This window comes from Pinus tabuliformis, chromosome 6 (genome assembly GCF_031772625.1).
Source record: "Pinus tabuliformis cultivar Carrire ecotype Pingquan chromosome 6, CPIR1, whole genome shotgun sequence".
Lineage (NCBI taxonomy): Eukaryota > Viridiplantae > Streptophyta > Pinopsida > Pinales > Pinaceae > Pinus > Pinus tabuliformis.
In genome coordinates this window covers 959,819,678-959,891,766 of record NC_142292.1, presented here as the reverse complement: position 1 = coordinate 959,891,766, position 72,089 = coordinate 959,819,678, and the positions used below count along the sequence as shown (strand labels likewise).

At 39.0% G+C, this 72,089-nt stretch overlaps 1 protein-coding gene across 3 annotated transcripts; it reads right to left on the bottom strand.

The window, feature by feature from the left end:
• Positions 1-21,270: 21,270 nt before the first annotated feature.
• On the bottom strand, positions 21,271-55,634 carry LOC149262133 (uncharacterized). Of its 3 annotated transcripts, XM_089423470.1 has the most exons (7): positions 55,363-55,415; positions 43,168-43,319; positions 42,880-43,005; positions 37,436-37,600; positions 22,019-22,105; positions 21,833-21,925; positions 21,271-21,659 (listed from the first exon to the last, which is right to left on the bottom strand). In XM_089423470.1, the coding sequence occupies exons 4-7, from the start codon at positions 37,460-37,462 to the stop codon at positions 21,462-21,464; spliced, it is 405 nt and encodes a 134-aa protein (XP_089279596.1). In that variant the 5' UTR covers positions 37,463-37,600; positions 42,880-43,005; positions 43,168-43,319; positions 55,363-55,415; the 3' UTR covers positions 21,271-21,461. The 3 variants fall into 3 exon arrangements, with proteins under 3 accessions (XP_089279596.1, XP_089279599.1, XP_089279604.1); XM_089423473.1 differs by lacking the exons at positions 42,880-43,005; positions 43,168-43,319 and adding an exon at positions 55,513-55,576 and having other exon boundaries at positions 55,363-55,420; XM_089423478.1 differs by lacking the exons at positions 21,271-21,659; positions 21,833-21,925; positions 22,019-22,105; positions 42,880-43,005; positions 43,168-43,319 and adding exons at positions 23,357-24,952; positions 36,779-36,866; positions 55,513-55,634 and having other exon boundaries at positions 55,363-55,420.
• Positions 55,635-72,089: the final 16,455 nt, after the last annotated feature.

The following is a 72,089-nucleotide window of genomic DNA, read 5'->3' as shown; positions in this document are numbered from 1 at the left end:
TTGTGTATGTTCATGATATGTTACGATTAGATGTCTCATTGATATAATCTAGGGCTCTTTGATTCCTGCATTCCTCGTGTGACTCCACCTCGATACTAGACTTCCATCCCCCATCTAACTAATGTCACGACACGCCTCAGGTGAGATTCCTTATCCACCCTGGATAAGGTGTAAATGTCGGCGTTTTGCTAGACTACATCGGAGCTCAGTTGGCCCCTGGGTCTCAACCCTGTTAATATTTTTGCGCCAAAAAATGGTTTCATTTTCGAGACCCTAAAATTTCAAAAGGGGGTTTGGAATATGGTATCGATGATGGCACGAACTGATGACAAATGGCAACAAGAAATGCCAGTTTAATTTGTCCTTGAATTAAACTGTGAATTAAAATCGAATTATATTCTCATAGCAACTTGTAAATAGTTAATTAAGCTTAATTAACTTAATTATCTTAGGAATTTCGAGTTGGAAGTCATGTATATGTTCTCCCTAAATTTTAGGGGACCATTATGAGTTGAGATTGAGTTGTAATTAGATAACTTGGTTTACTGAGTTATAGTCAGTTAAATTAGTTCTAATTGTTTATTGAACTAGTAGAGGATTAGCAGTTAGTTAGTGAACTGGTGCATCCACAAGTGCTACTCCAAATAACTAAAGATTCAATCATCGGAAACTCATGCATGTCAGTTCTGAGAAAGACCCAGTTGAGACTAGAGTGCAGGGACAGTGTACTATAAGTTGTATGATTTACTGAGTTGTAAATATCATGCATGCAATCAGGAAGAGGACCTAATTATGATAGTGCAGTTTTTGAAGCATGAATTCCCTTTAAATACGGCTTATTCATCCTAGGAATTGCACAAGGAAATAGGGTCTTGGCAAGCAGTGGAAATTGGTTAAGTGTTGGCTATGAGTTGGCTTATGGGGCAGTGAGTTGAGCATACTTGTGCGGAATTGTTCTAGCGAGAACAAGCTTTGTATATTCACTCATATTTCTGATTAATGCAATACATATAGGTGGAGTTTTGAGCAGTGGCTTTCCCCATAAAAGCTTATTGTGTTATGTGCCATTGATTTGTCTTCTTCTTGTTCAAATTGTTTTCATCGATCTATTGGCTTCCACTGGTTAAAACTAGAAGTAGATTCTTGTCCTATGCTTTAGTAAATTGCATGAGCTTGTGAATCTACAGGAAAATATACATGGTATTGGAGCCTAAGACAATATACTAGAGGATATTTCAAAGTTTTGGGTTTTGGGTTACAAGTGAAATTTGACTTTGCAATACATACTTCAGGATTGGAACATGGCATTCTACAGTTTGCGGCTCGAATATACCTTGGAAGGCAACTCGAACTATATAGCCTGGAAGGACAGAATGGAGGTTGTGTTGGAGGATAATGGATCAAGACATTCCTAAGCCATTAGCATCAGATGCACAGAATCTGGTCGAATGGAAGAAGTGTGTGGCGAACACGAGGCAGATAATCCTTGAGGGAGTACGAGACCACATTGTATCAAGTCTCCATGGAAAGGAAATTTTGTATTCTATGTGGAAAGAATTGACGGACTTGTATCAAAACAACAGTGACCAAAGGAAATTGGCACTAAAGGACAAACTGCGAAAAATCAAAATGGAGAAAGGCGAGACTATTCCAAAATACTTGACCAAGTTCACTCAATGTCATGATGAACTTGGAAGTGTTGGAATCACGGTTTTCGAGGATGATATGGTGAGTCTTTCTCTTCTGGGACTCCCAAAGAGTTGGCATAGTTATCAGGACTCTGTCAATGGTCGGGAGAAGCTGCTAGATTGGGAACGACTATGGTCGGATTTGATGCAGGAGGAGATCAAGAGGAACACCAGGGATGGCTCTTCATCAAAAACTAATGATGAAGAGAATTGTGCCTTAACGATTAAGGCAAAGAACAGGAAAGGGAAAGCTTCCCACTCCAAATTTGATTCTTGCCATAGAGGTAAGAAAAAATACATGACAAAAGTTAAGTGATTTCATTGTCACGAGCTGGACCACTTTGTGACAAATTGTCCACTCAAGAAGTCTAAGAAGAATTCCTTAGGAGGAGGAGTCGGTGAGGCTTTGGCCTCTCAATTCGAATTGGAATTTTCCCTCATTGCATGCATGGTGTCAACAATGATGGGAAGTGTATGGTACTTAGATAATGGAACTTCATTCCACATTACTGGCAACAAGGAGTTATTCAGTGACCTGGAGGAGAAAGATCTCTAGATGCATATAGAGATGGTGACGACGGGAGGTATAGTGCTACTGGATTGGGAACGGCTACTTTTTAGAGGGAGCATGGGGCTCCACTCACCTTGAAGAATGTTATGTATGTGCCCAGGTTGAAGAAGAACTTGGTATTCATTGTCATGCTTGAGGATAGAGGTTATGATGTGATCTTCTCAAAAGGAAAGGTGTTCATTCGACACTTAGCCATGCGTCAAGTAAAGAAGATATGGATTCGAGTAAAGAATCTCTATAAGCTGGTGGTAGAGGATTATGCTACTTTGAGCATGAAAGCAGAGATGGTGCAGAGCCGAGACGTTGGCGAGTTGTGGCACAAGCAATTGGGTCACTTGCATCATGGGGCTTTGAAGATCATGTAGCAGATCTCCACCGGTTTGCCCAAAGGTACAATAGAGCAAATTGATACATACAAGGGGTGTACTTTGGGTAAATACGCCAAGTCTTCATTTCAAGTCAAAGACAGTCAAGCAGAGGTTATTCTAGAGCGATTCCATTCAGATGTGTGTGGACCATTCTCGATAGCATCCATGGCCAAACACATGTATTATGTTATATTTGTTGATGACTTTTCTCGAAAATCCTGGATATTTTTTATGTAGAAAAAGGATCAAACCTTTACAAAGTTTTGTGAGTTTAAAGAATTGGTGGAGAAAGAGTTGGGCAAGAAGGCTAAAGCTCTACAGAGTGATAATGGTGGTGAGTATGTCTCAAACGAGTTTAAGAACTTCTATGCATCGGAAGGGATTAAACAGGAGTTGACGACACCCCATAACCCTCAATAGAATGGGGTGGCTGAGAGAAAGAAAAAAAGCATAATAGGGGAAGCAAGATAGATGTTTCATGATCAGGTTCTCCCACTACACTTGTGGGTTGAGTCATGCAACACAACATTTTATGTTCATAACCATAGCCCACATTGGATTCTTGGGATGAAGACACCAGTGTAGGCTTATTCCGGTAAGAGGTCAGATGTTGGTAACTTCAAGATTTTTTGGTCATCGGTATATTGCCATGTGACCTGTTAGCTCTGCTACAAACTTCAGCAGTTGGGGGACAGAATACTAGCTCGACTGTGTATTTATGCCGAAAGGGAGCTCGCAGCAGTCATTTACCTTCTTCTCCTTCCGCTTCCTCATTCTCTCTTAGCCCTCCGTATCTCTGTTTTACTCCAAAATCCTTTGTAAACCTATATTCCCCTTCGCCCCCGCTTATACTTTCAAACCGTTACCTCCATTTTACCTTTGAAACTTTGCGTAAACCCGTGTTTCCTCTGACCCCCAAGCACTAAACTTTAGCCACCATATGACTCGATGCTTTCATAACTCATTGCCTTAATCCCCGTCGTTGATCATCCCGATCCAACAGTCTCAGCCCTTTTTTCCGACGTGCTAAACCCTGTTCATTTCCCCACTGTCGATCGCATCCACCGTGAGATCTAATGGTGATCGCACCTCCCACTCTCGTAAGTTGCACGCATGATAACGCACGGGGAAAGTGGTTTTGGCCCCGTCCCATCCGCCATGTGTCGCGCGTTCAATGGTATCGCATGGCTCTGTATGTTTACAACCCGATCCCATAGGCGGTGCGGGGAATACCATTTATTGCCCATCCCCGCTCGTTAACCTCCGCATACTTCCGACTCCCGATAGCCGTTGGATCGGCTTGCATGAGATCCGATGGCCCTCGTCTATCCCGATCCCATGTCTCCCGATTCCTCTTGCAAAACGATCCCAACCGTCGATCCATGCGATCTAACGGCTGAGTTTTGTCCCCATCATATTCACGCCTCCGCCATACGGTCTGTACCACCCTCGACTATTCTCTGCTGCCGAAGGATGAAGGTGATTACCTACCAGCACTCTGCGTAGCTAACCCTCAACAACCGCATTTAAAAGAAAGCATGGCCGAGAAGGAAAGGACCCGCCTCGAGCAGATCAACGCATTTATCAGTTATGGAGTTCCATCCATACATGAATCCACCTACCCGAGAAGGACAACAGAGTATCAGAAAAGATAAGGTTTATTCATTAAAGCAGCAGATCGTAGCAGAGACTCCATCAGAGAGTTAAGGTGGTTGGTGGTCCATTATGGCCCCTCCACGCATAGCATAGCAGCATATCTTTGTAATCAAACTCTATATATACCCAGAACACAGATGTAATCAAGGTTGATGGTTGTAGTTTTGATGTAAGGTTCAACTTCTGGAGACTGTAGCTACTGTGATACCTGCAGCGTCTGGTCTTCATTTTTAGCTAATACAAGCTTCTTTTGCTGTTAATTTCTCACTTTCCACTTCTATTCTGTTCCAAGTTGTGCCTGTTATGCATTTATTCATGTGCTCTTGATGTTTAGCATTAGAGGGGTTGTCATCCCACCTCTGTGTTAGAATCTAGTATGTATCATTGAATGTGTATGCAGGTTTATGTTATCTTAGTGCCAGAGAGCTGTCAGCCTATCTGTGCATTAGGAAATAGATTTACAGACCTTTTAACTGGTTGCAGCTGGCCATCACAGGGTCCTGTGCATCTGCTAGTGTGGTCAATATTCTCCAAGTTCACTTAATCCTCAATGTGTGAGTAATTGGTGGTCTAAAGCCTTGTAGTCTAAGGGTGTTCACCCATGTCTAGGGTTAAGCATAGTAGAAGTGGTTATCTAGTTTGAATATGCATCATGCCTTCCATTCATCCATTTCCAACATTTTGTTGAGTTTGTAATGTTGCCGAGCATCTCTGAGATACAACCTAGGAGAGTTTCTTGGGGTGATAACATGACCAAATATGCATGGAAGAAGCTTGAGCCGACAGCAGAGTTGGGGATATTTATGGGGTACACTAATACACCTCACAACTATCGGGTATGCTTTTCGACCAACAGGATGACAGTCGTTCGCAGGGATGTCAAATTCGAAGAGGAGAAGGCCATGTGAGTTTCCCTTGAGAGGGAGCTTGAGCTACATGTGGTTGAGGAGATTTTAGCTCCTAAGATTGAGGAGCCTCAGATTGATGTGGAACAACCACATGTAGAGGATCCAGGAGTGGAGACATCCACTCAGGTAGAGTCTTCCAGAGATGGGAGAAAGCGCACTAGAGAGGCGGATAGATTGTTGTCAGATGCTAGAGAGAATGTGGGAGCACCCACATCACAACGAAGACAAAGGAGGTCACCTTACAGGTACATTGGATACATGGATCTTATGAGCGGATGTGTTGTGACGAAGCTATCTTCCTTTGAGGAAGCAGTGCAGCAGTCGATTTGGGTTGATGCCATGGTGGAGTATGACTCCATAGTTCGTAAAAGTGTTTGAGATGTGGTCCTAAGACCGGAGGATAAGTTTGTGGTGAGCTCTCGGTGGCTTTACAAGGTAAAGCAAGTTGCAGATGGTAGTGTGGAGAAGCATAAGGCTAGATTTGTGACCTGTGGCTTTTCATAGGTAGAGGGGATTGACTGTGATGAGACCTTTTCTCCTGTTGCAATATACGTGTTGATCATATCTATATTGGCACTATCTGCGCAGATGGGGTGGAAGATACATTAGATGGATGTAAAGGCAATCTTCCTTAATGGCACGATTAAGGAAGAGGTGTACATAGAGCAACCTGAAGGTTTTGAAACCTTTGACCATGACTCCCATGTTTGCCAACTCAAGAGAGCGTTGCATGGGCTGAAGCAAGAACCTCGTGCCTGGTACACCAAGATAGACATCTACTTCATCGGGTTGAGCTTCACGAAGAGTGAAGCAGATGCAAACTTGTACCACACAGTGGCGGAAGATAAATTGTTGATCATTGTACTTTATGTTGATGATATCATACTGACAAGTGATGATCAGTTGATCAAATCTTACAAGGAGGACCTTGAAAGAGAGTTTGAGATGAAGGACTTGGGGCTCATGCATTACTTTTTGGGCATGGAAGTATGCCAGGGTGATGGGGAGTCGTTTGTGTCTCAAGGTAAGTATGCCAACTAGATACTCAAGAGGTTCCACATGGAGAGTTGCAACCCTATGGAGACTCCTATAGCTGGTAACTGGAGGAAGGAGGATGCTACTTCGAGAGAGGTAGTGGAAGCTATTGTTTACAGGCGGCTTGTGGGTTCAATCATGTACTTGGTGAACACATGACCAAATTTATGCTATGCAATTAACCAACTGAGTCAAGCGATGGTTAGGCCTACCAAGCTATATTGGAAGGCGACAAATCACGTATTGAGATACCTCATGGGCACTACTTAGTATGGATTATGGTACAAATGGATAGAGGATGTGAAGCTTCAAGGCTTCATGGATGTAGATTAGGCGGGGAGTCCATCCAACCAGAAAAGCACATCAGGAGGGATTTTCAGTATTGGGTCAACGGCGGGTTCCTTGGTACAACAGGAAACAGAGATCGGTTGCACTCAGTTCGGTAGAGGCAGAGTATATGGCTGCAAGTCAAGCAACATGTGAGGCCATCTGGATGAGGAAGATCTTGGTTGGTCTATTTGGTCAGTAGATGGATCTAACAATGATTTACTGCTATTACCATAGGTGTATCAAACTCTCTGAAAATCCAATTTTTCATGATCAGTCCAAGCACATTGATATCCAATATCATCATCTCAGAGATTGTGTATTGAGGCGGAGCATGTTGCTAGTGTACATTCCCATGGAGGAGCAAGATGCTGACATTTTGATAAAGGCATTGTCAAGATGTAAATTTGAGTTTCACAGAGACGGGATCGGGGTAGCAGCTAATCCCTTTTTTGTTGAGAGGGAGTGTTGAGAAATGGCAACAAGAAATTCCAATTTAATTTGTCCTTGAATTAAACTGTGAATTAAAATCAAATTATATTCTCACTATGACTGCTCCAGGTTCCTCCTCTCAAGGAATGATAATGGCTCTTTCTCTCTTCAGGTATATCGTAAGAAAACTCATACGGAACAATATCTTCATGCTAATTCTCATCATTTCCTAGCTCAAAAGCTTGGTGTTCTCAAAACCTTAGCAACTAGAGCTTTAAGAGTTTCTGATGAGGACCATCTCGAGGAAGAGAAAGCACATCTCCTACCTATTTCACCTACCACTCTCAATCTTTACAAGATATGATATAATATATAATAATATTATATATTAATATTAATATTATATTTCTTCCAATACTTTACAAGATATGGTCAGATTCATTTCTTGATGCTCGATGTGATATTTCACTTCTTGAACATTTTTCTTCTTGATATGTCCTATCTTGATAATTTGAGGAGTGGTAATTTCAGCGAATGCATTACAAGATATGGTTGGATTCATTTCTTCTTTCTCGATGTGATCTTTCACTTCTTGAGCCCTTTTCTTCTTGATATGTCCTTCTATCTTGAGAGTTTTAGGAGTGGTAATTCTTGCCAATGCTTTACAAGATATGGTCGGATTCATTTATTCTTTCTCTAGGGTTGGTTCCTGGTGTATATCCTCTTCTTTTGATGTTTCTCGATCCTTTTCTTCCTCCTCTTCATAATCTATGTAAAATAATTTCTTCTCAGCACACTAATGACTTTTAGTGCATTTGCTATCACAATTGTAACAAAACCCTTTTTCTTTTTTTCTTCCAATTATTGTGGTGTCACCCTTGTAGGTTGTGGACGGCTAGGAAAAACAACACTTCCGTGTTTATAGTTGTGAGGGGTAGAATTCCTTGTTTCCGTAATTTTGCTTTCCACTTTTCTTGCCAACCCGAATGCCTTTTCCAATGAATCAGATTCCCAAAGATGAACCTCATGTTGAATGTTATCCTTTGAAGTCCCTATGGAGACATCAATCCTCTGCTTATCTGGAATATTATTTTCCCTTATATTCAATTTTTGAAATTCCTCAATGTGCTTTACCATTAAACACTTTTTTTTTAGATTTATCAATTGGCTAAAGAAGGTGTTTTTCTTTGTATCCTCATAATGTGCTATCATTTTCTCTGTGAAAATTGACCACGTGACAAGTCGTTTACGAGAACAAAGCCCTTCATACCATAAAAATTGATTCAGTTCTAAATAATTAGATGCAATACATACCTTTTGTAAAAGTGGTACACCATGTAGATCAAAATATTTCTCCATATGTAGTATCCAATTTACCGGATCCTTGCCATCAAACTTCCGCATCTCGCTTTTTCTTGATTTTATGAGCTTGATCTTGAAACAACTGTAACTCTAAAATTTCGGATCTTCTAGTTCCATAATCACAACCTGTAGTAGTCCTCTGCGTCCTCTTTCCAATGCCACCATTCTGATCAAAATTAGATTCTCCAAGAAAGATTTATGCACAATCTCCCAAGATGACCTGATTATACACCTTTCCATAATAGCGAACTTGTATGACGTGCCTCATGTCAATGTTTTGAATTTCGGATCTGAAAAATACACAAAAAACTACAGTCCATCCTCTTTCTATAACTTCTTACAAAATTTCAATTTGATCCTCGGAGAGAAAGTTATGATGATTTTCCCAAGGTCACCTGTTTAAGATGTAATTCAGGAGACTGCAAAAAGCCTAACTTCCTCAGATCATATATCCAAAAATATAGCGAGACAAGATTTGAAATTTGGACCCGAGGTTCAGAACGATTTCAGCTCAAATGGGTTTTTTTTTTAGCTTCTGAAACTTCGTAGTGAAAACGTTATAGCGAAAATGCCACGATGACCTGTTTGGAGCAGCGAAAACCCTAGAATCCAAAGCTTTGATACCAAAAGTTTGGAAACCAACTCACAAAAAGATAAAAAGATAGGTAAACGCCTTAGAAATCAGCTTCTTTGAGGGGACAACCTCCTTTACATTACACAAATGAACAATTCTTAGATGATACAAATGACAAGACCTCCTTTCTATATATAGGAGTCTAAGGGGTCATAATATAATCAGAGCTAACATAACAACAATAGTGGGCTTTTATGGGGCACAATAGTAACAATATGGGGACTACATGGGTACAAAAATATAATAAGGGGATTGTACTAATAACAATAAGGGGTTACACTAGTGGTATAGGGGCCTAACACCCTGTCCAACTACCGGAAATGGGTAGGATCTAGAGGTATCTCTAATCATTCCCCTATCTACTTGGAATTAGTAGGCCCATTTCATAAACCCAGGGCACCATTAAAATTCAACTCAACTTAGCTGATGGATCATGATTATCATAAATTGGTCACTGATTATTGGAGTGCTTACCCACCCACTCTAGGACGAACTATGGCTAAAGGATTTTGTCATAACCTCATTGAACTCAAAAGACTTTCCATACAATGGGAAAAATCCAAGCGTGCTGAGGATGATCAGACACTCTGCACTATTGAGGATAAGTTGGTTGATCTTCTAGATGAACAGGGTCAGGGATTCATATCAAAAGAAGATAAAAATACCCTCACTGACCTAGAGGCACAAAGGTCCAAAATACTTAAGGAACGAGAGGAGACATGGAGACTTAGAAGCAGAGCAATATGGCTGAAGGCTGGGGATGACAATACTAAATTTTGCACAATTTCGCTAAAGGGAGAAGGGCTTTTGAATACTATTTGGAAGATGCCTACTGAACATGGTCAGTTTTCTCATACTTTTCACTAGCTGGCTCACCTAGGAAACTCTCACTCTCATCAGCTTTTCAGGGCACCACCTAGGGCCTCATTAGCAGATATTATTCGCATTTCCAATCTCTTCACTCGATTTGTGGACCATGATGCATCTGAAGACCTCACTAAGCCAGTGACTATGGGGGAATTATAAATTACTCTTAAATGGTTCAAAAAGGATAAAAGTCCTGGACCTGATGGATGGACGGTTGAATTCTATCTAGCCTTTTTTGAGATTATTGGTCTGGACCTCCTTAAGGTTGTGGGGGAATGTAGACTTACAAGGCATATGTATGAGGCTATCAATACCACCTTCATTGCCCTCATTCCCAAGGTAGATTCTTCGCAATCTTTCAATGATTTCCGACACATCTCACTCTGCAATTGTCTATAAAATATTATTTCCAAAATCATTGCCAATCGTATCAAACCTATCCTCTCCGCCAATATCTCATTTGAGAAGTTTGCCTTCCTGCACAATCGTCAAATTCATGAAGCCATTGGTACTACTCAGGAAGCTCTTTATTTCATTAAATTGAATCATTTAAAAGGAGCCATTCTCAAAATTGATCTCTCCAGGGCTTTTGATAGGGTCAGTTGGCTTTACCTAAGAATGTTCCTCACTCATTTAGGCTTCCCACACACTTTCATCCAATGGATTATGTGCTGCATTTCCTCTGTCTCTTTCAGTGTCCTTACCAATGGTTCTGCCTCCAATTTCTTCCATGCTGAGAGCGGTCTCAGACAAGGGTGCCCACTTTCTCCTCTTTTATTTATGCTCGTTGTGGAAGGACTAAGCAGATTGATTTTTCATGAAAGAAGAGAAGGGTGCTTACAGGGCCTCAAGATCACATAACAGTGTACAATATATCATCTCCTATTCGTAGATGATGTGCTTATCTTCCTAAATGGTGGCATCAGAGACTTCTCCACTTTCTATGACATCATGTTACTTTTCAGTACTTCCACTGGGATGGAAAAAAATAGGCTAAATTCATCCATTACATTCTCTGCATGCTCTCCACAGGAATCCTAATATGCATATCAGAAGTTTCCTTTTCAAAGTCACCTATTGGAAGATGGACTTAAATACCTAGGGTTTCGTATCAAATCCCATGGGTACAAAATAGCAGACTGGATCTGGCTAGTGGCTAAGGTGGAAAAAAGACTTCTAAACTAGAATCACATATTCTTATCCAGAGCAGGGAGATTGGTACTTATTAAATATATATTGGAAGCTACATCGATTTACTGGACGTCCTTGGCATGGATTCCACAAGGTATACTTTCTAGAATATAAAATATCTGTTGTGAATTCCTATGGAATGGGCATAAGGAGGGGAAGCTGTTCGCCTGGGTAAAATGGAGTCATATTGCATTTCCCAAGAAATGGGGAGGATGGGGCCTAAAAGATCTTCCAGCTTTTGCACATGCTCTAGTTGCCAAAATGGGATGGCTCATTCTTAAATCCCATAGTCTGTGGTCAGAGGTGATTATATATAAATACATATGGCCGCTTCACATTATGGAATGGATATGAATCCCTACTTGGCATAAAAAAGGAATTTTGGTCATCTGGCGAGCTGTATTACACACTCTTCCTACCATCAGGAACGACCTCACTTGGCGCATTAATGCAGGCACGTCAGTTTGTATTGGCTTAGACCCATGGACTGGTTGTGGTAATATGTATCGCCTTCCACTTGATCTCATAGAATTACTTAAAGATAGGGGCATATCCATGATTGCACACATTATGGATTTGGATAAATCCACTCTATTTATGCAGGCTTGGAAATCAGCAATCGATCTTGGCATCCCTGACCAGTGGCTACAAGATTGGGAGGGTTACATAACTGCATTGATTGACTCACATGTCGCATATCCAATGAAGAAGATGAGCTCATTTGGGCACCTGCTGCTCATGGAGTTTACTCCCCCAAGGAAGGATACCCCATCATTTATGCTGTGCACAAGCCACCTGCTCTGGAAGGGTGGTGGAGACCACTTTGGAAACTTAAGGCGCCCCCTCGAACCTGACTTTTTATGTGGAATGTTATTATGAATAAAACCCCCATTGGTATAAACTTGATGAAGCGATCCCACTATGGTCTGACCTTGTGTGTCATTTGCAAACAGGCCGTGAAATTGAATGAGCACCTCTTCCGTCTTTGCCCATCTTTTACTCACATTTGGGATCAAGTCATCTCCTCTCTGGCAATCACTCAACATTGGGCTGGGCATAATATCTTAGAGGCATGGAATCAATGATGGGTTGGGTCCACTAATATGAAAAATCGAAATCTCCCTCTGATTTTATGTTTGTCTATTTGGTTAAGTAGGAACTGTATCATCTTCAGCAACAAGGAAATTCGGTGGCCATTAGTTATTGCACATATTATCAATGCTTTTCATGAGGTACCCGATGATGACCATCATCCACCTTCTCGTACAATAATACCTGAAGCCATCAACCATAACCAACCTTGGGCCTACTTTGACGGATCCGCTCAAGAAAACAGATGTGGGGGAGGCATTTTATTTCACCTATCAGACAATCATTTTTTTATATTTATATGGGTTTGGGTGCTGGTACAAATAATTTTGCAGAACTCATCTCGCTCAGACATCTATTACATTTTGCTTTGGCACATAATTGTAGACAATTACAGATTTTTGGGGATTCCAAAATCATCATAAATTGGTTCAATAGCACATCTGCATGTCATGTGCATTCACTCAAAAACATTTTGGATGAGGCCATGCATCTAAAATCACAATTTGAACATATTTCTTGTCTGCATATTTACAGGGAGTGCAATCAGGTTGCAGATCAACTATCCAAGGAGACCTCGAACCAGGCCAGAGGTCTATGGTTAATACAAGAACAGAGGGAAGGAGTTTTTCCAGTATTACCACAAGCCTTACATCGATCAACTTCAACAGAGGGTCAATAGGCCCTAATTTCACAGTATTTTTTGCAGTACATAACAACTATCTATACTCTATATATTTATGTATTTGTGTATAAACCATTACTGAACAATGACTATATACCCTTTGTGGGTAACTTATGTACACACCTATATTTTTTAAGGCTACGGCCACATCATACAACATATCCAAAAGGAATTTACAACATTTAATTTTCCAAATTAATAGAAAATTATGATTTTTCCCTGGGGAAAAAAAGAATTTCGAGTTCGAAGTCTTTTGGAAGTCATGTATATGTTCGCCCTAAATTTTAGGGGTCCAGTATGAGTTTAGATTGAGTTGTAATTAGATAACTCAATTTACTGAGTTATAGTCAGTTAAACTAGTTCTAACCGTTTGTTGAACTAGTAGAGGATTAGCAGTTAGTTAGTGCATTGGTGCATCCACAGGTGATACTCCAGATAACTGAAGATTCACTCATCGGAAACTCATGCATGTCAGTTCTAAGAAAGACAATATTGAGACTAGAGTACAGATACATTGTACTGTCAGTTGTATGATTTACTGAGTTGTAAATATCATGCACGGAATCAAGAAGAGGACCTAATTAGGATTGCAGAGTTTTGGAAGCATGAATTCCATTTAAATATAGGCTATTCATCCTAGGAATTGTGCAAGGAAATTGGGGTTTGGAAGGCAGTGTAAATTGGCTAAGAGCTTGATTGTGAGGCAGTGAGTTGAGCATACTTGTGTGAAAATTGTTCTAGTGAGAACAGGATTTGTATCTTCACTCATATTTATGATTAATGCGATACAGATACGTTGGGTTTTGAGCAGTGGCTTTCCCCAAAAAAACTTCTTGTGTTATGTGCCATTGATTTGTCTTCTTCTTGTTCATATCGTTTTCATTGATCTATTGGCTTCCACTATTTGAAAGTAGAAGTAGATTCTTGTCTTGTGCTTTAGTAAATTGCATGAGCTTATGAATATACGGGAAAATATACACGAACAAGTGGATCGGTTCATCTCTCAACAAGCTCAACTCCGTCGACAAGGTGTGGGGAAGTGGAAGGAATAGATCATATACGCGGAACCGGTTAGCGATCAATATGATATTTTCTGGTGTAAATTCCCATAGGAACTCTACAACTAGTTGCAGAGAGTGGAAGTAAAAGGGAAGACTAGTAGACAAAACCGATCTTGTCATGCCTGGACTCAAGCAGATCTTGTTGAGAAACATCGACTTGACATAGATTTGACACGAGTTGTGGATTTTTGGGTGCATACCACGCTAAAGGGATACACTATTGAGTTTATCGCGGTGATTCATCATTCCTTTTCTAAAGTTGAGGTTGTGTTCAAGTCAAGATTGAGAGGGAGACTACTAAATGAAATCCCATTGTGGGTTAAGGTTCTAATGGTGGAGGAGAACTTGTTGGTGTTCCAAAACCTAAACATGGCAACTTAACCACCTAGTCTTGGGGGAAGGACTTAAAGGAAGGGATTCTATTGAGTGGGGAACTATGAGAATATCGAATAAGTGGATGTAGATGACTTCCGAAAGGTCAGGGATCTGAGAGCGCAAAGGAGGGCGCGGATAGATGAGAAATGGCCGGAGGGGGCTCTACAAGAAATTAATAGATGGCAGAAGAGTTCACACCAAGCAGGAGCGATGCTAAGAGGTCTAGAAGAGGAATAAGGAGAATAAGATGGTCCATCGAGAAGAGCAAAGACAATCGTAACGATTGTGGGTCAAGAGGGTGACAGGGATCCATCCCTGCCAGTGGAAATGGAAATGTCAGATGGAATGGGCTACACAAGCTCCAAGGCAGGCCCAGATGATGACATGCATTTTTCCATGAGGAGATTATTTGCAGCAAATGATGCATCCAATGTAAGTAATGACTCGCCTTCCCATAGCTCAAGTAGTATCTCCCACAACCTTCCCTTGGTACTATATCATAATCCTGATATTTTTTTGTCTAAGTTAATCAAAGTCATAAGAGTTCACAGTGTGCATTCTACCTATAAAGTTGGTATTGGTGGTGGTATAACTAGTAATAGTAGTGTGAACTTGCAAGGACCATTAAAACCTAGGTCGTGGGGATTTATACTCCTCTCCCAAGTTCAGTCAAATATGGTGGGATCTTTCACCAGGTATCCTGAGTTCTCTGGTAAATGGAATGATTATGTAGAGTAGCATTGGTATCTGTGTGAAGCCATATGGAGGGCCTGTTAGACACCTGATGATGTAAAATTAATTGAATTCCAAACCACTCTAAGAGAAAGGGCGTTGAGATGGTTCATTAAGTGGTTAGAACTGCACCAAAATCCAACGGTAGATGATGTCAAGCGGGAATTTGTGCAAGAATTTAAGCTTCCTCAGACGAACCAGCAGGGGTTGTTTGAGTTATGGGAAATCAAGCAACAGGAAGGAGAGACTTCCTAGGAGACAACACAGTGATTCAACGATGCGATTGGAAAGTTGAGCTACCCAATAGACCCAAATCATCCCGGGGGTTGGTTCATTAAAGCATTATTTCCCCTTACCCGCACACGGTTGACTAAACAAAAAATTGATATGTTGCAAGACGCTTTGGAGCAACCGACTCAAATTAAGGCTATGGAAGGATATCCACATGAGTACCGGGGGGGAGAAACACCTCATGACCTGTCCATATTAGGTATATAGCATCAAATTTCGAACCTGATAGAGAAGTTGAGGGATCTACAAGAGGCACGACCGGCGCGACCGAATGTATGGTGTACTAATTATCTGGTAGAGGGTCATGTTGCTATAGATTGCCCCAAAGTTACGGGGCCCAAACATTACACATACACCAGTGGGACCCTCCAGATCTACACCCGCTACAACAGTTGCGTAGATAGGGACAAGAGGATTATACACGGGGCGCAACCAATTTCATGTGTTGCTAAGTCAGATAAATTAAGCACCAACTGAGTATTGCCAGATATGCAAAGGATATGGGCATCTCCCTTGTCTTTGTCCAATTCTACAAAAGTATTCCAACGTCCCAAACAACACCTTTTGTGAATTTTGTGCTTCACCGACTCATCATATTGATCAATATAGAGCACTAGATTCCCTAGTTGATCGATTGAACCAATCAGCCTATTGAATCAATGAGGCTCCTCGAGGACGAGGAGTAGGAGGAACAAGGGGAGGTAGGACAAGAGGTAGAGGCTCAATTCATTGTTATAACTCTGATTAAGAAGGGCATGTTGCACGAAATTGCCCACTACCCAGAAGACCATGGTGTTGTCTTTGCAGGGTTAACACACATGCAACATAGGACTGCCCAGAGTTGATTACTAGATGGGAAGAACGCAACCGCCAAAGAGGAGAAAACTTAATCAATGCGAAGCCAAGGTTGCCAGAGACAACTACCCTCTCAAAAATTAACATAGTCACTCATGGAGGGCAAAAGACTAGCGCTGACATGGGAGCCACTGAACATCCCAAGATTATAAGACTGGCTTCACCAAAGCGCTCATATGACCCTAAACAATAGAATCAGTACAACAAAGAAGTTGCAGAAACTTTTAACAAATTAACACTAGGCAAGGGGCCGCAAGAAGAACAACCAAGATCCCGAAAATCTAGGAGTTTGGACCCACCACAATCTAATGCTTGACCCATACAAGAATGGTTCAGACTATTCCTGCAAATTGTGAACGACAATCGAATGCTTGGAAGGTTGCGGGAAAGTCTGAAATCTATTGTCAAGGATGGAGCGGTTGAGGGAGGAATCATATTTTCCAACAGAGGTGACAGGGAAGAATTGGAATTGTTAGATCAACTATATCGACTTACAGCGGGAAGAAGGGAGAACTACATCAATCCAACCACATAAGAGTCTATCAGTTGGCGGAGTATTCAAAGTTCATAGGTCAGCTCAAAGGTTGCTTGGGATGATTGGCAGCAGGATGGATATGAAATCAACACCAGCCGCAGTGCCACAGTCTATCGAATCAACTAGATTAGCATTGAGGTACAAGAATTCCCTATTTTCAATTCTATGGATTCAGTTAATACATTTATCGATAATCCCGATCAGGATGGGGGCTGATAGCTGGGAGTGCATGGGTGTAGTTATGTTGGGTACCCAGGCACTTAATACTGTTGTCCCCCACATGCTTGAGGCAGGGGGTGTGGTGTCCTTCGGCATGATGGCAAGTTGGGGAAGTGGGCAAGGTGGCGAGACTGGAGGAATGACAGGGTATATTGGACGGAGGGGCATTTTGACGTGTAGTCTTAGTGCGATAGTTTGTGGAGAAGGGTGGTGGCTCAGAGATGGTGGCGAGCATCAAATCGTGAAGAACCAGGGTCATCATCGTCGAACAGCTATGAAATCCGGGTATGTTATTCGACTCCACCTCAAACCTGTAATTATGGTATTGTTGTGGTTAAGATGGGATGTAAGGGGGTCTGTCTGGGAGATAGGAAATTGTTGGTGGCAATGGCGTAGGAAACTGCTCGCCGTGGCCTGGTTCTGTGTCTTTTCCTTATGTCAAATGGGGGAAACCCATGACAGTTGGGGGAGAAATTGCCCTGAGTTAGACTGGGAAGCGTCGCGCTCTGCCATCAAGCGGGAGGGAAGCTTGGCAGTCGTAGGGTAACACAGGAAGGGCAGTGGAGCATAGATGGGGGTAAGGGAAATCAGCTGGCAGGCATCCTAAGATGTAGCCATTGCGTGGAGACCTAACTGGGGGGAAATGAGAGGCAAGAGCTTTAAGGTGGAGGCAATGGGCAATAGGAACTCGAGCTATAACTGGTATATAGCAGAAGGCAAGGGGGATTGTGAGCTTGGCATGGGTGTGGGATGGTAAAACTGCATACGACTGCGAGAATTGGAGAGGGGGAGAAGGGCGCTTCAAGGGGCTTGGGCCAGGGCCTTTCCCACTAGTGGCTGGGGCCAACGCCTTTCCCACTGGGGGCTGCGGGCTCTGACCGACCCCAGCATGACTGTGGTGAGAACGGGAAGTGAAGAGAAGCAAGGCAAGACGTACCCCGCTGCAAGTAACAAGGAATGGGTGAGGTGGTGTATTGTTTCAATTCTGTGTTTCAAACTAACTCACTGTGGATGTCATCAATGCTCAAGATAACAGGGTATGTCGCATGTTGCACGAGGTTGTGGATGTGGTAGAAGAGGCTCGACACCTAGGCAAGATAAGGGGTCGAGCATGTAGAAGCCACGCAAGGGCAAAAAATTAGTCAAACACCTCATAACAGAGGCAGCAGAAGCCTACTGTGAGGGGACAGATGAGGGCATATGGAAACTACTGGAAGAATGGGAAGAGGAAGTGAAACAAGGCAATGCGTTAGAGGAAGAGATGGAGAACTAGAGGACCTTAGTCCCGGATCTGGGAAACACCCAAGGAAAAATCACTCAGTTTAAGAAAACTCTATACCTGTATTGGCTCATGAAGAGCCTATTAAGCAAGGCTATGGAGAAGATCTCAGTTGGGATGGTGGTGACTCTACAAGGACTGTCGAATTACAAGAAGGATATGGAGAAAATCCTCTTTCAGCTACTTAAGCAGGATATTCCACTAGACAAAATAGAGCACCATATCCCTTGCATCCTGGAGTTGTATCTGCCCAGGACCCGGCACGTGTTGCATCTATCTTAGAGGAGAAGAAGGATTAGAACAGCACCCATGTGTAATTTTGTCTTATGCGGATAGATTTTAATTTCCATGTTGCAATTATCAGTTTATATAGTTATGTAGTGTTTGGTCATGAAGTAGAGACATATCTAGCTTGGCTGGAAAGACTAAGACAATTATGTTTTTGGATGGCTTATACTGTGGACCGGTGGCCAACAGAATTTTTTTCCCTTCAAGGAAAGTTGAGGCCACTCAATTTATCTGTGTGGTGTAAACTTGTTTATGTTTAATAGAAAATGGAATGGTCCTGCCAAGCTTAACAAAAAAATTACATTTATCAAAAGATTTTATGCAATTATTCTTGAAGAACACAAAGTGCGCCTATTGAATGTCGCCTTACAAGCGATATTGACAAGATGATGGGGAGCTCACCAACCATCTTAGTGAATGGGAGAAGATCAAGACAACGATGGAAGTCAGATTTGGACATTTAGGGGAGTACCAGTAGGATTTTTTGAAGTACAGCGGGGACTCTGGCCCTCGGAAACACTTACAAGAATGTGAGGAGGGAAGGAGTTTCAAAGGATTTGTGAGTGCACGACTTTATACACACCCTGGGGACCTTTCCAAAGGCATGGTATGTAAAGGAACAAACAAGGAGATAGATTGATGATTGGGATTGCCTCGCAAATCAATTCATCAGCAACTTTTCCTTCTCAAACAATGATGAAATGATTATCAATGCTTTGCACGCCGTTAAGCAAGTTATGGTTATAACTGGCCAGCTAATGGAAGGATGCATAGATCAAAGCACTCTAGAGCATATATATGAATCAGGGTATCATGAGGTTGTAGCCTGTGGGAAGGTAAACAGAGAACCGGATGAGGATGATTTGGAGGAATTACGACATCTAGCATTCAATGAAACTGAGGGGGAATGGGGTGTTAAGGATGGGCCTGTGATTGATGCTCCACATCTACTTCCCTTGAAGTTGTGGAAGCACAACATCGGGACTCATGAAAAGTTGAAGTTAGCCTTGATTGGAGATTGGGGTGTTAAAAGACTATCACTACAACAAAACCAGCGATTTGCGCCAGATTTAGCGCCAGATTTTAGTGCATTTTTTTTGTAATTGTGATGAGCAACCTGGCGCTAAATCTGGCTCTATTGTACAATTTTTAAAACGTCCTTTTTTGCACCTGATTTTGCATCATTTTTCACGCTAGATTTTGCATCATTTTTTACACCAAACTATGCATCATTTTTTGCGTCAAATTTTGAACCAAGATTTGCATCTTATTTTATGACAGGTTTTGCTTCTAGTTTTGTGTCATTTTTTGCATCTATTTTTCATTCTCTTTTGCTTCCTATTTTGTGTCAATCTTTGCTTCCATTTTTTCACCATCATTTGCATCAAGTTTACACTGTATTTTGAATCCAATTTAACGTCTTTTTATGCATCCATTTTGTGTCAGTTTTTGCATCTAGTCTTACGCCAGGTTTTGTATCTAGTCTTACACTAGTTTTTGCTTCTATTTTTGCACCAGCTTTGGTGCCTATCTTTGCACCATGTGTTGAATTTGATTTAGCACCAAATTTTGCATCCATTTTTGTGCCCATTTTTGCATCTTTTTTTGGACCATTTTTTACATCCACATTTACGTTTGATTTGTCTCCATTTTTCCCATCTCATTTTGCACCATATTTTGCGTCATTTGTTTCATCCAATTTTGCATCATTTTTAACACCATCTCTTGCATCTAATGTTACATCATTTTGAGCATCCAAATTTGCATTTATATTTGCATCTTATGTTGAGTCATGTGTTGTGTCCACCTTTGCATCTTATTTTGTGTCTAATGGTACATTCAATTTAGAGCCATTTTTTACGTCTACTTTTGTATTTGTTTTTGCACCAAGTTTTGCATCCAATTTTAAGCTATTTTATGCCCCTTTTTGCACCATTTTTTTGTGTCTACTTGTGTCCAATGTTGCACCATTATTTACACAGACTTTTTCATCCAATTTTGCATTTTTTTGGTGTCTAGTTTTACATCGTTTTCACCATCGTGTCCACATTTGCATATAATTTTGTGTCTGAGTTCGAGCCTAAATTTGCATGTGATTAGGAATCATTTTTTACATCCAATATGGCATCCTTGGTTTCACCTTTTTTCAGCCCCATTTTGCATCTTGTTTTATGTCTTTTCTTACATCTTTTTTTTTTTCCTTTTTTGCACCCAAGTTTGCATCCCAAATTTACACCATTATTTGCATCATCATTTGGCATATTAATTTGTAACGTTTTTTGCTTCTTTTTAACGCTCAACTTTGCATCTTATTTTACATCTAGTTGTTGTCTTTTTTTGCATCTAATTTGGTGCCCATTTATGTGTCCTTGTTTTTTTCCCAATTTGATATCCTTTTGTATGCCATGTTTTGTTCCCTTCTTTGTGTCAACTATTGCACAATTTTTCACTTCTAATTTAAAACACTTTGTATGTCAATTGTTTGCATTTTGTATTAATTCCTAGTTTAACATCCAATTTTACTTTCAATTTTGCATCCATGGTTACATCCGCATTTGACTTCTTATATAGAGTATATTTTTCTTTACATATATGACCCCCTTTATAGATTCATAGTGAAATATATGATAGTTTCTAAATATCATCAAAGCAGATATCACAATTCAAAATCATTTGTAAAGAAATTTAAGAGAAATTTACAACATCCATCCAAAAAAATAACAATGTGTCATTAACAATTTTCAAAACATGTATAAAATAGCAACATAATACTAATAAAATCAGTATTATTTTTAATCAAAACAAGTAAAATTCAAATATGATTAACAAATCAAAATATTTCATGAATATCGTTATTCTACGATAAATTAACAACATACATAAATCAAACTCATCGTATGATTACAAAATCAAAATGTCTCATTGATATAGGGTAAATTCACAACACCCATCTAAACATAACAATGTCATTCTACACAATAATTTCTTCATAAAAAACAATGCATGTGCATGCCTAGCTACCACCACCAAGATCATCCTCATAATCATCTTGACCATCCTCATTACTCTGATCCACATCATCACCAACACCGCAACTATCATCGTCATCTCCTCCTTCACCACCATCATCCTCATCCTCATCCTCATCATCTCCTGATATATGTTGAACATAATTTGGATCATCGTCTTGGCAATCATTACCTATAGCATTCTGACAAAAAAAATCAATATTACATGTTAGTATTAATTACATAACACAACGCATGTTTTTGTTATACAATGTTAACCATAAAATGAGGTAAGATATAATATCTAATAGTACTAAAAAAATAAAATGAAAATATGGTTTAAAAGTATATTGGAAATCCAACTAAGATTACATACCATAGAGTCCATCCAAACAACAAATTCAACCCATCTCTTTTGCTGCAGCACCTCCTTTTCCAAATGATTTGGAGGTCTTCCATATTTTAGTTCCTATCAATCAGTAAATAGGGAGAAATTAGATAACAATGACTTTCTTCTAGTACAAAATTTATTAAAAAAATATCACATGTTTAATATACTTACAAAGGTTGTTATCAGTGCTTTTAAACCTTTCTGGCCACTACGATGAGTAACTTTTGTCTTGGTTAACCTCGCCTTGGATGCCTTGTCCTTAAACATAAACCAATTCAATTTATTTTCACACAAATACATGTCTAAGATACTTATAAGTATTAATACATTCTAAATAATGTTTAATGAAAAATTCACTACCTGAATGCTCTCATTGCCGGCTTTTCTTTGTGCATCCAACTTCTCATATGATTTTACAAGTTCTTTCCATACTTTAAAAGGTATGTCAATAGGTCTTTGTTTCAGTCTTTGATCTTGAGGCATTTTTTTAATTTTTCTTGTTTGGTTAAAAATTTTGGTTAAAAAAAACCGAACAAGTAATTCACATCAATGGCATGGGGACTCTATGGATATGTGTAAAAAAATGGCTATAAAGAAAACATCCAAAAAACATATGAGCTCTCCCTTTGATGGTCACTTGGGGCATATGGCAGGAAAGGAACAACTCCATTTTCGAAAATCAAGGACAATCCTTTCTCAAAGTCCTTCCTAATATTTATCAAAATAAACTGATCTCAAAATAAGTAGTTTTAATAATTTAAACATAAAAAAATAAGAACCAAGTATCAAAAGAAAAAGTTGCAATTTAATTTTGTATGAAGGAACTAGAAAAGAATAATGGGCGAAATAGAACTTCTCTACATTGAAATAACCGGGTAAAAATAGATTACCATGTAACACACAAACATGTGATATACTATACTTCTCTTGCTTTGTATAAAATCACGAGTCCATCCTTAGAATACTTTGTTCACATAATATAAATATGCATTTTTTTGTTTTTATGGAACATACAAAAAAAGCAACCCTGCTTTTCTGGACAAGTACGATTCCTCCATAGGAGTATTTTGTTTACGAAACATGACTATACGTTTCTTTGTTCATATGGAACATAGAGAAACATATTACCATGTTTTTCCAGGTTTATATAGAAACAAGGTATATTACCATGTATATACAGAACATACGGGTATATTTTTCAATGCATTTATGGAAACATGGAAACGTGAGTAGGAAAAATGTTTCCTTGTAACTTAAAAAAAATTCATGTTTCATTTATCAAAACGTACAACGTATGTGTTTTTCTCTGTTTATTTTTCTATATGCTTTTCTCTTCTTCATTTCAATGTTAGAAATAATTAAATGCCAGATATGAGTATTTAATGGCATATTAAAAAGCTTGAGATATCGATGCTTACCAGAACCCATTTGAAGATGTCCTGATTTTGATTATGGCAGTGCTGTCCTCAGCTCCTCTGCAAACTACACAACCCATACCGCCTGTCCATGTACTGTTCTCCTTACATGGGGAAGTTGGAGATATGTCACCCCACTCCAGATCTTTGGGTCAACTCAGATGCCCCGTGAACAAATTAGAACGGGGAAGACATGGAGTGGAGTGACAACAGCTCCAACCTGCCCCACTCCAGTCACACTGGAATGAAACAGACGAGGTTTGCTTCACTATCTGTCAAGCTCGATTGTGTAAATTTTGCATTTCAACTTGAGCAGTAGAGAGAGCAATGTAACAATGCCATCCTTGATCACAATAAAATGAGTGGTTGGAGGATATTAGAAACCAAGTGACCAATGCATGTTTAATCATAAGATTGGGCAAGTGTTCTTTGGATTGGTGATCATTGGTAAAATTGCAAGAAGGAAAATATATAGCAGTAAAAGCTCACTGTTTGGGGAACAATGAGTGCACTTTGACTGCTATATCTTGGGCAAGTGTTCTTTGGATTGGTGATCATTGGTAAAATTGCAAGAAGGAAAATATATAGCAGTAAAAGCTCACTGTTTAGGGAACAATGAGTGCACTTTGACTGCTATATCTTTTCCTTCTGGCACTTTTACTGTTATATCTGTTACTTATGACATGCTCCTGCTCTCTGGAAAGACCCAAAGAGCAGTTTCCCTTGATTATCTGTCAGGCTCAATTGTGTAGATTTGATATCAATTTGGGCCAGAGAAAGCAATGTAAGAATGCCATTCTTTATCACAATAAAAGAAGTGGTTGGAGGACATCAAAAACCAAGTGACCAATACATGTTTAGTCAAAAGATTCGGCAAGTGCTCTTTGGATTGGTCATCATTGGGAAAATTACAAGAAGGAAAAGATATAGCATGAAAAGTTCACAATTTGGAGAACAATGAGCACACCTTTGACAGCTATATCTTTTCCTTCCGTCATGCTCCCACTCTGATATACCATGATCTCATTTCATCTTCATTAGCAATCACAGTACAATTATAGTCCTGGGCACACGTCTCTCTCTCCATGAAGTCCAGATAATCTTATTCCTTCCGTGATGACAAGTTCTGAGTTTCATTCCAAAAAGGTGCATCTGTTTGACAAATTTGATATGCAAATCAAGTTCATACCTAGATGATGCTTCAGCCCTATCACTTATGATTACAGCTATCAAACCATGTAATGGAACCCAAAGATACTAGGAAGGTTTGCAAACAAAGATATCCATTAGACAATGGTGGCATTATCATTCAGAGAACCTTCTTTGCTAAGAAAGTGCAAGATTTCTTGCTAGTTAGAGGCCTAAGTTATGGATATAGCAAAAAGTTAGACTTTCCAGATTTCTATTAGAAAGGAACAGATATGACACCCAGTTTTTACAGTGCTGTTTAATGACTCTGTATCCTATTGTCTTTACAGCGCTGTTTAACTTGGTCAATAAGACTACCAATTGAAATGATACTTCCTTTTGACATAACAGTTCATCCAGTTAAGGGCAGCAGGTTTTATGTAGCAAAAGAGGATGGCCTCAGCCCTATAGCTTTTAATTCGAGGTTTGTATGGCACCCAAAGAACTAGAAGGTACAGGTATTGAAGGTAAATTCCTTTGCAGAATCTTCTGTACTGACCACCTGCAAAAAGTGCTCAATAGTTAGAGGCCTCAATCATGGATATAGCAAAAAAATTAAACTTCAGGTTTCTAGTAGAAAGAAACAGATGCCAACTTGTTTTTATAGCTTGATGAAAACAAATAAGAAAGTTTTATGAGATAAACATTTGATGGGCAAGAATAAACCAAATAAGAACCTACAGAAGTTGAAGAACAAGACACTTAAAGCCAGAAACTTAATATACTTGTTCTTTTGAAACATGTCTAGTCATTACAAAGGCAACTCTTAGTCTCCATGCTTGTCTTTAAGGTGCCAACAAAGCCACTTATTATGGTATTTCAGCAATGCGTGTCTTTAAAGTGCCGACAAAGCCACTTATTATGGTATTTCAACAATTTGGGTTGAAAATAACCAGAATTCTAAATGTGAGACAGACATTCAGACCACCGGAGGATTTCTATAGGATTAAATGCGTAATCAGAAATGCTACTCTAGAACGCAAGCAATATCAACAATTTATAATGTCCAAGACAGTAGATCTAAAGATGAGTTAAAACGAAATAAATACAGATGACTGTACCACTTAGTGGATTCCAGATATTTATAACTGTCAAAAACATAAGGCATTATGTGATGCCAAAAAAGATAAAATATAATAAACCATCCAAAATGCCACTCTTGCTGGAGAATACTAAGTTCAATCTTAATGGAACGTAACAAGGAGCTAATTGATAGTAAATGTTAAAAGCCTTCAGCATGCAAATTTGGAAGTTGAGCAGGATTCAAATTAGTACGAATGGAAAGAATACAGAAAGCTGCCACAGCCTCTGATGAAAGAATGTCCCAACAGTTTAGGTGAACTTCTTTGTTCTACAACTGTGAACCCAGTAATAACTTCAAAGTGGGCAATCTTAACTTAAGTTTTTATCCCAGCCATAATTTTACTGCTACCAAATAAGCCAACATCATCATCAACTAGGAACCCTTCCCTTGCATCTGCCCCCCACCCATAAACATTAAAAATTGGACGCCAACATGGCAAAAACTGATGAAGGTTGCTCCTGCCACTATTCCCTGCATGATCCATCCTTCTCATAGAAGTTTGAGGTAGTGGTCTATCCTTTCACTTATTCTCTAAGAAGAAACCCAATGACTTGTTATTCAAAAGGCTTGACTGACGCTTGCCTGGTAAATTATCTTCATTCAAAAAACACCTTAATTGGTTTTCACCCGTGTTCCTCTGGAAACAAACATACAAGAATACATGCTAAAGAATTATGTCTCATTCAAAATCAGTGGGCCTCCTACTAACATTATCAAATCTGCTTTCCCTCACTTCCCATATTTTAGGCTAAATTTTTGGCCTAATACCTTGCCTCCCAAACCGAAATCAGGTTGTTCAAGACTTAGATCTGCCCCAGATAACACCTCCTAGGTTATTAATGGCCAATATATTCACTGGTATTAATGCATTATGCAAGAGCTTTTTCTAGAATTTTGCATGACAGATTCAACAGGGCAAAAGGCCTCCAATCCTCTGTCAAATGTCAATCTCCAAACTCAGAGATCAAATTGAAAAACCCCTTATTGACCTTTAGTACAAATTACCTACATTGGTTGATAATGGTTCAACAAATTATCAGGTTCCATTTGAATTCCATCTATACCAGGAGACCTCTGACATTATGGTCCCCTTCATGATTAATGGCCTTTATGATTCCGACTGTCCACACACACAAGAAGACCCGTAGATCTGTACCAAATATATAGATGAGAATCATAGTCAACATCGAATCCAAGAACATGAATAATTTCAAGCTTAAGGTTATGTAATTTTCCACTGTTTCTGTTGCCAACATAGAACTTCAGTGAGAGATTTTGCAAAAAAAAAGAATAGCACAAAAAAAAGCATTGTTCAACAATCAATTCAGTCCAGGAATAACAATTACATGGTAAAAATTACCAGAAGTGCCTATACCCTAAAGTCAATGTGTTCAAGGTAACCCATTGTGCTGGAAACTCAAATATGTAAGCCACTGTGTCGAAATTGGTGGGCAACCACAGAAATCTAATGATATAAGCTTGCAGAGTCAGTCCTCATTTATTACCATGCAACAATCTGCATGAACTACAAAAACTGTCAGTAGGAAAGACAACAGTTTTTAGATCTCATCTTGAAGTTGATTTCATTGATATGAACGTGCTTAGATCATGTCAAGGGAGGAGAATTAAATTTAAGATCTAATTTTGAAGATAATATTGGTTCAGAATTATTCCCACCTTTGTCAACAAGTTGGAGATCTCTCTCCTCACTTTGAGTACGACTATGGTAATTGGTCTCTCCCCACTTGGATAAAATCCTATGTTGCAGGAAACGTGGTATAGAGGTCCGTTTCCGTACGAAAACGCATTTGGTACGGCCGTGAAACGCGTTTCCGGCCGTACTGCCACGTTTCCGTTTCGGGAAACGTGGCCAGTACGGCCGGAAACGCGTTTCAGGGCCGTACGACCCACGTTTCCTCATTAACTTGTTCTTGTTTTTTTTTTTTTTTTTTTAATTTACTTTTAGGGTATGTTAGTGACTTCTTGTTGCTTCTAGATGCGTGCCTAAAGTTATAAAAATGAATTTTTGCCCTAGTGTTGATATGCAGTTCATCAGGAAGTTTGAGGGATATGCAGTTCATGGTAATGTTAAATTCTTAAAGTAAAAGTGATATTCTCCTTTATTTTTCATTTTCATCAATGAAAAATAAAGGAGAATATCACTTTTACTTAAATTTTTAACATTACCGTGAAATGACTCAAGATGTTTGAGAGTGGTTTCGCCCTCATTGGATTTCATATGGAGAAAGTAGAATTTTAGATCTCACTCAAAATCCAGCAGACTTATTTGTTTTTCAGGATTTCAGGATTGGAGGGATTGCAATGTTTCCATTGGATTTTATCATGTACTAGGGTATGGAACTTGTATTTAATCAAGAGAACCAAGCCCTCTATGCAGTAGAAACTCCCAATAATCAAGATCATGTAGGGCACTAGGGTATGAAACGTGTATTTAATCAAGAGCACTAAGGTCGTTCGACTATGTAGGAGGAGACTCCCAATACAACAGTGGTCCTTCTAAAGAATGGGATGTGGATGCAGAAAATCCTGATTTGGATCTCTCTCTTGCAGCCTTATAGTCTTTATTGTACTTGCAACCTCATATATTAATATAAATAAACGCTGATTTTGAGATTTGGATATATAATAAAGGTTGCTTTTGGATATTCCGATATTTTTATTTTCATTATGTGATCATTCATGAGTAAATGTGATGTAAATTAAATGTTAATGTTTAAGTGTAATAGATTATAATGTATCATTTATGCTTTATGATTGCACATATATATATATCTATATATATATATATATATATATATATATATATATATATATTCGTGTTTCCCCGTTTCCAAAATTTGGAGAGGTCACGTTTCGTATCGCTTCCCGTTTCGGAAACTCGTACCCGTTTCCCTGTTTCGTGCAACTTAGATAAAATCTGTGAGAGTTTTCATTAGAAAGTGAATTTTCAGATAAGAAAAAAAAACTAAGAATGTCAGTGATCTAAATGAGAAACTGCACTCTCTGTGGAATACTGTCATTGTTAAATGGAATCTATGTATTGCACCTCTTATGGGCCCTTAGTATCTCTCACCTCATAACAGATCGCATGTTAAGATGGATCTAACTTATATGTGAGGGATAAACTCTCTGAAGTTTTTATTAGGAATATGGCTTTTCAAAAACAACCCTATGAATGTCAATGATCTAAACGATAGAGCATTGAATATCATCAACGTTAAGCCCCCATATTATGGGATAGAAGCATTGAACCTGTTATGAGCCGGTGCTACCTCTCACGAGTCACTTCATAACAGATTCCAGGTTAAAATGGATCTATGGATCTCTCTCTCCTCAATTTAAGTACTGAGTATGGTGATTGGTCTCTCATCAGTAGTGCTGATATGAATGGATAAAGTCTCTGGATTTTTATTAGGAATATGGCTTTTCAGAAAGAACCCAAGAAATGTGAATGATTGAAATGATGGACTGCACTCTCTATAGTATCAAATTATTAATGACAGGTAAAGGGAATAAAAAATCAACAGATCAACCAAATACATGAATTAACAAGAGTTATTCACAATACAAATACCACAATCAAACACTATGTTAAAATGGATCTATGGATCTCTCTCTCCTCACTTCGAGTACTGAATATGGTGATTGGTCTCTCCTCAGTAATGCTGATATGAATGGATAAAGTCTCTGAACTTTTATTAGGAATGTGACTTTTTAAAAAGAACCCAAGAAATGTGAATGATCTAAATGAGGCCTGTATTCTCTATAGAATACTATCAAATTATCAATGACAGGTAAAAGGAATAAAAAATCAACGGATCAGTCAAATCTCTTTCAAAATACACGAATTAACAAGAGTTATACACGATCCAAATATCACAATCAAACAATATTTGACATCCCTGCTCTGCACGACTGTATGTTCCACACTCCCAAGATAGAACCTGATATGCATAGCCACAAAATCTTCTAAAACCACTTACAAAAAAGGATAAGCTCTATTAGTTTTCCCACGCAAGGGACCTGCTATTAACGGAAATTTTCAAACTTAAGAGACCAATAAAGCAACTGCATTGCTCAATATTTTCAATGCCTATCTCTCAAACATTTAAAGAAAGATCTCTTATCATATATTGTCCTATAGAGAAAGAGAAAGAAGGATCTATATTATTGTATATTTCAGTAGAAGCAAGCACTAACAAAAAAAAGGTGCATTGGTAAACTAGTTGGCACTGCAAGAGTAGTGGGAAAAAAAAAACCATTGCAATACAAAGTTCTTGATTTGAATACTGTCTTTCTGACAACTATATAAACAGAGATAACTGACTTATAAGTAATCCTTATTCGCAACTTCAATTTAAAAAGGAAATACTTTTAACACAAACATGTGAAATCTGCTTTAGACTATACTAATCAATAGAGAAGCTAACAAACACTGGTGAGGTAAACGCTTGAAATCCATTTGGCATGAAGTATAGGATCCAAGAAACAAAGGGACAAAGAAAAATGATTACACTAGGAATGTTGAGAAGGCACGAGAAGCTAGCTGCATGTCACAGTGGCCTCTGGCAGCACGCACACTCAACATACCTGGCATTCAAGTCAAAGGAAGTTCATCCTATGCAGTGCAGCCCCTTGAGATCTGTCAGAAAGCAATTTCTAGCCCAAAAAGAAAATTATGTTAATGTTAATGCCTATTTATGGAGTTCACTTCAGTGAGGACATAAGCAACATGGTACCAACAAGAGAATTTAATTGGGTACACATACCCAGGGGTAGGATTCTTCATAGCTGTGCCCATACCCATATTCTGGAAACCTATCTATATAAATACTTTGTTATGCCTCATGCCCCACAGTACCGCGGGGTAACTCTGCGTACCCCAGCATACCCAAAAAAATCTGTAGATGTATCCTGATTACGACGTAATACATAGCATAGGATCCTGATTACAGATGTATTGACACACACAGGAAAAGGGGCACTCATATCATATCATCTCATTTTTTTGGGTCAAAATTGATCCTAAATCCGGTAGGAACCATGTTTTGGCCAACTTCAAGATAACCAAGAGGACGTAAAGTTTAAAATGAAAAAGGATTTTTTATTCATTAAAGAGCTTAATAAGGTTTCCTTTAAGGTGGCCACAGTGGGAAATCTTATAACAGCCCAAAAAAACCCTGAATTAATACTCACTTTGTTCTATATGAACTTAGAAGAGACCAAAAGAGTAGAAAAGATGAAATCAGACATCAATTGTCATTTTTATTGCAGGAAATTGGTATCCATGCCAACGCTTCAACATTAGTCCTCAGATTTCAGTTTCATCAAGTTTGATTCAAGACTATGTCTGCAAAGGGAAAGGAATACTTATTGTAGTAAAAATTTTGGATGTCCTTGTGGAAATTCCTCAACCGGAATCCTTACTGCAGCAACTGATGATATTACTCCTATTTGTTAAATTCCTTTAAACAAATTACTTGCAATTTCCTACGGCAAATATTGTAATACATACACTGCAACCTTCACTTAATAAATATTATGCGGAAACAAGAGACTGAGAAAGAAAGAAAATACAACACAATTGACACCGTTATTTTTGGACAAATGTCCCCAGAAAAACCCAATGCGGTAAAGCCGGTGCAGCAAATCTGGGGGTTTTATTATTATGCAGGAGAAATCTGAGTATAATTCTTGGTTGTTCAACTAGCAATCCGATACAGAGAGAAACTGGACAAAATGAATGATGAAATGATCTCACCCTGTCACTGGGAGAATCTAAGTTTGATCACGCTAAATTGGAGCCTCTGCGTAGCTTCTGTGCAGAACTGTGTCACTCCCACGCAGTTCCTGCATCACCCCTGCTGGGTATCATGTTGCTCCTTCTCTTGGAAAATCTGAATCTCTGCCTCCTGGTCTCACACCCTTGCTCCCGACTACTGAAACTCGATTTCCTCAGCAAGAATTCTATCTCCCTCTATGGCCTGCATTGCCACTGCGTCAGCTCTGTGTGGGCAAGCGTATGCCTTTCTCTGGGCGTCATTATGCCCTCTCTCTACCTCGTACTCTCCAACCCAAGAAAGCTTCCTTCCTCTGGATACTCACTGCCCCTCACTACAAAAGCTCACTTCAAATCTCTCTCCGGCAACTGCTCTGCTTCAAAAATTCAATCTTCTAAACTCACTCAGTGTGTTCTCCAAGTGCACCCATCAAGCTTCCTCTTATAATCCTCTCGTTGATCAATCAACGGCCCAGATTAGATCCTAATCAATGGCTAGGATCATATTGACTTGATCTCCGCCTTCTTCTAGAAGTTGCACCCACAGTTTATATTAATACCCTTTAATTATTTTAATTTCCCTGTTTCCGGGTGGAATTTCCCAAAACGATTTTTGGGTATTGGTGAATGCATGTGTCTAAGCCTCCCCGTAAATTTTGAGACTTAGAACACATCCGATGCTACCAAAAATCAACACTCCTCTTAGCGATGAATGTGCTCTAGCAATGCCTCCCACTGAAGCATCACGTTGACTTCATAACATCGTCCTCTGCACTGCTTATGTATGACATTTTGTCCACCAACTACTGCGTTGTTGTTGTAATTGTATTGCTGCTAACACTGCCACTGTCAACACTACATCCGTACTACAACTCCCTCTCAAGTGTTGCATATGTACTACTGCTAGCACTGCCACTGCCAATTGCCATTGCACTACAAATTGTTGTTGCTACTCCATCAGCAACAGAAAAACATCCCAAACTATTGAACTAACTGTGTTCAGTATGATACCACGTGAATGTTGAATCCTGACTGCTGCTAGTCTCTGTGCTGACCCTCTGAATCTACTACGTTGCTGCTTACCTCTTCTCTGTGCCATCTGCACTGCTGCCAACTCTGCTCTACATTGTTCAGTCTCTGGTGCTCCTAGCCACTGCAACTGTCTCTCCAACACTCCCCGGCACCATCCGACACTAGTCCATCCTGCTACTTCTGATTTGGGCTCCCGTAGCAAGGCATTGATCCAAGAGGTGGGCTCCTCAAGGATCCTGCCCATCTGTAGCTCCTTCGAACTACAACTCCAAATCAACCCACCTCCCTCCTAGAGGTATCTCGCCTGTCATGGCGAACTCCTCTTCCTCTATCTTCGCGGGGGCAGCCTTCGGGTCATGTTTCTCATTCTTATCCTTCTTCCTGAGAGGACATTGTGTAGCATAGTAACCCATCTCACCACACCCAAAACACTTGATCTTTGAAACGTCCTTCTTACATCTCTGTTGCTCCTACTGTCCCTTCGATGCAAGGGTTGCACTCTCCTCCTCGTCCTTGAGCTTCGACCCACTACTGTTGCTTTTGTCAAGTTTAACCTTGACTAAGTCTCTCCTCAGCTCCTCTTGTTTTAGAGTAATGCACATCTCATCCCAATTCAGCAAAGTCGCTCTGCCTAGGATACTCTGGACAAAGACTTGCCACTCATATGAGACAGAATTGAGGGTCAATCTAACCAACTCTAAATATTGAGGTGTATGCCTCACAACAAACAATTCATCATGGGTCTCCTGAAGCTTTGTGAAGAATGGATCCACCCGCTCCCCCTTCTGCATCTGAGCAGATCTCAGCTTCTGTTCAAAGTACATCTTCCATTGCTCGGAAGATCCCTGATACAACGTAGACAAAGCGTCCCACATCTCCTTAGCAGTGCCTCTGCTAGCAATGTGATAGACCACATGATCCTTCACTCCGTCGAGGATCATTCTTTTTGCCTTCGCCATCTCAGCCTTGTATTTCTTCAACAAATCTGCATCCGTAGGGACAACCACCATGTTGTCGACGTATGTCTTGAGGGCATGCACATCTAGAAGGAACAACATTCTTACCTTCCAGATGACGTAGTTGGATGCCCCATCCAACCTGTTCTGATCCCTCAAGCCACTGATTGCCATTTCTGCCAAAAATCGAAAGTCGAATGACCTCCTCTCTCCTCTGTGCTGCTATTGGGCTAGCCTACGCACTCCCTGCTGGAGCTAGTAAAACTGCTGCCCGTTGCCGCTGCTTAGCTCTAGAGAATTCGAATTCCTTGGCTAGGAATTCTCTGAGGAAGAAATTCCCTTAGTCGTGCTTCTCCTCTTTCTTCTAACGATTTTATGCCCAACAAACTAATTGCAAAAAAATATGCGTCCCACCAGCTCTCCTTATGCTGAGGCTTCAACGGTGCTCCCTCTGCCCCGACAAAAATTTGATCTGGAAGCTCTTCTCTCCGTCGACTCTCTCGGAGAGAGACTGCCTCGAAATTTCAGCCCTCCGACTAAGAACTACGCAAACCCTCTAGGGTTTCGAACTGCTACCTCATGCAACTTTTTGATTTCCCCCTTTTGCTCAGCACTGGATCTACCGGCTCTACCCTTCTTGCTTCACCTGCAGCTCTAATACCATGTGAAAATTCCTCAACCGAAATCCCTACTGCAGTAACTGATGATATTACTCTTATTTGTTAAATTCCTTTAAACAAATTACTTGCATTTTCCTACAGCAAATATTATAATACATACACTGCAGCCTTCACTTAATCAAATATTATGCAGAAACAAGAGACTAAGCAAGAAAGAAAATAAAACACAATTGACACCGTTATTTTTGGACAAATGTCCCCGAAAAAACCCAATGCAGGAAAACCGGTGCAACAGATATGAGGGTTTTATTATTATACAGGAGAAAATCTGAGTACAATTCTTAGATGCTCAACTAGCAATCTGATATAGAGAGAAACTGAACAAAATGAATGGTGAAATGATCTCACCCTGAAATGATCTGAGTCTGATCACGCTGAACTGGAGCCTCTGCGTACCCTTTGCGTAGAACTACATCACTCCCACGCAGTTCTTGCGTCACCCCTACTGGGTATCATGTTGCTCCTTCTCTGGACCCTCTGCTGGCTGGAATCCGAATCTCTGCCTCCCGGTCTCACACCCCGGCTCCTAGCTACTAAAACTCGATTTCTTTAGCAAGAATTTGATCTCCCTCTAAGTCCTGCGCTACAACTGCGTGGGCTAGCGTATGCCTCTCTCTAGACATCATTTTGCCCTCTCTACCTCGTATTCTTCGGCCCAAGAAAACTTCCTTCTTCCGAATACTCACTACCCCTCACTGCAAAAGCTCACTTCGAATCTCTCTCCGGTAGCTACTATACTTCAAAAACTCGATCTTCTAAACTCACTCGGTGTGTTCTCCAAGTGCCCATCAAGCTTCCTCTTATAATCCTCTCGTTGATCAATTAATGGCCCAGATTAGATCCTAATTAACAGCTAGGATCATATTGACTTGATCTTCGCCTTCTTCTAAAAGTTTCACCCACAGTTTATATTAATACCCTTTAATTATTTTAATTTCCCAAATTTAGACTTAGGGCCCCATTAAAAAATAATCAATTATTTTAATAAAACTATCTCCGGATGGAATTTCTCAAACGATTTATGGGTATTGGAGAATGCATGTGTCCAAGCCTCCCTGCAAATTTTGAGACATAGAGCACATCCGATGCTACTAGAAATCAACAGTCCCACCATCATCAATGGAGAGATCCAATTGAAGTAATCATAAAATATTGAGGGTGACTTGATCAATCAAGCCACAAATTGAAATTCATAATGAAAAAATGGTCAAAACAAAATATATATATCAGGGATCTGATCCAAAAAATGGTGATAAAAATGAATAATGAATCTTGATTGAAAACACACGTCACCTAGTTAGATAAATTGTTGAATAAAATTTAAAATAAAAAATATTGGTCATAAAATAAATGCCCTGTTAAATAAAATTTAAAAGATAGAAATATAAGAGAAGTTGTCAAAATAAAATAAAATATATCACAACATAATGATAAATCATGAGGTATGGTCAAGATAATACGAATATATTATTGGGATAAAAACTAATACTATTAGATTAGTAGTAGGATAAATAAATCTCTTTGGAGATGGTAGTTAAAACCAGTAAAGATAAAAGATAATAATTAAAAAAAAATGTGAGGGCTAGGTAATAGGTGTTGTTTACCGTGATGGAAAATTCACCCAGCCATTTTTTTTCCGAAAAAAATCTGACAGTTGGAGTGGTTGAATTCTGTTTTTGATGGTGGAAATGGATTCAACACCATCAAAAACCTCTGAGGCACCTAAAATCTTGAAGTTTGACAGTTGTAACCCAGCCATTTTTTTTCCGAAAAAATCTGACAGTTGGAGTGGTTGAATTCTGTTTTTGATGGTGGAAATGGATTCAGCACCATCAAAAACCTCTGAGGCACCTAAAATCTTGAAGTTTGATAGTTGTAACCTAGATTTCCACAAATTTCTGCCGAATTATAACAAAATTCCTCCAGAATTTGTTAGACGACACGCTAGGGGTATTGTCTACTAAGGCAGCCAATTTGCCCAAAAGGCCAAAACTTCCCTGAATCCAGCCATTTTTTCCCAAAAATATGACAGTTGGAATGTTTGAATTATGTTTTTGATGGTGGAAATGAATTCAGCGCCATCAAAAACCCCTGGGACACCCAAAATCTTGAAGTTTGACAGCTGTAACCCAAATTTCCAAAATTTTTGCTGAACGAAATTTCCATTTTTTCCTAGCTAATTTGGAGCCTCGTTAAACTAAGCACTAGGTGTGTTGGTCCACCGAGGCAGCGAATTTGCCCAGCCAAAACTTGCCAGCATCCAGTCATTTTTTTCCCAAAAAAATTTGTCAATTAGGGTGTTTGAATTTTGTTTTTGATGGTGGAAATGAATTCAGCACCATCAAAAACCCTTCGGACACCCAAAATCTTGAAGTTTGCCAGCTGTAACCCAGATTTCCAAAATATTTTGCATGCTAAAATTTCCATTATTTTTCGGACAAATTTGAAGCCTTGTTAAACTCCGCACTAGGCAACGGAGACATTTTGAGAGAAAAACTGTTGTTCAATCATGATGGACAATTGATGAATGGAAGACAAGGAAATGATTTGAACATAAATACGAGACTGATTCATTACCATTTACACTAATATAAATTCTCATAATTATTGTCAATATTTAATATGATATATGTCTGCTTAACCTAACCCCGTCCACCTGTTTCGAAAAGCGGTGTCCTGTGTACCGTACCGCCTCCTTGTACTCATATCCTGGCAGGCCAATTAACATAATACAAGCATGGAAGATGAAAAGTTATTTTGGCTTGTAATGATATACCTTTTCGCAAATAGTAGAATATGGTTTTCCATTAAAGCAACAATGATTGTAGGAATAAAATCTACATTGTGAACCTGGTAGGAATAACCTAGAAAACAAATCACCAGAAGATCATCAGCTTCACAAAAATAATTTGTAAGAAAACTCGGGAAATCCTTCTCATATATAACACCATGCGAATCACTAAACTAAGGAAACACTGCAGAAAAAACAGATGGATAAATGCCCTCAGAAACAATATCCATACAGAGTACATAAGTCTCTTCCAAGATTCCTCATACAAAAAAAAAACCAAAGCCATACGTTTTTTACTCCATTACAAAACAAAACCCATTGACGACTAAAATACAAGAACATGTACACATTTAAATTTATAAGATAAAACCAAAAACCGAAACACCATAATGAGTGTTTAACAAGCTTCGCAGACATAAAACAATCCTATAAAAAATGGACTCATAAACTAGCTTCAAGATCCGAGTACTGAGAAACGTAGCCGGATTATGATCCATGCGTCAAAACACTAATTTCGCACAGAAAATAAACCATATATATCAAATATTTTAACAGAAACCGAGAAAACACAGCATACGTCCTAGATGGAAAAGCTTTAAACGAATTTAATCACAACTTTTTAAGGGATTTGGGAGATTTTACCTCATATACTTTGGAAATCCTCGACATAAACCCCCAACGAGCAGAACAACGTGCAAACCCTTTCTAGTGTGCTGAAAAGCTCTGGAAATCCACGGTCGAAACCCTTTTTCCTGGCATATCCGTCTGGAAATCCGCAGCCAACAGTTTGGAAATCCAGGACAAAACCTGCCAAATTCGAATTCAGATGAATTTAGGGAGTACGGAAGCACACGTGTAGGGATTTCATGGAAGTGAGACAACTGGTGGTGGTCCTACTCGTGATTGTCTTTTTTTAATTTCCGTAAATACATTATAATGCGAACTTATTTCTTGATGTTAGTGCTATATTTATTTTGTTTTAATTTTTTTTTTAAATGTAGTTTAATTATTTAATATTTTTTATATGGTATAATTTGAACGCATTATTTGTGGATAGGAAATTATGATTTATGCAGAAACTTTATTAATGGTAGCGGATCTAGTTCAAAGTACAATTGGTAGCATATATGTAATAAGCTAAGATGCTTTGGAATGTTAAGGTGGTAAGTCTTATAACAAAATAGTTGTAAGGTGGTAAGGTTACAAAAGTAACAGATGGTTGTGATAGTTGTCAGTGCCGTAAGGATGGAGGAATCTAGCTTTTTGGTTGGAAACTATGGTGGTATGTTATTAGAAGTTGTTCATTCAAAGGATTGTTATCTGATATTTATCAAGCTTCTCTAAGTATTCATTGTTTATTAAGGTTTTTTCCTCATATCTGGTTCGAGACCTCAAGTTTTCCTTGGAGCTTCAAGTGAGTCTTCCCTCAGATGCAATGCATGTTTTTTGACGGTAAGTAGTTGGACTATGCTTCCCCTCTCTTTGTCCACAACTTTGGTAAAGATCTTGTTGTTTTAATGGTTCTTCATTTACAAGGGGGGATTAGGGGTAACCCCTCCTCGTCTCTGGCCTTTTCTTATAAATATGTCATCCATGTTTAGCCTCTTCCTAAGGAAAATCAGCCCTTAGCAACTCCTGGATCGTTTTTGGTGGAGAAATCGATGGAAGTTCCATCCCTAGAAATCTCTCACCCTGATTTGGAGGATCTCCAATAGCTATATTCAAAGGCAAACCTAGTTTGTTGTTTTAATGGCTTATGGCCCAGCACTATCGATCTGTATGAATGGATCCATTCTATATGGACTAAGAATTGCAAGGTTATTTTATGCTCAAAATGATTTTTCATTGTGTTATTTGGGGAATCAAAAGATTATCAAAAAGCTTTATCTAAAGGGCCCTAGTTTTCGGGCAATGCTAAATTGTTTCTATTCCCTTGCTTTCCATATTTCGATCTTTCCACAATTGTGATTACCAAACTACCAATATGGGCTCGACTTCCTAATCTTCCAGCTAATATGTGGCACTACTCAATCTTTTAGGGCATTGGAGACTCTCTGAGCCATTTCCTTACTACTGATGCCTCTCGTGGGCAGCGTGGCATATATACCTATGGCAAAAATTTTATTGAAATCGATACCAGTAAAGGGCTACCAGACCAAATCAATTTAAAAATCAGTGTTTTTCACTAAATCCAAGCTCTAGACTATGAGAATACTGCTTTTCGTTACCGCTTATGTCATCAAACTGGCCATTTACAAAATTCATGTCCAACGTTTAATTCTCAAAAGAAGCGGAACATCCAAAATTCCAGATCTAAAAGTTGAAGCCATGCAACCCTCCTCTTATGGAGGGCAAGACCTCCTCTGATTTGGATAAGAACGATGAAGGCTCTGGATTAAATCCATCCAGGGCATAAGGTCCAAGACTTAGGGCCTCAATCATCTCCTGAGGCTCTTGTTGTGAACCATGCTCCTTTGCCAAGCACAGAGACACTGAATAGTAATGCTTCTTCGGGTGTATTGAAATGAGCTCATGTGTCGGCTTCTTTAGACTCTGGTAAGGAATCTTTCAACTCGCACTGATAATCTATAGATTGCTTTCATCAACCAGACTTTGAAAGGTTGGGTCAAGGTTTCAAAAAAGAAAGGAAATAAATGTTGTCTTGAAGATCAACCCCAATTTGGGTGATTCTCCTCTCTAATTGTCTCTTTTGTCCCTCTACGTATCCTTTGCTATTCTTAATATCATTCATTTCAACTTTGATATTGTTAGTATATGGAATATTGTGCGATAAAAAAGAGCTATGATGGCCAATGATGTATTTTTTTTCTTACTTAATCAATAGAATTTTTAGACTTACAAAAAAATATTTTTTAATTATTTGATCGATATTGTCCAAAGTTCAATAATTTTTTTTGAATTAAGTTTAAAGTACATAATCTGCATCATTCTCTTACAAATTTTAAATGCAATTTAAATATCAAAAAATCACTAAGAGTTTAATATTAAATCCATGTACATTCAAAATACATTTTAAATAACAAAAATTGTAATTTCATGGAAAATTTAATAATAAAATTTCACTTAAAAACTAAAACATCAAATAATTAAATTACATTATTTCTTAATTTTTTTTTTTTGTAAGCTAGTGCGGGACCTTTACATTTTTCCATCATACAACATTTTTCCAACATACAACATCAATCGCCTCTGCAGGACTCGAACTTGGGTGGGGGGTGCAACAGCCATCCGCCCCTACCATTACACCATGCACGTCATGTGCACATTATTTCTTAATTTATAATAATATATTTATTATAAAATTAATATAATATTTTATTACGACGTTGTTTTGTTATAAAATTAGGGAACAAGCTATTGTAGGGAAGGAATGGAGTTGAGGTGACAGCTCCCCCAGCACCGACAACCCGATCCCGGCGTCCCCGCCCTACACTCCTAGGGACTTTAAAAGATAACATCCAACATGAGGTTCGTCTTTGGGAACTAGATTCATTAGAGAAGGCATTCAGGTTGGCAAGAAAAATGGAAAGAAAAATTATGGCAACAAGGAAGCCTACCACTCACAATCATAAAGATGGAAGTGTTGCTGCCCCTAGCCATCCACAACCTACAAGGTTGATACCACCTGAAGATGTGGACCCTAAATAATAAGAATAATACCCTGTAACATATGAATAGTCCATCCTGTGCATGTAGGATATGCACATGAGGTCCAATAAAATCACTAACCAGAATACCAGGTGTTATTAAAGCCTCTACAGGTTGATATATATGAATGTTACAGTGTGCAGGAGTATGATTCAATTCCATACGAAAATACAAAACATCTGATAGGATTTCCTTATACCTCATAGGCAAACAACCATTGTCCCTTCTATAGATGAGCAGAATAAGTGCTTGGTTCTCTACACTAAATAAAGACATTCAGCTGGTCACAGAATTGTAGAGTGCATAATCATAAGTGATGTTGCGAGCCTCATTGCTCAAAGTCTAAGGGTCTTGCGAGCCATAATCACAGCCATGTATGGCATATCTTGTGATTATGGCATTTTATGAGGTCAATTCTTGTGAAGACATTTCAGTTTATAATAAATTTTGAACCTCAACAGAGTTTTGGCAAGACCTGGCTGAGCTAGGAGATCAACAACACAGCTGATATGAATGACATAATCTAGCCTCAAGAGGGAGCCTTTTTTGTTTCATCACTCTAACAATCTATGAAGTGGTGGAAAGCATAACAACTTCCCCTTGAATATGACACCTAAACTGAGTACAAATCCTAAATGATGCAGCCCTTGGTGCATGTCTCTCAAAGTATCGATATTTCAAATGTTGAAAGCTCTTGTGCCCATTTGATATGCATTCGATTGTAGTTCCCCTGAAGAAAGAATCTTATAAAGGTGAGGCCATGGCCAATATGTTAGCCATATCCATTGGAGTTGCCATTGCTTGACAACTTTAGTGTGATCAGTCCCACCATGATTCACATGGGCTTCTACTCAACACTGGCTGTTGCTATTGTAAGAGTCTTCAAGCTCGTTGAACCCATAGTATTGATAAGTGTATTCTTTGGGTCTCTGGTTTTCAAATGCTGCCTATGTTTTCCTCTCAGTATCATTATTTCAAATGCTGAAAGCTCTAATTCCCATTGCTGTGTATTTGATTGTGGTTTCCCTGAAGAAAGAAGCTTATAAAGGTGAGCCCGAGGCCAATATGTTGGCCATATCCATTGGAGTTACTATTTCAGCTTATGGGGAGGCCAAGATGAATGCATGGGAGGTGATTCTCCAGTTAAGTGCAGTTGCATGTGAGACTACCCAATTGGTTCTCATACAAATTCCACGAACATCAAAAGGGATTAAGTTGAATCCCATCACATCTTTGTTGCTCCTTGTTGCCTTGTTTTTCTCAGCACCCCCTGGGCCTTAGTAGAATACCCATTTCTGATAATCAGGGTCTCTTCCTTTGATTTGGATTACATGACATTTCTGCTTGTGCCTTGGCTCTTAATCTTGCAGTGTTTCTTCTGATAGGAAAGACTTCAGTGTTGACTATGAATGTTGCTGGTCTTGTCAAGGACTGACTGCTCATAACATAATCTTTGTCTGTAATAAATGAAAAGGTTACAGTCATAAACTTGAGTGGGTGTGGATTGGCTTTTCTGGCTGTCTGTTACTATAATCATTTGAAACTTCAAGCTCTCAAGTCCAATGACAACCAACCAAAGTACCTCAGCAGTGCAGCTGATGCCAATGATGAAGGAGAAGGTTTGATAATGACGAGTGGGAGATTCTCAATCAGAGATTCAGAACCAGTAGAGAAAAATCAAACTCAAGCTTCAGGATTAGGTATTTAGATCATTAATATTGTCTTGTGCTAGAGATTACTGTTCTTGGATTGGCTCCTCTATGCCCAGATCTATTTGCAGGGAACAGGCCAGTCATTCACAGTGAAGAAGATAATGACAAGATTAGTGTATAATGATGGACAGGATGGTGCCATGGTGCCAACCTAAATCTCAAGTAAGGAGACATATGTTCATCAATTTGTCAAGAAGCATGGCCTACAATTCAATTGCTCTAAGCCTATCACTTCTTCCACCTGTAAAATAAATTGTTTCCTGTTTGTTTAGTTGACTATGGTTCTAATAAATATACTATTGTTTGATGTAAAAAGACAAAACAAAACAAAAAATATGGAAAGTTGTGACCCCATTTTCTAACTACAAATTGAAATTGGATTACCATAGTGACCACCTCTGCTTATTGGAATCAAAAAGGGGGTGGGTTATGCACAATCCTCCGTATCATTTGCTATTACCAGAGATAATTAAAGCCACCCTAAACTCAACCCTTAACTATGCTGATAGGGTGTTTGGGGAGGGGGATCCCTTACCAACCCACTATAATCTGCACAAAAGCATCCTAAGAACATATGCAAAATCAACCCTTCAATGAAATGATCCAAGAATATAGGTACTCAAACATTGATTTTATCAAAGAAAAATACAAGACAGAAAGAAAAGATCATAACAAGGATTAGAAGAGTCTAAGAACAGTGCTCACTGTCTACAGAGCCAAGACAAATGCAGAAGAGTTCTTCCTTCAGTTCCCCATCTTAGAAATCAGTTGCATGCCAGACCCAAGTTTTATCACTACCTGCGTGCTCCTGAAGTGACATTGGGGAATGAACTGCAAGGCAAAAAAAAAAAAAAAAAAATATAATCCAGATAATAAGGATCAACACAAATTCTCGGCAGAGAAAGCCTCTTAAAACTTGGACGTAAGATAAGCTATTACAATCTCAGGGGGGAAATTACACAGAAAAAAAAACAAACAAACAAATTTACATACTTAAATGGGTTGCACATATTTTCAATGTCTTGGATTGCCTCATGACCAGCCGAACCTTTGTAGTATCCTTGTGCTTAAGAAACTTTACTGTTCCTACACCACGCTCCTTCCATTGATTCCCATCCTTGTCAAACCTGTACAGCTTCGCCTTCCTGCAGGGTCAAACATATAAAAAAGAATGGGAATATTAATAAACAATGAAACTGCATTAGGATCATTTTAAGAGCCCATGGCATCCATTAGAAGTAACGTCCGCAATATCCCACCATATCAAATGCATTCAAAGATAAATTACCAACGACCTATTAAAAACACAGGAGATATTCCTTAACATTACCGAAAAGGATCCCACAAAAAAGCTCAATAATAACATCAAACATGTAAGAATAAAAATCATCAACTATTTAATAACAAAAGAATGCTCATCCCATACATCCCCATAAAGTACAGAAATGATCAACAGCCTGTTCAAAACATCATAGAAAGTCAACGAAAACAGTTGACAGAAGACCAAAACAGACATATGCCTGAATCATACCACCTCACAACATAAAAAGACAAATCACCCTAATGCCAATAACCAAAAGACAGATTATCAAATAGGCCCAATTCAGTATTCAATGGCTAATCCAAAAACCAAAAAATACGAAACCCCGTATGCTTAACAATAACAAATGACCATCACACCCCCCACTAAACCAGAATAACAGAGAAACCATCATAGATTCTTCAAAGACATTGAAAAAAGGATGGCCTATAGTTCAACAAAATATAAAAAGACTCGTCAAAATACAAAACCCCCAATCATAACAAATAAACCATCAAATGCATCCCCGAAAAAATCTTCATCGACAGCCTATCAACATAGGAAAACAATTATTACAGACCATAATGAGATCAAAAAATGCTGATCAAAATATCAATGGGACATCAAAACAACAAGAAACTCACAAAATACACAGAAAAGCAAAACCCTAATTACCCGATAAAACAAACCATAGCCCGCCAAAATAGAGTCAAAATTTTCCATTGAAAGCTTAGAATAACTGAACCAGAAATAACCCTTGTGAAATTTGTTGCTTAAAACATTGTTTTGAGCACGACCTCTTTCTTCAGATTTATTTTAGATAATACGGTAGCTTATTTAATGAAATATTTCCAGAAAGTTGAAATATGGCAAATTTTTCCAATCAAGAACTCTAAATAATTTCATTAGGACAAGGCGTAGAGGATTCATGACGACGACAAGAAAATAATGGCGCTTTGCAATTTTAGCACTCTCTTGCAGAAAAATACCTTTTCTGAAATCGTTTTGACCACGAAGAAACGCAGATGAACTGTTGGAAGTCGTGCAGAGAGAGATCTGGTGGCTCGTGGATCGATTCTGGGGCAATGTTTATGCGATTGAAAACCATGATTGTTCATATGCGAGCTACTGAGCTCATTGAGAGGGATACGCGCAATGGCGCCAAACTACCAAGAGGATTTGAATTTAAAGGCGGGATAGAATATCTACCGTCCGATCATGTCATCGACGGCCATATATTTGTGTTTCAATAAAACGGATTTTCAAAGAATTTGAAATATTATACATTTTATAGAATTTGAAATATTATACATTCTATTATTTAAGCTGAATAATAGTTTTACTTTGGAAAAATAATTGGGCACATCAAATAAAATATTGATGCGACGGACATAGAACTCCGAAACAATAATGCACCCTTCTCTTACTCCAAAACAATAATGCACCCTTCTCTAGTTGATGTGTCAATGCTTTCTTTGAAGTGGAACTTAAAGAATTAAGTAATTATTCATTATTAAATTGGGATTTTATATAAATTAATTGATTATTTATTAATGTTAATTTCATTTTATAATTTTATAGTAATTTTTAATAGATTTTTGTTAAAGATAATTATTTGAGCTATTATTGTATCAAGATTTTTGTTGTGTCTTTTATTATTATATTTTAATCCACTTTAAACATGCTCAAAATATGTTTTCATCTTCATTTGTGGAGATTATCTACTTGCATATTCAAAAAGTTTTGATGTAGTTTTTGCCTTGAAAAATTATTATTGTGATTGTAATGGTGAGAAATTATTCTATAAACAGTGTTAAGTGTTATTTAGAATAAATGAGAAATTCTTTTTGAATATATAAGACTAATCTTTGAGAGAATAGATATATATTCCAGAATTATCACATAAACAAGGGGTTAATCTTGCATTTAGTGCTTTATCTCTGTAGAGTTTCGCTAAACAAAGGGAATACCTCCTCCTGCGTGACTTCAATTGTCCCTCCCTCTTACAGGATTGCAAAGCATTAAGAATTGAATCTTCTTTATTTTAAAGATGTAGTCTTGTCGAATATACCAAAAACGTAGTAGGATTCTTTCATTATTGACAAAATCAAGCACATGTGCAAGGGAAGTATTCATCTGTGGATGGTTAACAAGTTCATTAATAACTACAAGCAAACGCTTCAAACTATGTATTTAATGATCTCTAGTCATCATCTAAAGAGTTCAAGAATCAAATCAATTCCAACCTAAGTTCTAAGTATATGGTAAACCTCTACTCTAGAGGTTCTATTATTGTAAAATTTCACAACTATGGAAGTTTTGGCAAGGTCTCAAAGGAGGGACTTTCTTTTTGGGGCAAAACTAACCTTTTTTCAAAAGATAGTTTCTATAATTGAATCCATCTTCAATATCCATTTCTTCAACCCCACTCTGCCGGATTTGAATATTGAATCCCCCTTACTTATTTTGGGATGAGATGATCTTTCAAAAGCCAACTAGGAATCTTACCCATACTAGAGTAGTCATCGGCAACATAGTGAGAGGATTGAAGTTGGGAAACCATGGCTTCACTAGAAGACCAACTCATCCCCAAAACCATGGACCTTGGTCAAGGATTTTTTTCTTATCCTCAAGACATTTGAAGATCACCACAAAAAAACATGGGTCTACATCCACCCAAACCGGCGTTCATCCAATCCTATCATAATCGAACAGAAAAACGCTACTTTTTCAATAGAAAATGGGGAATAAAAGTATCACCCAAGGATAATGACCATCACATCAAGCGCTCAATCATAAGGGAGGAGCAATAATTTGACAATCACACGTGCTTGATTTCTGTTGATTTAACTTTGAACACTCACGTAATATTCTCTTGCTTGGCGAATTAAACACCACTGCATGGAATGGACGAGGATTGAGCCGAACCCTGGATGAAGCCCACTTCATTCTCATCTAAACACAAAACTATATATACGTCAAAGCTATTACAATAGATTCTGACTGTCAACACCTCGAGGTTCTGTTTATATGTGGCTACCTTTTATGGTTACTATTGAATGTGTGATTGGCAATAGTAATGGCAACTTAGGGCTGCCAAATTTCCCTCGATTCCCTCACTACATCCTAACGCAAATAGTTGTTCAATGCCTTGGTTGTCTTTCAAAATTGGTAGGCAGCATCTTCTTTGATATTTCTCGATGGTTTTAATTCCACTACAATCACAACTTTCATTTACATAAACTTCGTGTTTTCACACGAGCGACGATTGTTCCAAGGTGAAATGTCACTTGGATGGTTTCAATGTTGTTGACCCATCATAACTAACTAACGGATATGCCCATTACAATTTTATACCACCCCATTATCAATATCAATTATGCATGGGAACCAATTAAAGCAACTTTTCACATTAATTTTATATGAGCATGAGAACATGTGTTAACAAGCAGCCCATAAAGCCTCATTTTGAATGCCATAGTCACTTAGAAGGAATTTCTCTTGTAGTAGCATCCTCCCTACTAAACTTTGCTAGTGCTAACATTAGAACCACCATTACAACAAGATATCTTTCTAGTGTTGACAACACCATTATAGTAAGATACCTCAAGAGAGACAGAAAATTTAAAAAGTATGATAGTAATACATATCCAGAAGATGGTATTGAAACTAGTAATTGTTCACGAATCCATAAGATTGTAAGGTCATTCTCATTATCATAATCATTGTCATCATCATCACCATCATCCTTGTCATTTTTATTGCCATCATTACATTATCATCATAATCACCATTCATGCCATCATCATCATCATTACGGACATTGTTTGCAATTGTTCATAATTGTAGATGTTGTAAGAAATATCATCAACCCAAAAAATGTGATCAGTGCTAGAAAAGGGTTGTTTAGGACACATTGATATACGCAAGAGAAATAACAACTCTATTTTTGACAGATGATCGATGATGATCATCATCACCACCATTATCATCGTCATTGTCATTTTTATCATCCCCATCATCATCATTAATGTAATTTCTATCGACATTGTTGTAATCATGCATCATCATCATTCATGCCATTATTGTTTTTGATGATGACCTAGATGAAAATGATGATCATGACACCAAAGATAATGCTTATGATTATGACAATGACAACATCTAAAATTGGGAAGATTCGCCAACGTCATTAGCATCGTCATCATCATAATCATTGCCATCATCATCATTGTCATTGTAACCACTATCGTCTTTATCATCATAATCACAATTCATGTCATCGCCATCATCTTCATTTTCATCATTGTCAATATTATTGACATTGTCACCAATTGTTCATAATTGTCAATGCCATAAGGAATATCATCAATGCAGAAAATATGATGAGTGTTGGAAAAGGGATGCAAAAGCGAACATAGAAATGGGGGCAACAATAGAAGTAAAATTGGATGAAAAGTGGATACAACATAAGTAGATGGACAACAACATGAAAAACCTGACACAAAAGTGGATGCAAAAGTAGATGCAGTTGTCAATGCAAACTTGGATGCAAACATGAAGGCAAAAGTGGAAGCAAACATGGGTCCAATGGTAGGTGTAAAACTTGGCACAAATTGTGGTGAAACAAATGTGGATGCAACAACGGAAACAAAAGTATATGCAAAAATGGATGAAACAAAAGTGGATGCAATAGGGGATGCAAACGTGGAAGCAAATGTGGTTGCAATGGTAGGCGCAAGATATGGTGCAACAAAAGTGGATGTAACAATAGACAAAAAATATGCAAAATAAGATGCAAAAATGGATGTAAAAGTGGAAGCAAACATTGATGCAACAGGCAAAACAAAATTGGATGCAAAAAATGGATATAATGTAAGTAGATGCAAAAGTAGATACAAAACGAGATGCAAAACCCAATGCATAAACCTGACATAAAAGTGAATGCAAAAATAGATGCAATATTTGATGCAAAAGAGGATGTGAACATGGATGCAAAATTGGAAGCAAACGTGGATACAACAGCGAGTTTAAAACATGGTGCAAATTGTGGCATAACAAAAGAGGATGTAATGATAGATGCAAAAAAAAATCAAAGTATGATGCAAATGAAGATGTAAAAAGGGATGCAAAAAGTGAAATTTTAAATGGGTGTAACAGTGGATGCAAAATTGTGTGCAAAAGTGGATGCAATAGAAGTCGATGCAAAAGTAGATGCAAAAAGAGACACAAAACCCGATGCAAATCCCGGTCCAAAATTGGATACAAAAAGGGATGCAAAAATAGATGTAGTAGTTGATGAAAACCTAGATGCAAATGAGGATGCAAACGTGGATGCAAAATTATAATCAAAAGTGGGTGCAAAAGGAGGTGCCAAACTAGGCGCTAATTGTGGCACAAAAATATTAGATGCAATAGTGGGTACAATAATAGATGCAAAAGAGGATGTAAATATGGATGCCAAACAAGAGGGCAAAGTGGATGCAACAAAAGTAGATGCAAAATTTTATGCAAAACTAGACACAAAACACGATGTAAAACTTGGCGCAAAAGGGATGCACAAATGGATGAAAAAATGGATGCAAAAAATGATTTAAAAAAGGATGCAAAAAAGGATGTGAAAGTCGATGCAAAAGTTGATGCAAGTGTAGGTGCAAAAAGTGGATGCAAATGAGGATGAAAAAGTATGTCAAACAAAATTAGGTGCCAAACTTGATGCAAAACCTGGTGTAAAGGATGACACAAAACTTGGCATAAAATTTGGTGCAAAACGTGGTGCAAAACCTATTGCAATACCTGGTGCTAAACTTGGTGTAAGATTTGGTGCAAAACTTGATGCAAATCTTGTGTCAAGTTTTGCACCATATTTGATAAATGGATGCAAATAGCACCAAAAAAGGGCTCTAGATGCAAAAAAAGAAGTAAAAAGGGACGCTAATCACTGGTTTTGTTGTAGTGTATGAACACTTGTTCCCATCATCTGTTGTGGAACTGAAGGGGATTACGGGGGATTTACAGGAGATGAAGATCATGCTTAAGCTAGATGCAAAATCAGTGAAGCCTCGACCATACCGACTGAACCCGAGGGTTAAGGAGAAGGTGAAGAAAGAAATAGATAAGATGTTGGCAACAAGGCTTATATTCCCAGTTGATGAAGTGGAGGGGGTTAGTCCAATTGTTATACAGAATAAGAAGGATTTTACTGAAATACGGGTCTATGTGGACTACTACAGTCTGAATAATGTATGTGTTCACAATCCTTTTCACACCCCTTTCAGTGATGAATTTTTCGATAATGTGGCAGGGAATGACGCTTATTCTTTTACAAATGGATTCTTCAACTATCATCAAGTTAGGATTGCAAAGGAGGATAAGAAGAAAACCACATTTACCACATAATGGGGATCTTATGTGTACCAGGTTATGTCGTTTGGGCTCAAGAATGCGCTGACGATGTTTTCAAGAATTGTGATTGCTACTTTTAGAGATTATATCCGCAAGTTCCTAGAGGTCTACATGGATGATTGGACCATCTACAGTTTACTTAAGAAACACTCCAGTTTGCTTAGAATCATGTTTGACCGATGTAGACAGTTTTAGATCTCACGAAACTTGAAGAATTTCATATTTGTTGTCCCCTTTGGAAAGCTTTTAAGCCATATCATATGCAAGGAAGGGGTGTGTGTAGATCCTACTAAGGTCGCAATGATTATGAACATGGACCCACCAACAAGTGTTAAACAACTCTGGCCTATCTTGGGCCAGACAAGCTATTACAGGAGTTTCATCCGCAATTATGCCTCGATTACTGCACCAATGGAGAATTTGTTAAAGAAAGTTGAACAATTCACATGGTCAGAAGAATGTGATGTTGCTCTTAATATATTGAAGGAGAAGTTGGCAAGTGCACCAATATTGTTTTATCCATATTGGAACAAATAATTTCATGTTCACATTGATGCCTCGGGTATTACCTTGGGAGTCATTCTGGCTTAGCCTGGGGAGGGAAACCTCGATCACCCCATTTACTTCGCTAGCAAAAAGTTATCTATGGTATAGAAAAATTATACCACAACCGAGAGCAAGGCACTTGCGATGGTGTATTCACTTCAAAAGTTCTAACATTACCTACTGGGGGACCAAAAGTTCATATTGACTAAAGAAGCTTTCCACACGAAGGTCAATTCCTGGTCGAGGATCGCTGGAGAAGTTTGAGAGGGGAAGTATATATATTTGTTTGGAGGGATGGTTCCATAGCCACTACCGGGGGAGACATCTTCAACATCAAGGAAGCAAATGGTTGAGGAATAGTTGGAACCAGCCATCAAGAAGCTCCAAACGAAAATGCACTCTATTCAGGAAACCATGGTAAACATTAAAGTCTTGGTAAGTCCATTCCCAACTTTCTCTGAATTTCAAAGTTAAAGGTTGTATGATTTTGTGGTTGGTTCTCCCCTCACCTCTTCACTCCTTGTAGTGGGACCCCATTCCAAGTCAGAACCGGTTATCCCAAAACCCTGACAACCAAATACTACAAAATCTCCAACCAGGTCTAAGAGAAATAACACGACCACCTCCACCCAAATTATTGATCTTACAGATGAAGAACCCCAGTCATACACTACATCACCCATTATCGAAGAACATCCACCTTCCACTTTTGTTGTGTCACCTTGATTGCATAATCCATTGCCACGTACAACATCCACTTTTGCGACCATATTAGACACCTTACCCTCCAAAACATTGCTAGGAACAGAAACAGAAATAGAGGTCGACTTCGTTGTCCAATCCATTATGACAATTATTGGCACAAAAGTTGCTCCAATGTCCATGTTATCTTTATTGCTTGAGTCGAGTCCACTCACAATCACATGACAAATAATTACCCCTCCCCTTACCACTGCATTCCATACAAAATCATTACCCTTTCATTCCCATTCGTCAGTACCATATCATCCCGCTCCCATCTATACCAATCTGTCGATATTCGAACCCTCGCAACAGGCCACATCACCCTAGGAGCATTCTAAGAATTTTGTTGCCAGTGGACAATCATTACAGAGTCAGTTTCCAAAACCACCAACAATGGGCCATGATGATCTCCAAGGCTTGTCCTCACCCCAAGTATTTAATTTTATTCAACAAGTTGCACGTCAAGTAGAGGCGTTGCACAACATCCTAGCCTCCAAACATGAGCAACAACAACAACATATCCTCACCCTCACTGTATAACGTGATCACCTGCTCCAATATAACTAAAAAAATCTAGGTACTATGGACCTTGGTATCAGAAGTAGTGCTTAATGGCCCATAATATTTTTATACTTGTACCCTTGTCTAATGTTGTGATCACATTCAAGCAGCATGTGATGATTTGATCTTGACAAATCGCGAGCTCAAACGAAACCTTGTTGACACCTAAAGGGCACTGCTAGACCCTACCACCCAGTATGCAGACGAGATCGAGAAAAAACATGCAGATGCAGCAAACCTTAAAGATTCACTCATCAGTGTACAGAAGAAGCTCACACCCTTCTACAACAAGTGCACGACTGGTATGGTTCTCTAGCAAAGAATAACTAGCATGTCTACCCTCTATGTAGTCATGTCAGTCACCTGCTTAATGAAGCTAGGGGTACCAAGCGCAAGAGCTAGCGAAAGGAGATTCTTGCACAGGTGAATGATCTCGAGAACCAAATCTAGCGGATCAAAGATGAATCTGCCAAGACCAAGTAGATACTCCGAGACCTCCAGCCACCAGCACAGACTCGTTTAGAAACACTATAGCAACTCAGCGAAGAAACAGATATGTAGTGGAACTCTCTACTGATGATGCACCCAACCCTGCCTATAGCCAACATTGCAACTCGGTTCCTAGCCTAAGTAGTTGCTCTCGCTGACACATGATAGGAAGCCCTCAACAAATACACTCACTTCAGGAAGGTGGACATTGAATCAGTTCCTGAGTTGGGTTCTTCGTTTGAAGGTACCAGCCTAGGGGAAGCAACGTAGGAAGCAGCACCAAGAGCATCAGCAACATCAACAATGCTGACTAGAGATTGACTCAGGGACGATTCAATGAACTATGGTTGGGGCTTGTTGGGTCCTTCGTTTTTAGAAAATAAAGAAATTAGATGACAAGTTGAAAGGTTGATGACATTTTGCAGAGATATTCGTTGGGAAGTCGTAAAGGAGACAATTGGAAAGGAGGAAGGAACCCTCTAGGAACCAATGGTTGTGGAGGAATGGCAGAAGAAGGTAGTCACAGTTGAGAAGAGAAGAATATTGAAAACCGAGCAATAGAAGCAGTCGAATGAGGAAGAAGGTGGAGCCTCCAAGAGAGAAATCGTAGTCCAAGCAGGTGTAGAAATATAAAGAAAGACGGGCGGAAAAGAGGAAAATGAGGAGAGTACTGAAATGTTGTTGTGGAGTTGTTCAAGCCACATTGTATATGTTGTCTTGGTTAATGTGGTTATATATTGATCTCTCATGGTAGTTTTGTGATGTTGATATGAGGCTCTGAAACCGTATGTAATATTGTACTGCTGCATGGATTAATATAAAAGGAAGTTTGTCGGGATATTTGTATAGTGTGTGGATGGTTACATGGTTTCTTAAAAAAAATATGATCATATATGTATTGTATTTATCTTCTCTATGTTCATGATATGTTGCGATTAAATGTTCGATTGATATAGTTTGGGGCTCTTTGACTCCTGCATTCCTCATGTGACTCAACCATGATACTGGACTTCTATACCCCATCTGACTAAGGTCACGACATGCCTCGGTTGAGACTCCTTATCCACCCTGAATAAGATGAAAGTGTCGGCATTGTGCTAGATTACGGAAAAACTTTGTTGGCCCCTGTGCCCGAACTCGATGTCTCAACCCTATTAATATTTTTGCACCAACATGACAGTTATCACTCTTTCATCTTTCCTGGGATTTAAAAGATCTCATGGGAAAAGACAAAGGGGTTCTTTGACTTGAGAAAGGGGACATACAGAAAGAGAGAGAGAGAGAGAAAGAGAGAGAAGTGAGATACCTGAATAGGATGCTGGAAACGTAAGGTAGGACATTTCCTAAGGAGTATTCTTGAGCTAGAATTGAGCTAGTGGAAACTCTAAAAACAGATTGAAGTTTGTGGGTTATAGGTTGGTTGGACCTTGATGCTTGTCAATAGATCCGATAAAGATATCTGTCAAAATTCCTGGTCTGGAAAGTTAAGAGCTTGGTGGGAGAACTGGACATAATAGTCGTTCTCATTGGAAGGGTGGATAGGCTTTTCCTAGCCGAGTTTTTGGACAAGTTTCAATCAGTGCAGATAAGTATTTAGACCTTCTTGTCAAGTAGATATGAATTTGTGTAAATAAAACTATGAGACATTATTGTATATTAAAATGTTGTGTTTATTGTGGAGAAATGACTAAGTAATAATTTTGAGAATATCTTTTAAGGCCATGGTAAAAGAAAAACATAGAAATATTGTAAATATAGAAATGAGAAACACTATGTATGTATAGGTAAATGTTGGGCAAGTTGTGGTCTTGTAGAATAAATAATGTATCAAGGCTAGAATATTGAATTTCTCTTGGGAGATAAACCCTCCTTCGTAAAATTAAAATGGAACAACCAATGATAACCTAATAGTATTTGATAACCATGACCCCTTCAGAAATAGAGGGGAGTATTTTAACAGTGTAATAGGTTGTTTAAATGTATTTTGGTCATTTCATTATATACTGAAATGTTAAAATATGTAATGGGAATAAGGATCAAGCTTATGTGTAATTATATATTTTCTTTTACAACGGTGGAAACAAGGTCATAGCCGTTGGTTGAGTTCCTGGTTCCTGGCCAATCGACTGGAAACCTGCCCAAAATAGTTCCAGGGTCCAAATGATTAATTTTTTAATGGATACCACATGGGTAGAGGAAGGTCCCAGGCATGGTTCCCATCCTCTGTCGGGTATCAATCAAGATATTGTATATATATAATGAATAAATATTATTGTGTTAGAGAAAAGAAAATAATATGCATGCAAAGCATATTGAACAGACACTAATATTTTTGTCAAATCATATACCATAAATGTTAACAAGAAAAAAGAATAACTGAACCAGCTTCATAAACAGAAACCACGATCATGAATCTAGTAGAAATATTATTACAACAAAACTAGTTGAATATTATTTCTAGCCGCAACAAAATAATCTAAGACATGTAGAAACCCAAAAACCCAAAATGTTGTGATAAGAGTGAGGGTTTGTCGTCTCTGCAAACGGCCAAAAAGACTCTCAAGTGCTTCTAACAGTAATAGTTAAATAATTACACAATCATAATCATATCAAGGTTACCACATGCTCTGCAGTCTATATCAAACATAGTTTACAGAAGTTTCCTAAAAAAAGACTCAAATGCTTGGAGTCCGCATGGTGACGGGGTAAAACCCTTATCAACAATCTAGAAACCCTAAAACATTTATTGTACAAGGTATATGTTGGACGAAACCCTTGTAAAACGGAAAGTGTATTTAGAGAAACCGGGACAGCATAACAAAAGTGTGAGTGCAGTCCAAAACTAATCGAGGTTCCACGAAAATTGATAGCATAAAGGGGTAATAATAGACCCTACCTGTGAAACCCAAAAGGAAGAAACAATCAATGAGGGTTTAGTAATCACCAAGGAAGTAAGAAACAATGATTGTGGAACTGTAGGGGTTTCACTTATCTAAAGGGATGGTTTAGAATTCGGTGCCAAAGGAAAACAACCTGCAAGAGAAACATAAACCCTCACTGGGAGTATCGACGATAATAGAATATGTAATAATAATTTTAGAAGAATGATTTATCCAATATAACTAAGAATAGAGTTGCTCCACCTGTGAAGGCTAAGGTCGATAGGACTGACCTCACCATAAAAGGCCATGTAAATTTAACCTGCCGACACAAAGACATAAGCTTTAAGGGAACTACTCCAAGACAGCTCTCACCAGTTTAACATTTTAGGGTTAAAAGGAGACAAATGTTACCTGTTGCACATCGAAACAAAACCCTGGAGCAATTTACAAATGGTATCCTGGATTGAGCAACGATAGAATGAGCGAGTGGTTCCAAAGACAGAGGTAGGAGTAGTTACCCTAATTAATCTCTCCAAGTTTACACCGTCCGATCAAGAAATGGGGAAATCAACGGTGGCTAAGGGAGACAAATGTCACCATAGCCAAGAGCTAGACATGATGGGTAGAGGGGTTTGATAAGTTTCGGATGTGACCGCCATGGTTAAAAGAAACATTTGAATAAACTTACATCGAACACATTAGTTCACAATGTAAAGGGAAGGGTGGAATGTAACTTATGTAGCCATTGTATTAATAAGGAGTGCACATCGATGATAATAAAAAAAACATGTCTTGTCAAACTCTAATCATGATATTTAATAAATCAGTCTGAAATAAGCTTTAGGTTATGGTAAATTTTACTGTACTTTAACAGATAATGGTTAACATGGAAAATAAACAACTTTTTCTAATGGTTATGGTAATGCATGTTACAACATTATTTTTTGTTATTGGATTATATATACAAGGAAAAGGAGGAAAAAGGGGTTTTTATACTTGGCACTTGAAAATAATAAGGGACTATAACCATGGTTGAAATGTTTATTATATTTATTGGCATAAGTGAGTTATGACATATAAAGCACACACTTGTGGTTGATATGCATAAGGTTACATGGTTGGTTATGTTAAAAGGTCTTGGCATTGATATTGAATAGAGTTGTAAACTTGGCAAACAATATGTGACTATTGCTCACAACCTTGTGTGCATTTATCATATAGGACTTGGAGGTGACATGCCTTGGTTTTAATGAGGGTTGACATTTGTTATGTTTTTTTATCAATGACCTAGATCTATGTTTGGGGCATTGCATGGCCACTACTCTGCCCATGCATTAACTCGATTAGAACGTTGCCTTATTGCATCATCTTTGTAGTTGTCTAGCCTTGGAAACTAGCTATCACCTATAAGCCCAAATTTGTAGTTTAGTTTGGGATCATTGTTCAGTGGTTATGCTTTGTTCTGGATAATTTTGAATTGTTCCTTGCCCCACGTCCTTTTCTAGCTCAACTCAATGACTTCATGTTGCCTCATCCTAACATTATTGGCATTCCTTAGTCTCCCAAATGACTTTCCAATGATGGATGGAACCCTGAACCTAAACAACTTCCCTTTGGTGTGTACATTAGACTATCATGCTTGTGAATGTTCTGGTTGTATCTGCTCTTGACCATGTGATTCATTTTGATGCCTCTTTTGCTAGCTCTCTCCCTAGGCCTCCCATCCATGTCATCCAATAATATAAATGGAAAAGACACCTCGATAACCCTAATTATTACTCCACTTCTACTTCCAAGCCACGTATAGTCAATGCCTAGGAAGTCTAAAGAAAAAGATAAAATCCTTTTGGTGATATGCATCAAGAGAATTAGTGAATTGGTGATATTTGTTTATTGTTCTCTTCTTTAAATTTTGGAAATTTACATTTTGACATATTAGGACATACATGACATATTTTAATGAGGACATGGATATTATCCACTATTTTTTTAGGCACAAAGTATATATGTTTATATGATGATGATTTCATGAGTTTGCATATGATATATTTATATTGTTGCCTTATGATTATTTGTTGATTATAAATGGGGGTTACAAGGTAAATACATAAATATCCTATAAGTATTAAAGGAGTCTAACAAGACCCCACCTACTTATAGTTATTATTAGTTAAAATAATTGCAACTTATTCCTTCCCTTGAAGATATTTACCTATTATTATGAAGTCAACGAATAAATATTAATTAAGAGGGAATTTGTTTGTGGAGGTATGCTAAAGCTTGAAAGTTTATTACTATTTTAAATATTTATCCTTCATAAGTTTTATAGGACTAACATTGTCTTCTTGATAACAAGGGACATCTTGAAAGGTAGCAAATAAAGATAATTCAACTTTCTTTGTGATGAGCCTAGGTATTGCAACAATAATGCTGCAACTCTTAGGGCTACCATCTTTACTTATCAACCCGGGGTTCGTACAAACTTGGAGGTGACAGTGCTATATGCACAAGTAGAAGTGAAGGTCCTGCCTGTTGTCACTGTTTGTCTAGCAAGAGACCCCAGGGGTTCCAAGCCAAACTTCTATAGGGTCAGAAGAAGCTTAATTCTTTGATGGAAGGAGAGAAAACCTATTCTAAGAGAGAGCTACTCTATTGCAGTAATGAAGAAAACAGCATGAAATGCTAAACTTACACCATAACCTAACTAACCAATTAAACAGCTATGCTAAGCAGAATTGCTAAATTAACACTAACCTAATGCTAATTATCTAAGTTGCAGAAGTAAAGAGCATCAAAACTAGACTAAGGTGTAACAAAGAAACTTAGGCTAAATCAGGTTTCAAGCGGAAAAAGCAATCAGAGGTCGAAATCAGTGAAAGGAGGACGTGAGGGAGAAACAGTGCATAAGAACCGTTGGATCAGTCAGGTGAAAGGCAAATGAACAGTGGAGATTGGATCGCAGGAGATTACGTAGATAGATGGGCAAACAGGGTCAACTAACACGATGAACGATAGAGATCTTATCGCGGAGGCTTAAGTGAATGGAAGGACGAACAAGGGAACAAAGCAAATGAACGGCGGAGAATGTGTCGCGAGGGATTAGGTGAGTGGATGGACAAATGAGGTTACCAGGAGATGAATGGTTGAGATCTAATCGCGTGGGTGAAGTCAAGAGATGGATGGACGAGGCTAACAGGGGCAATGAACGGCTACGATCTTATCGCGCGAATGAAGTCAAGAGATGGATAGCAGAGATTGTATCGCAGGGAAAAGAAATGTGCGGAAATGAGGGAGAGGGTTTCTAAGGCGGTAAGTAGTTGCTCGCGCGCCCTTCAGGCTATAAGTAGTATTTGGAAATTTCACGTGATTAGCCTTACTGCGCGACACGTAGCACGAGAAAACCACTTTTCTCGCTTCTCTCGGGCAGATAACGTTTGTGCACTAATCCAAGCGAGATTGTGCAATAGTTGTTGGATCAGGCAGGGCTGATCAACGGTGGAGATCAGCCAAGCTAGTTGGCGATCGGGTGAAGCGATAGCCATCAGATCAGGCAAGGCAGATCGGCGGTGGGGGTTTAAAGCACCTAAAGTGATCGAGGGACATAATAGCCATCGGATCAGGTGAGGCACATCGACGGTGGGGACTTAAAGTTCATAAAGTAAGTGGTGGACTCCACGTGAGGCAGTAGTTGGAGAAAATAGCGAATCGGATGGTGAATGTGAAGGTTTGTTGGTGATCGAACGACAAGGAAGCGATGTAGGAGGAACGTGCTGAAGGCGGTTTCAAATGAAAATGATAGAGAAAACCAGTGATGGTGAACTAGTAACTGCGTCAAACAACAAACTCCATAGCTCATGTGAGAACTAGAAACCTATGTTTTTGGGCTGCTGAAGGGTCCCTTCCTCAAGTCATGGTCCCAGAGGGAGGAGGGAGGCTAAGACACCTGCGCACAACCTGATAGTGATCTTTTTCGCCTAACTAACCTGTGAACTGAAAGAAGACATAAATGGAAGTAAACTACAACAAATGCAGCTACTGAAGCAAATAACCAGAAAAACCATGAATCCTACTTAAGCAACTAAACAGAACCAGAAAGCTATTTAAACAAATGAACAAGTAAACCAGAAAGCTATTTAAACAAATAAACAGAACCAAGAAGATATTTAAGCAAATGAACAATGAAAACTGGAAACTATGCTAGCATACATGTACAGTAAAGAGGAGCTTTGGCTGCTTGGGTCGGGCCCTAACCCAAGAGCTTCAGCCCTCGGAGTTAATTCAGAGCTGGCTTAAACAAAACTCATTCTTATTATAAAAACCATGGATTACAGAGCAGACTGTCACAAGTCTCTTGCAGCTCAGAAATAAAATAGAGTTTTACAATAGAAGTGTGAATCCTATTGAGGTCCTAAACCTCTCTATTTATACATGTGAAGTCTCTAACGAATTTCTTCCCATTAGGGAGGCTTGGCCTCTAATTCAAGAAAAACTGGTTTCTGTCCTTTTCACTTGCTCAGCTGTCTTCTAGTCTTCAAAGTGATGGTTGTTTGCACTCTGAGCTGGTGAAGGAATATTCGAATGGAGGGGTAGTAAATGAGGAGGATTTACCTCCTATAATTACTCTCCCTTGTCCCATTCTAGTTTTACCAAGGTCTTTGCCATAGTTCCTTGCTTTTATCCTTTATACCTGCATTTTCCTTGCTTTTATCCTTTATTCCTGCATTTCATGCACATTAGACCACAAAGCAACATATCCAACTCTAACTCATTTCATAAACAAAATATAATCAAAAGTATGCAATAAGTTGTGAGAATAGTTGGTTTGACTAAGCTAGGAGGTGAATTAAGGCCAATTAAGGCCCATATAATTACTCAATGATGAGGCTCATCATCACCCCCTACTGAAAGTGTTGCTCATCCTCTAAGCAACTTAGTCAATGTCCATGTCCTTCATGGCTCTGGTAGCCTCTCTGACATCCCATGCTTTTGTTGTGGTCTCTTCTTCTTGTTTATAGAAGCCTGCTTTCCTTTCTACTTCTTCCCACTGCCTCTTTTCCTCTTCTTCTTTTCTTCCTTTTAGCATCCCTAGGAGTAGTGGTGGACTGAGTTTTAGGCTTATCCAATTGACCTTCAACCTTTGTATTGATTGCTTATACATAGGTGTCATGTTGAGTGCCTCTCTCAACCTTTTAGGGGAGTGGTGTTCTCTGATCTTCAAGCTGTGTGGCAGTGTGTTCCATCTCCTTTAGCAGGCCTACATATTATCATCTCCTAGCAGTCTAAACATATCCTCAAAATGTGAAATTGCTTGCTCTTGGGCAGCAAGATATCTAAGTGCCAGCTAAGGATCATTTACAATTAGATTATAGGTGTTGATTAGGACCATGGGATTTGATTGTTAAGCTCTGATAAAAAGAGATTTATTTTGCTCTCTGGCCAATATTATTTTCATCTATGCAACTATTGACTTCTCATGGTTCATTGATGATGCCAAAGCCATTAATTGTAGATCTCCTAGATCTGCATTAGGATCCCAAATATTCATGTCTGTGAGGGCCATGTTATGCAAGTAAAACTCAGCCATTTTGGCCCCATCCTTTAGTGCACTTTGATCACAAAGATCAATAAATTGTCTGCAGTCTTGAAATGGCATGGTGCTCCTTTGTGCTAGTGTTTTAATCTAAAATTGCAACCATTTTGTCCCTTGGTAAAGAGCATAGGATTTAGTTGGCATCCTACACTGGATGGCCTCCAAGGAGAGGTTAGCCATATATGCTAGTTGGTCTTTCTTTTCCTACAGTTGTCCTCTCTGTTTTTCTTATCTTCTTCCTTTTGTTGTTCTTTCGCATCTCCATCAATTTCTTCCTTTGTTTCCTCCTCTTATTTCAGCATCATCCTCCTTGTCTTCTTTCATCATGTTCCTCTGTATTAGTTTCTTCTTTCTCCATGACAGAAGGAATAACATCATAGATGAGAGTTTTGATGTCATCCTCTGCTGGTAAGTCTCTGGAGACTGACCATTTTATAGGGATCTTGAGGTTTTGGAGGGAATCCTTACTGAGGATCATGATCAAACCATGCTGAGCCAACTGTTGGGAATTCCCTTTCTTTACTTTGTTACTGGAGTCTATGAGTGATTGCATCAAAAAATAGGGTATGCTGAGTCTCTGCTGAACTGGTGTTTCTACCCCAAGTCTTAATTCTTCAAGGATTCTTAAATGGTTGCCATAACAACACTATATCTTTGGACTCTTGCATTCTCTTTTGACTTATTAAAGAATTTCCTTTTTGCCACCTTTACACTTGTAAACCAACTACCTCTTAACCTTTACAACTTTTGATCAAATAATGCATATGAGTGAGTGAGTGGGATACTTACCTGTGGTCTTGATGCCATGCTGCAGTTGTCAAAGATCAAAGGTGCTGCTGATGGTCATTCTTCTTCCTCCTCTGTTGTCTATTGATGGTTTATTAGCTTTTGTAGGTGTTTGTGGCTGAAGATCTGATGTTTTTGCTGTTGTTGTGGAGCTCTTAGATTTGATGTTGTTGCTGCTGTGGAGATCTTGGATTTGATGTTGTTGCTGCTATGGAGCTCCTGGATTATGACTTGGCAATGTTTAGTGTCTCCCTTAGAATTTCTTGATCATGTTGCTGGCTAGTGCTCTGAGGATGCCTGTAATGAATGGACAGAGGCAGTAGGAGTGTATGTGGATGCAGCGATGATGGTAATGGTTGAGGTGATTCTATTAGAGAACACAATCTTCACCTAAATTGAAGCAATGAAGTGAAAAACAATAGAATTCATGGAGGGATGCATGGTAAGGAGTGGAGAAGATGAAATATATGTGAGGCAGTGTTCCCTTTGGATATTCTCTTTGCTCCTTAGTTGTCTTTCTCCCTAACCTGCACATAACAATTATGTTTTTTTTTTTCTTTTATTATTATTATTATTATATATATATATATATATATTTAAAACACCTAGGCTGCCTGAGAGAGGTTTTCACCCTGGTGCCTTAAGGAAGGTTTTCACCCAAGGATCTTCTTTTTTTCTTCATTTTTCTCATCCTTGGGCCGCCTCATGATTTTTTCAACCCAAATATGGGACTCAAGCGTCTCATGGAGGTTTTCACCTGAATCCTTATTCTTTTGTTTTTTCCTTTTTCAGTGACCTGATGAGGGAGGAGCTGGAACTTGCTCTACCATCACCATTGTCTTATTGATACTATCAATGAACTCTTGTTTTGATAAAACCCTCTTGTACATTTTCAATCTGTGTCCATCAACTAGCAATGGAATGGCTTCTTCATCAATAGTTTTGATTTGCACTGAACCATTGTCACGGCATCTTTCCACCACATAAGGTCCGAGCCATGTTGTCCTTAGCTTGCCCTTGAAGTCTTTATACCTTGAATAATATAGCAATGCCCAGTCTCCTTCTTGAAATTGCTTCTCCTTGATATGTTTGTCATGCCAAATATTCATCTGAAGCTGAACTATCTCTATATGTAGGAGGGCTTGCATTCTGAATTCATCCAAGCCATTCAAATGTAACAACCTTTCTTTCTATGCATGACTGAGATCCAAATCTAGTTGGGCTGTCATCCTCAATGTGTTATATTCAAACTCAATGGACAGTAAAGCCTTTTTCCCATAGACCAGCTCACAGGGTGTAAATCCAGTGGTGGTCTTCCATGTTGTATTATAGTCCCAGGTGGCCTCAACTAGTCTCTCTGCCCAATCCTTCTTATCGCTGCTCACTACCTTGGTCAAGATGTTCTTCAGTGCCCTGTTGGTCACCTCCACTTGCCCATTAGCTTGTGGATGATAAGGAGTGGAGGTCCTATGCTTGATTTTGTGATGGTTGAGTAGTTATTCAATTATGCTGGAGGTAAATTGGTTGCCTTGGTCTGTGACTAGCTCTCTAGGGTACCCAAATTTGTAGAATATATTCTCCCTTAGGAACTCAACCACCTTCTCTTCTGTTGCTGCCTTAATTTCCTTGGTTTCAGCCCACTTAGTCAAATAATCAGTGCACACAATGATGTGTTGTTTTTGCTTTGAAGGAGGGTTGATAGGCCCAATGAAGTCCATGCCCCACTTGTTAAATGGCTCGAAAGTCACTTGAGGTTGTAGGGGCATTTCATCTCTTGGAGTAGGCTTTCCAATCCTTTGGCACCGATCACACTGACTAATATACTTTTTCACTTCCTGTTGAAGAGTAGGCCAATAATAGCCTGCTTGCAACACTTTGAATATTGTCCTCTTTGCTGCAAAGTGACCTCCACAAGGCCCATCATGACAGGTCAGAAGGATGTCAAAGACTTCCTCTTCCCTTACACACTTTCTTAAGATTTGATCTAGGCCAAGTTTGAATAGATTGCCCCTAATCCAGGTGAAGGGGGCGCTCTTTCAGACTATCTTGCTCTTTTCTTTGGAGGGAAAGTTTGGTGGGAACTGTGATGATACTAGATAGTTTGTTATATCAACGAACCATGGGGAGAGAACTGAAATAGCAAACAAATGCTCATCTGGTAACTGGTCATCCACCATTCCTTCTTTACCTGTAGGCAGATTCAACCTAGATAGAAAGTCAACAACAACATTTTCCTTACCAGGCTTATTAACAATAGTTAGATCATTTTGTTGTAATAAAAGCAACCATCTTGTAATCCTAGCATTCACATCTAGTTTGTTCATTAAATATTTAATTGCAGCATGATCAGTATGCACAAATGTTTGATAGCCTATAATGTAAAGCCTAAATTTGTTTAATGAATGCACAACAACTAGGAGTTCCTTTTCGGTCATAGTATAGTTTAGCTCAACCTTTGATAGGTTCTTACCGATAAAATAGATGGCATAGGGCAATTTCTCCTCTTCCTGACCTAAGGTTGCTCCTATGGTTTTGTGTGAGGCATCAGCATGAATATGAAAAGGGAGGGCCCAGTTTAGGCCTCTAAGGATTGGTGCAGTGGTTATCTTGCCCTTTAGAATGTCTAAGGCCTCTTGATAGCTCTTTGACCATAAACTCAGAAACTTTGGCCAACAACCCAAACAAAGGAGAGGCCAACTTGCTGAAGTCCTTTATGAACCTTCGGTAGTATCCAACTAGCCCTAATAAACTCCTAACATCTCTTTGCTTTTGTGGAGGTGGGACCCTTTGAATGATTTCTATTTTGTTTGGGTCCACGTGCAGTCCTTGTTGAGATATTGAATGTCCTAGCACAGTCCCTTCAGTCATTAAGAATTCACATTTTTCTAGACTTAGAGACAAATTCATTTCAATTCATTTGTGTAATACTTTGCCTAGGTTAGTCAGGGATTCTTGAAAATCACAGCCATAAGGTGTAAAATCATCCATATAGATTTCTACTGCGTCATGCACTAATTCAACAAAAATACTCAATACTGCTCTCTAGAAAGTGGCAGGAGCATTTCATAGGCCAAAAGGAAGGACCCTATAGGCAAAAGTACCCCAAGGACAGGTGAATGTGGTCTTATCCTGGTCTTATGGGCAGATTTGGATTTGGTTGTACCCACTGAATCCATCTAGGAAAGAAAAGAACTTCTTCCCTTCCAGGCCATCTAGTACTTGGTCAATGAAGGGTATGGTAAAATGATCCTTCTTTGTGGCTTCGTTCAACTCCCTATAACCAACACAAATCCTCCACTTACCATTTTTCTTGGGAACTAACACTAAAGGAGAGACCCACTCACTGTCTAAGATAGGGTAAATGAATCCTGCATCTAGCAGTTTTTGCAGTTCTTCTTTGACTATGTCTTTAAGAGTTGGATTCATCCTCCTTTGTGGTTGCTTGACTGGCTTGCAACCTTCTTTGATGTATATGTGGTGAGTACACATTGAGGGGTGTACTCCCTTCATTTCCTTATAACTCCAATCGAAGGCTTCTAGGCTCTCTCTCAACATGTTGCACAACTTTTCCTCTTCTAAAGCAAAAAGAGATGGATTAATGTTCAAGGTTTTCTCTGGGCCACATTCTATGGTTTTGACACGGAGTGGGTTGGAACTGGCCAAGCATAATTCAATGGGATGATTGTTCTAGGTTTCCATTACTTCCTCTTCTAATGGTAATGAACTAGGAGTTGGACTTTGGAGCAGGTGTTCAATTAAGTCATCCTCATCTTGCTGTCCTCCTCCTATGGTTTCTTTCAAAGCATAAAGTTGGGAAAAATAAACCTCATCTTCTTCCTCCTCCTCTAACCATAAAGGTAAATCATGCTCTAGGGTAGATTGAGCAGGAGGGTATAAGACTAGCTGTTTGGACATATGCCCATTCTTGATGGCCATATTCCTAGCTCTGCAACTAATGTAAGCATCAGTTGTGGCCAACCATGGCCTCCCAAGGATGAGAGGGTAACTAGTAAGCTTAGCTTTAGGCTAGAGAACTAGGAAATCTGCAGGGTACTCCCAGGAGTCAATGGAGACCATTACATCCTCCACAGTTCCCTCACGGGTGACTGTGGAACGGTTTGCAAGTTGCAGAACTGTTGTGGTCTTCCTTAATGACCCTTGGAGGTTGAGCTTGAGCATGGTGTCCTTGGTCATCACATTAATGGCAGCCCCAAGATCAATCAGAGTGTGTGGGACAATGGTGCCATTGATGTGTACATCTACTACAAGACTTCCAGGGTCCAAATACTTTGGACATATTACTTGCCCTAGCATTAAGTCAGACAACTGCCCAATGACATTAATGGTAGGGGCATCCCTTTTTCTTCTTCCTGGATGCTTGAAGCACTTCTCCTTAATCAACTTATTGTAAATGGGAACATCTTTGATTGCCTGGAGAAGGGGGATCTTTACACATAGATTTTTCAATTCTCCCAGAAGTTCAGTTTCTTCTGGGGTAGGCTGGAGTGGTTGGGTTAATCTCTCAGGAAAGGGTGGATTTACTTTAAGGTTGCTTTCCTATCTTTCTTCCTCAACTTCCCTATGTTGATAGGGATGTTGGTTATCAGGGAGAATTCTCCCAGATCTTAGGTTGATCTCCTAGATTTCCACAACATAAGTTGGGTATGATGTCTCTCCACTATATGCTTGTTGAGCCTGCCTATTGTTTGAGGTCGGATTTGGCTAGGTAGGCATCTGGGGTTGCTTGGGTGGAGCAAAGTGCAAGAGTTGTGGTTGGGTAGGTGGTGGAGGATATAGGGCTGGAACATTGTTGAATTGGGGCCTCCACCCCTGGTGTGGGGTATTCCACTGATGTTGTAGCTGAACATAAGGTTGAAATGACTAGTTGGCTAGCTGGGATTGATACTGAGATGCATAGGACCAACGAGGGGATGTAGACCAGGAAGGATGAGCATGGGGTACCCAAGAAGGTATAGTTGTGGTTTGGTTGGGGTTGTAATATGCATGGGATGACCCTTGCATACCCAGATAATATGGTCTAGGCCTAGGAGGTATCCTTTGGTTGATGTAGCAAAGCTGCTCAATGACCCCTTTATGATCTGGATTTAAACAGGAACGCAATAGATTACAGAGATAACCATAAATACAGAGATGCGATAACCATAAATACATAGATGCAGCGGAAATAATACTTCATTTCATTAATGGAAAATACTGAAATATGCTTACAACCAGAAATGGAAATAAACCAGCTAGGGCGATGGTAGCTTATCTCTGAGAAGAGATGTGCGGATACATGCCTCTGAACTGTTCCGAACTGTGTTACAATGAGGCTCGAAGGCCTATTTATTGTTGAGAAACAATGGAAAACCCTTCACATCCCGAAACCTAACCCTAGAAGATGAAACGCCAAATTGTGGGCCCCGTTTGGGTAAATTGGTACATCAATTTCCCGGGGTCGTAACTTTGGCATACGATCTCCGTTTGACGCGTACGATAGCTCGTTAGAAAGATCTATCCGAGTACTACCACTTTGGGAGGCAACATCGGTCCATGGACCCATGTTGCCCCAGATTCCCAAAAAAACGTCATTTAAGGCCTCAAAACGGCTCCGGAAGTTCAGGACCCGAAAAACTGCTAAAAATAGTAAACTGTGATACAATTTAGGAAACTGAAAAGACTGAAAGAGACAGTTGTGGGGGTCCAAATGGGTTGGTGGGTGGCCACCAACATCCACCTGGATCACTTTAGCTCCTTGATATACAAATTTGAGTCCAGGTAAAGAAGGGCACTTTTCTGTGGAGTGGTTTTCTTCACAGATTGAGCAAATCTTAATACAGTTTAATGGACATTCGTTCCTAGGATGCCTCCTAGTGCATCTAGGACAAAAGATGGCCAAGGCTCTCTCTGCTTCCTCTTGCTTCCTTTTGATGTTCATGGTGTCCAATTGCAAGGCAAGGGTTTGCAACATATCACTTTTGAAATCTTCCAACTTATTTCTAATTTCACCCTTGATGGATAAGTTAGAGGATGATGTATTGGCCATAGATTGACTACCCCTACCCCTTTTCCTGGCTACCCTAGAATGGTTTCTAAAGACAATCTTGAAATCCTCATAGGGTAATTGGTAGACATCTCCTCCTGCTATCATGTGTAAGGTATCCAAAATATCTTCCCTTACTCCTCTAAGCATGACCAGTTTTAGTGACTCGGGGTCAAGTGTGCACCTGGCCCTTTTAGTAACTGAGCTGGAATCTTTCTTCATAGTCTTCTAAGGATTCATCCTGGCCTATGGTCATCCTAAAAATCTTTTCTTTAGTATCCTTTGACCTACAATAGTCCCTATATTTGTTGTTGAAAGTCTGCAGCATCTGAGCCCAAGTTGTGATGCTATCTTTAGGTAAACCGATGAACCAGCGTAATGCTGCATCCTTGAGGGTAGATGGGAATAGTTTTAACTTTTGCTCATCATCAGTATAGTCATAGGTTCGGCATATAACAATAAACTCCAATAGGAAGGTTTAAGGGTCCTCTGTGGTCAGGCCATGGAAATGAGGTAGAGCATAGGGGCTTATGTTCTTCATCTTAGTGTCCCCATTGGTTTCCCTGATGGGGAAGGCACCCTCAATTCTCTCTCTATTTTACTCTGTCATTTGGTTTTTAGCCATTGGTTTAGTAGGAATGGGTTCTTCCTCTTCTTCTTCCTCTGTAGGTTCCTCAAATAGGTAAGGTTTCTCACCTAAAGAGTCTTCCAATTCACCATCACTGAAGAAGAAAGAAGGTTGACTGTTGGATGCAGTGGGGGTATTGGACAAGAATTTCCCTGAATTGTCCCTATTCCTATGAGGCATGAAAGGAAATGTTTTTGGGTTGGTCTTTGCAAGATTTTCTTTAAAGCTAGAAAGTACTTGCAAAATGGAAAGGAAAGCAACTAATGACAAATGAAAGAAAGGAAGGTACTAGATTACTTTTGCAGAAATAAACTAATGGAAGAAAATTGAAGACTAGAAGTAGAAGAAAAGAAATTTGGAGACTAGAAAATAGAAGAAAGCGGTACTTCTACTTAGACACCTCCCTAGCAACGGCGCCAAAAAGTGATGAGCCTAGGTATTGCAACAATAATGCTACAACTCCCAAGGCCACCAGCTTTACTTATCAACCTGGGGTTCGTTCAAACTCGGATGTGACAATGCTATATGCACAAGTAGAAGTGAAGGTCCTTCCTGCTGTCATTGTTTGTTTAGCAAGAAACCCCAGGGGTTCTAAGTCAAACTTCTATAGGGTTAGAAGAAGCTTAATTCTTTGATGGAACGAGAGCAAACGTATTCTAAGAGAGAGCTACTCTATTGTAGTAATGAAGAAAACAACATGAAATGCTAAACTTACACCATAACCTAACTAAGCAATTAAACAACTATGCTAAGCAGAATTGCTAAATTAACACTAACCTAATGCTAATTATCTAAGTTGCAGAAGTAAAGAGCATCAAAACTCAACTAAGGTGTAACAAAGAAACTTAGGCTAAATCGGGTTTCAAGCGGAAAAAGCAATCGAAGGTCGAAATCAGTGAAAGGAGGACGTGAGGGAGCAACAGTGCATAAGAACCGTTGGATCAGTCAGGTGAAAGGCAAACGAACAGCGGAGATTAGATCGCAGGAGGTTACATAGATAGATGGGCGAACAGGGTCAACTAACAGGATGAATGGTGGAGATCTTATCACGAAGGCTTAAATGAATGGATGGATGGATGAACAAGGGAACAAAGCAGATGAACGACGAAGATCGTGTCGCGAGGGATTAGGTGAGTGGATGGATGAACGAGGTTAACAGGAGATGAATGGCCGAGATCTAATCGTGCGAGTGAAGTCAAGAGATGGACGGACGAGGCTAACAGGAGCGATGAATGGCTAAGATCTTATCGCGCGGGTGAAGTCAAGAGATGGACGGCGGAGATCATATCGTGGGGAAAAGAAACATGCGGAAATGAGGGAGTGGGTTTCTAAGGCGGTAAGTAGTTTCTTGCGCGCCCTTCAGGCTATAAGTAGTATTTGGAAATTTCACGCGATTAGCCTTACTGTGCGACATGTAGCATGAGAAAACCACTTTTCTCGCGTGCTCTCGGGCGGATAATGTTCGTGCACTAATCCACGCAAGATTGCACGATAGCCGTTGGATCAGGCGGGGCTGATCAACGGTGGAGATCGACCAAGCTAGTTGTCAGATCAGGTAAGGCAGATCAACGATGGGGGTTTAAAGCGCCTAAAGTGATCGGGTGACGCGATAGCCATCAGATCAGGCGAGGCAGATCGATGGTGGGGACTTAAAGTTCATAAAGTAAGTGGTGGACTCCACGTGAGGTAGTAGTTGGAGAAAATAGTGAATCAGATGGTGATTGTGAAGGTTTGTTGGTGATCGAATGGCAAGGAAGAGATGTAGGAGGAACGTGCTGAACGCAGTTTCAAATGAAAATGACAGAGAAAACCAGTGATGGTGAACCAGTAACTGCGTCAAACAGCGAACTCCATAGCTCATGCGAGAACCAGAAACCTGTGTTTTTGGGGCTGCTGAAGGGTCCCTTCCTCAAGTCATGGTCTTAGAGGGAGGAGATGAGGCCAAGACACCTGCACACAACTTGATAGTGATCTTTTTCACCTAGATAACATGTAAACTGAAAGAAGGCATAAATGGAAGTAAACTACAGCAAATGCAACTACTGAAGCAAATAACCAGAAAAACCATGAATCCTACTTAAGCAACTAAATAGAACCAGAAAGCTACTTGAACAAATGAACAAGTAAACCATAAAGCTATTTAAACAAATAAATAGAACCAGGAAGCTATTTAAGCAAATGAACAATGAAAACCAGGAAACTATGCTAGCATACATGTACAGTAAAGAGGAGCTTTGGCTGCTTGGGTCAGGTCCTAACCCAAGAGCTTCAGCCCTTGGAGTTAATTCGGAGCTGGCTTAAACAGAACTCATTCTTATTATAAAAACCATGGATTACAGAGCAGACTGTCACAAGTCTCTTGCAGCTCAAAAATAAAACAGAGTCTTACAATAAAACTTTGAATCCTATTGAGGTCCTAAACCTCTCTATTTATACATGTGAAGTCTCTAACGACTTTCTTCCCATTAGGGAGGCTTGGCCTCTAATTCAAGAAAAATTGGTTTCTGTCCTTTTCATTTGCTTGTCTATCTTTTAGCCTTCAAATTGATGGTTGTTTGCACTCCAAGCTAGTGAAGGAATATTCGGATGGAGGGGTAGTAAATGAGGAGGATTTACCTCCTATAATTACTCTCCCTTGTCCCATTCTAGTTTTACCAAGGTATTTGCCATAATTCCTTGCTTTTATCCTTTATACTTGCATTTTCCTTTCTTTTATCCTTTATTCCTGCATTTCATGCACATTAGACCACAAAGTAACATATCCAACTCTAACTCATTTCATAAATAAAATATAATCAAAAGTATGCAATAAGTTGTGAGAATAGTTGGTTTGACTAAGCTAGGAGGTGAATTAAGGCCAATTAAGGCCCATATAATTACTCAATGATGAGGCTCATCACTTTGGTTTGTTCTTCAAAGTTGATTGTTTGATCTAAAATAATGTTCATTCTATTCAGAAGTTCCAATTAGTTTGTTTTTTGCAGAATTTAATGATATTTGGTGATTTTATTGAAGTGATCCAATGAACACTTCTATCTATTTCTTTATTTGGGCACCTAGTTTCCATTGTATGATTCTTTTACATCTTTCAAGTCTAAGGATCTTATTTGATCTTGACTCTCATAGGCATTTATAAAGACATATGATAGTTGAAACTTAGATTGGTTTATCTGTGTTGTGTGTGTGTTGATTTTTTCATATTTGGTTTATTGTGCATTTTAGTTGGTGTTGATTCATTCCATTTATACCTTGAGCACAACTATTTTTCTTTTTTTCATTCACCTATTCTTTTAGTTGTTTTCTGCATATATATTTTCAAAAATTAAATATTTTATAAGAGAAAAAGTGATTTTTGCATTTGAAGACCTAAGTCTTAGATATGGTTATATGTTATTAAGGCTCTAAACCCAAGGTAACAATCCCAACCATATTTCTTAGCCTTACAAGATTTGAAAGTGTTATGTGAGAAGCATCATAACTTCTCATTGTCAACAATAGGTAATATTCATGGTACTCGAGCTTGAGAAACATTCATTAAGGAATGAGGATTCTACTATTGTAGACTAACCGAGGTTAAACCTTATGACCCATTATTGCTTCGCGGTGAACCTATTCATGGTTCCCATATCTCTCTTAGAGGCAAGTGACACCTTACAAAGGTCGTGTATGACGGTTTGAGGACTCTTCCATGGCACTTGATCTAGATAATAAAGGTTTAACGCTAAATTCTCTTGCTTCCCCTTCTTAACCATGATCAATTACTTGAGATGCATCTATGAACCCAAGACCTATATTCGAAAGACTCCTTTTGAAGTCCTATTATGGTTTCCAAGCATTGTTCATAGTTCTTGAACTCAAGAAAGCTCAATTGGGGATTAAGGTCCTTGTTTTTCCCTTTGACCATGTTTAAGCCATGACACCAATTTTCAATTACCTAATTA

Coding starts and splice junctions, on each gene's coding strand:
- LOC149262133 (XM_089423473.1), bottom strand. CDS start 37,462: ATGTCGAGGATTTCCAAAGTATATGAG. Junction 22,106..37,435: donor GGATTTCCAAAGTATATGAG/GTAAAATCTCCC, acceptor TTTATGTTTAAG/GACAAGGCATCCAAGGCGAG. Junction 21,926..22,018: donor AAGCACTGATAACAACCTTT/GTAAGTATATTA, acceptor ACTGATTGATAG/GAACTAAAATATGGAAGACC.